This window comes from Aquarana catesbeiana, linkage group LG03 (genome assembly GCF_042186555.1).
Source record: "Aquarana catesbeiana isolate 2022-GZ linkage group LG03, ASM4218655v1, whole genome shotgun sequence".
Taxonomy (NCBI): Eukaryota; Metazoa; Chordata; class Amphibia; order Anura; family Ranidae; genus Aquarana; species Aquarana catesbeiana.
Genome location: NC_133326.1, coordinates 553073366 through 553145454, shown reverse-complemented (window position 1 = coordinate 553145454; position 72089 = coordinate 553073366). Strand labels below are relative to the sequence as shown.

Sequence of the window (72089 nt, the reverse complement as noted above, 5' to 3'; positions counted from 1 at the left end):
TGATTCTAACTGTGTAGGGGGGGGGTTGCCTCACTAGAACATGACAGAGATCACTGCTCCCGATGACAGGGAGCAGTAGAGCTCTGTCATGTTTCCAGGCAGAACAGGGAAATGCCTTGTTTACATAGGCATCTCCCCGTTCTGCCGCTCCGTGACATGATCGCAGGACCTGTGGGCATGGTCACGGAGTACGCGGTGGCGTGTGCGCCCACATTGCCGCGATTTAAAGGGGATGTACCTGTACGCCCATTTGCCCAGCTCTGCCATTGTGCCGACGTATGTTGTCGTGTACTGGTTGGCATGTGGTTAATATGTGGGCTGGTGTGAACGAGCAAGTGAAGTGTTGGGAAATCCAAAATTTAAAGTGGAACTTCACTCTCCTAATTAACATTGATTATTTTTAATCCCTATGCCACTAGCATTAATAAATACAGTGGGGGAAAATAATTATTTGATTAGATTTTGTAAGTATGCCCAATTACAAAGAAATGAAGGGTCTATAATTTTTTTATCATAGGTGTATATTAAATGATAGGGACAGAATATTAACCAAAAATCCAGAAAAAACACGATACAAATAAAATATAAATTGAGATGCAGTTCAGTGAGTAAAATAAGTATTTGACACCCCCCCCTAGCAAAACATGACTTAGTACTTAGTGGAGAAACCCTTGTTGGCAAGCACAGAGGTAAGGCGTTTCTTGTAGTTGGTGACCAGGTTTGTACACATCTCAGGAGGGATTTTGATCCACTCTTCTTTACAGATCTTCTCTAAATCCTTAAGGTTTCTTGGCTGTCGTTTGGCAACTTGTTACAGCTCCCTCCATACATTTTCTATTGGATTAAGGTCTGGATACTGGCTAGGCCACTGGCTGTGCTTCTTCTTGAGCCACTCCCTTGTTGCCTTGGTTGTATGTTTTGGGTCATTGTCATGCTGAAAGACCCATCCACAATCCATCTTCAGTGTTCTGGCCGAGGGAAGAACGTTCTCATCCAAGATTTTACAATACATGGCCGCGTCCATTGGCCCCTCAATGCGGCAAAGTCAGCCTTTACCTTTAGAAGAGAAACAGCCCCAAAGCATAATGTATCCACCTCCATGCTTGACTGTAGGGATGGTGTTCTTAGGGTCATAGTCAGAATTTTTCAGGCCACAGGCAACTCCAACCCCCCCCAGTTGGTCGGTCACCACTTATCCCATGTAGGTCATGGGCAGCACTTGCTCCTCCGTCTCCTCCTCCTGGTGCTTCATGCCGGCTTCCCCTGCGTCTCCTCCCTCCTCGGTGGCCAATAGGATCACTTCTCCTCTCAGCCAATTGGGTGACAGTCTTGGCCAGGAGGAGAATCAGGAAGACAATAGTTATTCGCTATTGCCAGACAACAGGGTAGGCTTGGGGCGCAATGCTCTGCGCCCCGAGCCCACCCTTTTTTGAAGCATATTAGAGCCTCTGGCTCTCATCACGTGCTTCTTTAAAAAAAAAAAAAACATTGGAAACCAGCACTCTGCATGTAGATTAGGGAACCGGACGCATGAATGGGGGGCAGGTCCCCTAAGCCCATTATGACCGCCACTGCTTATTTTACTCACTGTACTGCAACTCAAATTATAACATTGGTATCATGTTTTTTTCAGGATTTTTGGTTGATATTCTGTCTCTATCACTTAAAATACACCTATGATAAAAATTATAGATACTTCATTTCTTTGTAAGTGGGCAAAACTACAAACTTACAAACTCTGCAGGGGATCAGATAATTATTTTCCCCACTGTAGATAGGCAAGTATATCATAGTTACTTGTTTTAAACTTTTTTTTTACATTTCTTCAGTTACTTCCTGGTTTCTTGCCCAGGCACATGATGTCATACATCCCAGGAGTCTCCAGGAGGGGAGGAGGGGTTTTCTCAGCTAACACTCTCCTGTATGCCTACTTGAGCTGAGGGTAGATGGATTCCAGGAAGTAGATGCTACATGAATCACCTGTCTAGGGTTGCCACCTTTTCTTCAAGCCAAACCCGAACACTTTAGTGGCACAGGGCACATTTTTTTTCATAGTATACACTATAGGATTATAAAAGACCTGGGACATTTTTGAGCGTCCCAAGGAGAGTGGTAATGCAGCGTGCTGCGGCAAACAGTGGGTGTGGCTAAACGGCTCTTACTGACGTCATCAACCCCCCCCCCCCAGTGCCCCACTGATGTAGAACCTGCCTCCAGACAGCGGCCCACAGCTCACAAATGGCAACAGATTTTTGCACGACTGTCTCAGTTACTTGGAGAGCCACAGCCCAGTCTGAAAAATGTGTCCGGGTTTCAGACAGACTGAAACCCAGACACATAGTTCCAAACCCGGACTGTCCGGGTGAGTCCTACCTACCTGTTGGATTGGCTCTGCAGACTCTTTTTCTCCATTGCTGATACCTTCAGGTTCCCTGCCAATCCCCTGGACAGGTTTGTTGGTGGCGGAGGCTCTCTGGGCTTGTACGGCCCTCTGTGGAGCTAAGGAACAGATACACCAATTACACAGATAGACCCTTTATCTCCATAGCCACAGTGAGCATAAACTGTGCCGGAGACCCCCCCATAACCCAGAAATTGTGGGGAGCCACCTCTAAGAAAATGTGCCCCCCTCTCCCTGACAAACAAGTAGCAATCTCAGCCATTTTCCTTCCGTCTTCTGCAGCTTTGGGAAGCTTTGTGGTTTTCGGGGACTCATCTGTAGAAGATCCAGTATTCATTGATCAGGGCCATAAATGTTCCCTGTCTGCTCACATTCACACCACATTTTACAGCTATTCTTACTCAGGAGTAAAGGAGATTAAGAACTTTCCTCCAACATTTCCAAACCAAAGAAAACGTGCACTTTACACATTTGTCTGCCTGCTTCTAAAAAAAAAGCCCAGCACAAGTTTTTGTATGGCGGTAACCGATAAAAAATGTAAATATGGCGGTACGCCGCATGCCACTGTGACAAATTTCCACCATATCAGTCTCCGTTCACATCTGTGCATTTCGGTAATGCGCACAGAAATGCACAATTCCACGCAATCCCAGAGCATGCAAAAAATGTGCCTCACGCTTGTAGTGCCATTTATTGTAAATGTCCCCCCAAACATGAGGCACCAATACAACAAATGTGACAAAATGCATGGGAAATAAAACAAACCGGAATGTGCCATTAACTACTTTGCCATGCTTGAGGCGCATAGGACAGAGACTGAAATCAATGGGCTGCCTAGACATGTGCGCCATCAATAAATTTGTTTTGTTTTGTTCCGTTTCGTATCAGAATTAATTCGTATTTCATAATTTGTGTCCAAAATTCAATTTGGATTCGTACGAAATACGAATTTTCGTTAGGTTCGTTAACTTTTTGTAACAATTATGAATGTTCGTTATGAATTTATCATTATGAGGGTCTCCCACCATCCCTGTGCTGTGCTGAGTGCTGACTTCCTGAGTTTTACTTTTTTACTTTTAGGTTTGTTAATTTTTCTTAACAATTACGAATGTTCGCTATGATGAATTTATCATTATGAGGGGCTCCCACCATCCCTGTGTGCTGTGCTGACTTCCTAGGTTTTTAACTTCATCATAATGGATAATCGTAATTAACGAACATTCTTATTTTGTCCGATTCCGTTGTAACGGAATTTGGATCCGAAGTTCGTAAAGGAAATTTCGTACAAAATTTGTATGCATAAAAATTCGTATTTCGGATCCTCACAAATGTACGATTTTCCGGAAATTCTTACGAATTTCCGATTCGTACAAAACTAATCGCACCTGTCTACTGCTCTATGCTTGTTGAGTGTTTGCCATCCAGGTGAATGTCAGAGGTGTGACTGGGGCCTTCATCATTTCACAAACTATGGAATGCTTGGAGAGCAGAAATAAGCAATTAGCACATGTGCAAATATGTCCAACAGTGAAAGGGTTCAAAAGACCCTTAAAATGACTGAGCGCTCACCCCTACCCCCGTCTGGCAGTGGCAGTTGCTCGTGTCTGCAGACACTACACCCCCCATAGCCCCATGTGTAATATGCTGCACCCTCTTTTAGACTGAGTCCCCACCATCCCCCGCATACCAGCTAAAAGATGAAATAAAAGTAAAGACAACTAAAGACAATTTTTTATTTTCATTTACAGTAAGGGAGGACTATAACCCCTGTCAGGTTTTCTTTGCCATCTGTGTCCCCATTGGGGGGACTTCCCTTCACTTCCTTTCCCATAGCCAAAGTGCCATCCCCAAATGACATAATCCCTGGGTGTCACCAGAACTAGTGTCCCCATTGGACGATTTCCCCTCTGAGGCTCCATTCACACTAGCGCGTTTTTTGATGCATTTTGCATTTTGCAGAAATGCACGGGAATTTTTTAACATGGGTTCCTATGGAACATGTTCACATCAATGCCTTTTTGTTTCTCTGCATTTTTGGAAAGGGTCAGGGACTTTTTTTCATGCAAAATGCAGCGTTTTGCATGTAATAGAATTCAATGGACAAGCATCAAAAACGCAAGTGCACCGTTTTTGCAGCGTTTTTGATGCGTTTTTGCCGTTTGTTTTTTTTTTTGTTTTTTTTTTAAATTTTTTTTAAGACTGTAAAAAAAACTTTAAAAAAAAAAACGCAAAACGCAAATCGCGGCAAAAACGCACCAAAAACGCACCAAAAACGCTGCTCAAAACGTGGCAAGCATGAAAAAAAAACCTCCAAAAACGCTCAAAAGCAACATGCATAGGTGTGAATCGAGCCTAAGTCCTGTTCTGGTGACAACCCAAAATCTGGAATTTTCTTTCACTTTTGTTGGTAATGGTAATCAGAGAGAATGAATCTCCCTAAAGGGGGTGCAGACAGCAATAAAAACCTGACAGGGGTTCTAATCCCTCCCCACTCCATCCAACACTAACAATAAGCAGGTTTTCCTTTATTTATAATTTAACATATGGGCGAAAGATGGGGAAAAAACAATTGATTTGGCATTAAAAAAGTTAAAAAGGGGAAAACAGGTTTTGGCGTGAAAGGGTTAAAAAAAGGGGAGGGGGAGGGTTAGGGAAAAAAATAGGAAAATAATTTGGTTTGGTGGCGAAAGGGTTAAAAAAAATGAAAGGATAAAAAAAAAATCTTGGTTTGCCAAAGAAAGGGTTAATAAATATAAGGAAAAATACTTGACTTGGCAGTTAAAGGGTTATAAATGAAAAAAATATCATTTGGTAGTGAAAGGGTTAAAACAGGGAAAACTGTTTTTGGCGATGAAAGGGTTAAAAAAAAGGGGGAGCGGGAGGGTTAGGAAAAAAAAAGAAAAGAATTTGGTTTGGTGGTGAAAGTATTACAAAAATTAAAGCATAAACAAACTCTTGGTTTTAATAAGGATAAATGAAAGGAAAAACACTTGACTTGGTAGTTAAAGGGTTATAAATGAAAACAAAAAATATGATTTGGTAGTCAAAGCGTTAAAAATGGAAAAATAATTGGTGTATAATAAAGATAAAAAAAAAGAAATGAAAAGATTTGATCTGCAGAAAGTCTTTTTAATCACTTACCTACAGGGCACTTACACCTTCCTGCCCAGGCCATTTTTCAGCTTTCAGCGCTGTTGCACTTTGAATGACAATTGCGCGTTCATGCTACACTGTACCCAAATGAAATTTTTTATCATTTTCTTTACACGAATAGAGCTTTTTTTTGGTGGTATTTAATCACTGTTGGGTTTTTTATTTTTTACAAAAAAAAAAAAAGACTAAGAATTTTGAAAAAAAAATCTTTTTTATTTTGTTTCTGTCAGTAAATTTTGTAAATAAGTAATTTTTCTCCTTCACTAATGTGTGCTGATGAGGCAGTACTGATGGGCACTGATAGGCTGAACTGGTGGGCATTGATGAGGTGACACTTATGGGCACTGATGAGGCGGCACTTATGGGCACTGATTAGGTGGCACTGATGAGGAGGCATTAATATGCCACACCTATAGGCACTGATGAACACTGATAGGTGGCACTGATGGGCACTAATATGTGGCACTGATGGGCAGTGATAGGTAGCACTGATTGGCACTGATAGGTGGCACTGGTGGGCACTGATAGGCGGCACGGATAGGTAGAACTGATGGGCATTGATGGGTGGCACTGATGGGCACTGATAGGTGGCACTGATTGGCACTGATAGGCGGCACTGGTGGGCACTGATAGGCGGCACGGATAGGTAGAACTGATGGGCATTGATGGGTGGCACTGATGGGCACTGATAGGTGGCACTGATTGGCACTGATAGGCGGCACTGGTGGGCACTGATAGGCAGCACTGATGGGCACTGATGGGTGGCACTGATGGGCAACACTGATGGACATTAATGGATAGCAGTGATGGGCATTGATGGGCAGCACTGATAGGGGGCAATGATATTCAGCACTGACTGGCATCACCAATGGGCATAGATTGGTGGCACTTGTGGGCACCGGTGGGCACCGATTGGTGACACTGGTGGCGCTATAATGTAATCAGGGCACTCATGATCAGTTGTCCCCTGCGAGGAGATGCCGCTGATCGGCTCTCCTCACCACACACTCTGTCAGTGTGAGGCGAGGAGGGCCGATTACCGGCATCTTCATGTTTACATGTAACCGGCTGTGATTGGACACAGCCGATCACATGGTTATAGAGTCGTGGAGTCGTCTCTTTATAGAGATTGGGGTCGCGCTGTGTCCTAGCAATCGCCGCTCTGCGTGCCACGCAGGTGCGCGAGAGCGGCCGTCATGGGAAGCCGTCATACGACGTTCGACCGTTATCGTTGAACAGTGTGTTGTTTACCGGGAGCTCGGGTTCAGCACATTGCAGATTGCATGGACAGATTGTTGGATGGGGCTGGAGTGGACCCAGCTGTCTTGGTATATATCGGTACCAATGACAAAGATGGAGCGCCCTACAAAATTATTTCAGGGACTTAGGGGCTATATTGAAGAAAAGGTCCCCCAAGGCAATATTTTCAGAAATACTGCCTGTACCTTGAGCCACACCAGAGAAGCAGCAGGAGCTTATGGTACTAAGCAAATGGCTGAGGAACTGGTGCAGGGAGGAGGGGTTTTTGGTTCATGGAGAACTGGATTGTCTTTTCGGTCAATTACCGGCTCTATAGCAGGGACGGACTGCACTTAAAAGGGCAGGGTGCCGCTCTATTGGGAGAGAAGATGACCAAAAAGCTGGAAGAAATTCAGGTTGACGCTCCACCAGAATGTGAGGTTCACATTGGGAACCCACCAGACTGTGACTCTCACACTGAGACTCACCTAGAATGTGACGTTCACGTCGAGACTACACCAGAAAGTGACGTTCACATTGTTACTCCACCAGAATATGGCATTCAGATTGTGACTACACCAGAATGTGACGTTCAAGATGAGACTCCACCAAAATGCCAGAGGAACCTTGGGAACATCTTCTCCAGTTAAAGATGAGGGCAAGGTTACAGCAAAGAATAGGAAGATACTGGTGGTAGGGGACTCAATCATTAGAAGGACAGATAGGGAAATCTGTCACAAAGACTGTTATTACCGAACAGCATGTTGTTTACCGAGTGCTCATGTTTGGGACATTGCACATGAGATGGACAGATTGTTGGATGGGGCTGGGGAGAACCCAGCTGTCATGATACATATTGGTACTAACAACAAAGTTAGAGAAAGATGGGGCACCCTAAAAAATAATATCAGGGACTTAGGGGCTATATTGAAGAAAAGAACCTCCAAGGCAGTATTTTCAGAAATACTGCCTGTACCTAGAGCCACATCAGAGAGGCAGCAGGAGCTTAGGGAGCTTAACAAGTGGCTGAGGAACTGGTGCAGGGATGAGGGGATTGGCTTCTTGGTGAACTGGGGTGACTTTTCATTCGGTTACCATCTTTATAGCACTTAAATGGGAGGGGTGCAGCTTTTTTGGGAGTGAAGATGGTCAAAATGTTGGAAGAAATATTAAACTAGGAGATGAAGTGGAGGGATCAGAGGATGATTTGCTAGTGAACATGAGGGAGAAGATCTTCAAGTCAAGCCATCATCACCAGAGTCCACTACATCATCACTCTCTTGAAAGATTCTCACCAGAACCTGTCTTCAAGAGAGCAATACCACCAGCTTTCTTCACCAACAGGAGTGCCACAGCATCTTTTCTACAAGTTTTGTGTGTGGGGATAGAGTGTTATAAGACTCAGTGGAAAGCCTGAGGAACCCTCCCAGGGACTAGGTACGGCTGTATCAACACAGGTCTCTACACTGGTGGCGGCTGCCACTCCAGTAACCGGAGGGTCTTCCCATCAGCCCTCTATTCCCCTTTTTGCAGCTTCTGAATCACAAACTATCAATTTAGTTGGACAAACAAGACAATTGGCTGTTCCTAGGAGAAGCCTCAACAAAAAGTCTAAGGAACCCTCCCAGGGACCAGGTACAGCTGTACCAACACAGATTCTTACACTGGTGGTGGCTGCCACTCCAGTAACCGGAGGGTCTTCCCATCAGCCCTGTATTTCTCTTTCTGCAGCTTCTGAATCACCAACTATCAATGTAGTTGAACAAACAAGTGAATTGGCTATTTCTAGAAGAAGACTCAACAAAAAGTCTGAGGAACCCTTCCAGGCACCAGGTACGGCTGTACCAATACAGGTTCCTACACTGGTGGCCGCTGTCACTCCAGTAACCAGAGGGTATTCTCATCAGCCTTCTATTCCCCTTACTGCAGCTTTTGAATCACCAACTATCAATACAGTTGGACAAACAAGACAATTGGCTGTTCCTAGAAGAAGACTCAACAAAAAGTCTGAGGAACTCTCCCAGGGACCAGGTACGGCTGTGCCAACATAGGTTCTTACACTGGTGGCGGCTACCACTCCAGTAACCGGAGGGTCTTCCCATCAGCCCTCTATTTCCCTTTCTGCAGCTTCTGAATCACAAACTGTAAACAAATCTGAAAAAATTAGACTAATGGCTGTTCCTACAAGAAGACTCAGTGGAAAGCCTGAGGAACCCTCCCAGGGACCAGGTACAGCTGTACTAACACAGGTCCCCACACTGGTGGCAGCTGCCACTTCAGTAACCAGAGGGTCTTCCCATCAGACTTCCATTTTCTATTTTTGGAGCTTCTGGATCACCAACTGCAAACGTATCTGGGCAAACAAGACAATTGGCTGTTCCTAGAAGAAGACTCAACGGAAAGCCTGACGTGCCCTCAAAGGAACCAGGTACGGATGTACCAATACAGGTCCCTACAGTGGTTGTGGATGCCACTTCAACAACAGGAGGGTCATCCTATCAGCCCGCCCAGAGACAAGGTACAGCTGTGCCAACAGAGGTCCCCACACTGGTGGCAACAGCCACTGCGCTAACCAAAGGGTCTTCTAATCAGTGCTCCCGGGGGCCTGATATGGCTGTAACAACACAGGTTGCTACACTGGTGGCTGCCACTCCAGCAGCTGAAGAGTCTTCACATCAGCCCTCCCAGGAACCCAGTATGTCTGTACCAACATAGGACCCTACACTGGTGGTGGCGGCCACTGCAGCAACAGGAGGGTCTTCTAATCAGTTCCCCCAGGGGCCCGATATGACTGTAACAACATAGGTTCCTACACTGATGGCAGTTGCCACTGCAGTAACTGGAGGGTCTTCTTATCAGTCCTCCCAGGAACCCGGTACCTCTGTACCAAACACAGATCCACACACTGGTGGAGGCTGCCTATCCAGTAAACAGATGGTCTTCCCATCAACCCTCCCGAGGACCAGTTACAGCTGTACCAACACAGGTCACCACACTGGTGGCAGCTGCCACTTCAGTAAACAGTGGATCTTCCCATCAGCCCTCCCAGGGACCAGGTGCGGCTCAAAGCAACATGCATGACCTATTGGTGTCTGCCATCTCAGCTATCTAGAGGAAATGGTAATCAGCCCTCCCAGGGACCAGGTACGACTGTACCAAGACAGGTCTCTGCACCAAAGTGTCATCTACTGAGCTCACCTAAAAGGTATTTCCAATTTTTCAACCACATTTTTTACACCTACTTTATATTTGTTATGTGTTCCCATTCACATAGCATAGCTTTAAGAAAATTGTAAAAATTGCTGCTCACCGTTAACCGCTTGCCGCCCGCCGGCCATCATATGACGGCCAGGCGGCACGGCTCTCGTTCAGGGCTGGCGTCATATGACATCCGTCCATTTAAACAGGGAATACACGCGATCGTGTGCACGTTGGTGGCGACGTGTTCCCGGGAACACTGCTCGACATTTACCGACACTGGTAAACAGCCATTGGCCGGCAGCTGTTTACCACGTGATCGGCTGTGATCCTTTCACAGCTGATCACTAAATGAAAAACATAGAGCGGTAACGAGATGTTACCGGGTTCTCCTCCTCACACACCAATCGTGTGTGAGAAGGAGATTGCGGTAACATCTCGTTACCGCTTACAGTGTACACCAATCACACTGATTGCCCCCCCAATAAAGAGGACCTGTCACCACTCATCAAAGTACCTGTCACAGTTCATCTGAATACCTGTCACAGTCCATCTGAGTACCCGAGTACTTGTCACAGTCCATCAGAGTACCTGAGTACCTGTCACAGTCTATCTGAGTACCCGAGTACCTGTCACAGTCCATCTGAGTACCCGAGTACCTGTCACAGTTCATCTGAGTACCCGAGTACCTGAGTACCTGTCACAGTCCATCTGAGTACCCGAGTACCTGTCACAGTTCATCTGAGTACCCAAGTACCTGAGTACCTGTCACAGTCCATATGAGTACCTGAGTACCTGTCATAGTCCATATGAGTACCAGAGTACCCGAGTACCTGTCACCAGGCCATCAGAGTACCCGAGTACCTGTCACCAGGCCATCAGAGTACCCGACTACCTGTCACCAGGCCATCAGAGTACGCGAGTACCTGTCACCAGGCCATCAGAGTACCCGAGTACCTGTCACCAGCCCATCAGAGTACCTGAGTACCTGTCACCAGCCCATCAGAGTACCCGAGTACCTGTCTGCAGCTCATCAAATTACCTGAGTACCTGTCTCCAGCCAATCAGAGTACCCGAGTACCTATCTGCAGCCCACCAGAGTACCCAAGTATCTATTTGCAGCCCATGTCTCATAGAATATACATTGGGGTGTTTGCTTTCCAAAATGGGGTCATTTTGTGGGTAATTCCATTGTGCTGGTGCTCAAGGACCTTCAAAAGTGTGATAGGTAGGAATGAAATGAGATGTAATTTATGTTCCTAGAACACCTGAAGGTACTACTTCAATGGCCTCTGTATGTGGCCAGGCTGTGTAAAAGTCTCACGCGTGTGGTATTGCCATACTCGGGAAGAGTAGCAGAATGTATTTTGGGCTGTAATTTTTGCTATATACATGCTATGTGATAGAAATATCTTATAAATTGACAACTTTGTGTAAAAAAAATGCGTTTTCATTTTTTTTCCCACATATTCCAAAAACTTCTGGAAAAAAATGAACCATTCAAAAGACTCATTATGCCTCATAGATTATACTTTGGGGTGTTTGCTTTCCAAAATGGGGTCATTTTGTGGGCAATTCCATTGTACTGGTGCTCCAGGGCCTTCAAAAGTGTAATAGGTGGTTGAGAAATGAGATGTGTCATTTATGCTCGTAGAACGCCTGAAGGTGCTACTTCAGCGTTGGTCCTCTGTATGTGGCCAGGCTGTGTAAAAGTCTCACACATGTGGTATCGCCATACTCAGGAAGAAGAGTAGCAGAATGTATTTTGGGGTGTAATTTGTTGTATGCATATGCTGTGTGTGAGAAATAACCTGATAATATGACAATTTTGTAAAAAAAAAAATTCTTCATTTTGCAAAGAATTGTGGGAAAAAATTACTACTTAAAAAAACTCACCATGCTACTTACTTAATACCTTGGAATGTCTACTTTCTAAAAAGGGGTCATTTGGGGGGTATTTGAACTTTCCTGACTTGTTAGAGCCCATTCACACAGGGGCAACTTTGGATCCGACTTCAAGTCGCCCCAAGTCGCCCCTAGTCGCCTCAAGTCACGCTACATGAAAAAAGCAATGTAAGTGAATGGATCCGTCTTAATGCACGCTACTGCAGTCGCTCCGACTTCAGAAAAGGTTCCTGTACTACTTCAATCCGACTTGAAGGCAACTTGTACCTATTGATTTCAATGGAAGTTGCCTCCAAGTCTGATCACTGTTCAAACTGAGGCAACTTTACAGGAAGCAGAAAGGAAACAGAAAGTAATTTCCTCCACTAAACAGCCAGCCCCCTCCTTCTCACACACAGCTGATAAGCTCTGATTGGCCACTTGTAAAGTTCCCTGTCCTGGAGGCGACTTCAAGTTGTGTTGTAAATTGCCCCAAGTCGTGCTGTGATTCATACTCAAGTCGTGTCCAAGTTGCCTCCCAAAGTTGCACTGGAAGTCGTGTTGCCGCTGTGTGAATGGGCACTAAGTGTCTCAAGAAATGAGATACACCTGATGTACTGAAGGCCTGATCAGATGTGATCATTTTTCAGTGATTGACACCATAGTTTGTAGACTCTATAACTTTCACAAAGACCAAATAATATACACTAATTTGGGTTATTTTTACCAAAGATATGTAGCAGTATAAATTTTGGCCAAAATCTATGAAGAAAAATTACTAATTAGCAAAATTTTATGACAGAAACAAAGAAAAAGGCACAACATTTACAGTCTTTTTTTTATTTATAGCACAAAAAATAAAAAACCCACTAGTGATTACATACCACCAAAAGAAAGCTCTATTTGTGTAAAAAAAAAGAATGCAAATTTCATATGGGTACAGTGTTGCATGACTGAGTAATTGTCATTCAAAGTGTGAGAGCGCTGAAAGCTGAAAATTGGTCTGGGCAGGAAGGGGGTGTAAGTGCACTGTATTGAGGTGGTTAAAGGCAGAACCCCTAGGAAAAAATAAAAACAACATGGCCACCCAAAATCCAGACCCCCTCCTAAGCACACATCCTGGTAGGCCAGGAAAGGTGGGGAGCTGGCTGAGCATGCACCCCCCCCTCTCCTCGCCAATACCAGGCCACATACCCTCGACAAGGGAAGGTCAAGGGCATGTGGCCTGGTATGGCTCAGGAGTGGAGGGGGTGCACGCTCTTTCCCCCCTTTCCTGGCCTGCCAAGCTGCATACTGGGGTTCTGGTAATAGATTTGTAGGGGCCATTTTTTGTGTCATTTTTTACACTTGATTCCCTCTTTAAAGGTGAGCAGCAAACTTTACAATTTTTATTAAGTTTTACTCTGTGAATGAGAACATGTAACAGATATAAAGTAGGTGTTATCCCAATATGGCTGCAAAAGTGGAAATACCTTTTAGGTGAGCGTCAAATAAGTAGCGCTGGTGCACTATTCAAGTGGTCACCATTCAGATGTCCATAAGAAACAGCAGAGCCCGGCCAGCAGACCTGGGCACGGTAGGTGGAGCTGGTAGCAGCTCCACAGACAATCATAAACAATGATGATGGACTATCAGGGCATCCTTGTTACCCAATCCACCATACTTGGAATGGACTCTCTACCAAGTATGAAGAGCCAGACTTCCACATTCAAGTGAGTTGCCCTGTCCCTTCCTGTCTACATTTCAGGTTACACTCATGTCTAGCTCATGTCCTCTTATATAGGACAGAGCCTATCCATGGAATAGAAACACTATACAGACCAGAGGACATGTATTTGTCCCATTCCACACGAAGGACATCACCAATATTGGTGAAGTGACCACTGAGGCCTAAAACAGCTGAAGGACTCTGTAGTTCCAGGTCGCTCTGCAAAAAGGATCTGCATCTCTAGGTCACTTAAGAATATCGTAACCCAAGGGGAAATGTGGACGGCTCAATCGGTAGGGTGGATGGAATGAGAACCATTCAGAGTCTCCCCCTACAGGACAGAATATGAAAGATTCATAACTCTACAATATGGACCTGTATCTCCAGGTACTTTAGGAAATTTAAAGGCGAAGGAGAAAGAGGAGGAAAAGTGGAAATTCCCTTTATAGGTGAAGTTCTGCTTTAAGATTGGGCAGCACAGAGGCTTAGTAGTTAGCACTTCTGCCTTGCAGCACTGGGGTGTTTGGTTCATAACCTGACCAGGACACTGTCTGCATGTTCTCCCTGTGCTTGTGTGGGTTTTCTCCTACAGCCCAAAGACATGCTGGTAGGTTAAAAGGCTTAATTCAGTGCGCCAAGATGGCTGCTTCACCTTCTAAGTGCTTTGAGTGTACATCACTGATTTACCCCACTCAGTGGGGGCAGGCCTTAGCGAACAGAGGCTGCATATAGGCAGCACAGAGGCAAATGCCCTGTACACACGGTCGGACATTGATCGGACATTCCGACAACAAAATCCATGGATTTTTTCCGAAGGATGTTGGCTCAAACTTGTCTTGCATACACACGGTCACACAAAGTTGTCAGAAAATCCGATCGTTTTAAACGCGGTGACGTAAAACACGTACATCGGGACTATAAACGGGGCAGTAGCCAATAGCTTTCGTCTCTTAATTTATTCTGAGCATGCGTGGCACTTTGTGCGTCGGATTTGTGTACACACGATCGGAATTTCCGAAAACGGATTTTGTTGTCGGAAAATTTTATAGCAAGCTCTCAAACTTTGTGTGTCGGAAATTCCGATGGAAAATGTGTGATGGAGCCCACACACGGTTGGAATTTCCGACAACAAGGTCCTATCACGCATTTTCCGTCGGAAAATCCGACCGTGTGTACAGGGCATTAGTGGTTGGCCTTGCAGCACTGGGGTCCATGGTTCAAATCCTGACCAGGACACTATCTGCATGGAGTTTGCATGCTCTCCCTGTGTTTGCATGGGTTTCCTCTGGGTACTCCAGTTTCCTCCCACACTCCAAAGACATGCTACCTCGCGTTGGTGGTGCAGTGGTGAGCATATCTGCTTTCCAAGCAGTTGACCAGGGTTTGATTCCCTGCCAATGCAATCTCACAAGATGGCTGCCTCACCTGGTAAGTGTTACCCCCCTTCCTATCATATATGTATATACAATCTTCCCTCTACAGTACTGTGCAAACATTTTAGCCAGGTGTGAACAAATGCTGTAACCAAAGGGGCCATGTGATCCCTTCCTGTCTATGTCCTGGTCGGAGATCACTATGAACCTATCATAGGGGCCATGTGATCCCTTCCTGGCTATGTGTGTGTGGGGGGGGGGTTCCATAGTGGAGAAGGATCTGGAGGTTTTGGTAGATCATAATACATTGCATTGAAAAAGTATTCCTACCCCATGACATTTCCCACATTTTGTCATGTTACAACCAAAAACGTAAATGCATTTTATTGGGATTTTATGTGATAGACCAACACAAAGTGGCATATAATTGTAAAATGGAAGGAAAACAATAAATGGTTTTCAACATTTTTTTACAAATAAATATGTGAAAAGTTTACTCTGACACCCCTAACTAAAATCTAGTGGAACCAAATGCCTTTAGAAGTCACCTACTTAGTAAATAGAGTCCACCTGTGTGTAATCTAATCTCAGTATAAATACAGATTTTCTGTGCAGCCCTCAGAGGTTTGTTAGAGTAGCTTAGTGAACAAACAGCATCATGAAGGCCAAGGAACACACCAGACAGGTCAGGGATAAAGTCGTGCAGAAGTTTAAAGCAGGGTGAGGTTATAAAAAAATATCCTAAGCTTTAAACATCTCACTGAGCACTGTTCAATCCATCATCTGAAAATGGAGTATGGCACAACTGCAAACCTACCAAGACATGACCGTCCACCTAAACTGACAGGCCAGGCAAGGAGAGCATTCATCAGAGAAGCAGCCAAGAGGCCCATGGTAACTCTGGAGGAGCTGCAGAGATCCACAGCTCAGGTGGGAGAATCTGTCCACAGGACAACTATTAGTCGTGCACTCCACAAAGCTGGCCTTTATGGAAGAGTGGCAAGAAGAAAGCCATTGTTGAAAGAAAGACATAAGAAATCCTGTTTGCAGGTTACGAGAAGCCATGTGGGGGACACAGCAAACATGATGAAGAAGGTGCTTTGGTCAGGTCAGACCAAAATTGACTTTTTTGGCCTAAAAACAAAATGCTACATGTGGCAGAAAACTAACACTGCACATCACCCTGAACACACCATCCCAACCGTGAAACATGGTGGTGGCAGCATCATGTTGTGGGGATGCTTTTCTTCAGCAGGGACAGGGAAACTGGTCAGAGTTGATGGGAAGATGGATGGAGTCAAATACAGGGCAATCTTAGAAGAAAACATGTTAGAGTCTGCAAAAGACTTAAAACTGGGGCAGAGGTTCACCTTCCAGCAGGACAACGACCCTATACATACAGCCAGAGCTACAATGGAATGGTTTAGATCAAAACATATTCATGTGTTAGAATGGCCCAAAGTCCAGACCTAAATCCAATTAAGAATCTGTGGCAAGACTTGAAAATTACTGGTCGCAGATGCTCTCCATCCAATCTGACAGAGCTTGAGCTATTTTGCAAAGAAGAATGGGCAAAAATGTCACTCTCTAGACGTGCAAAGCTGGTAGATACATCCCCAAAAAGACTTGCAGCTGTAATTGCAGTAAAAGGCAGTCCTACAACGTATTGCCTCAGTGGGGATGAATACAAATGCTCCCCACACTTTTCACGTATTTATTTCTAGAATTCATCATTTTCCTTTCAATTCACAATTATGTGCCACTTTGTATTGGTCTATCACATAAAATCCCAATAAAATACATTTACGTTTTTGGTTGTAACATGACAAAATGTAGGAAGATTCAAGGGGTGTGAATACTTTTTCAAGGCACTGTAAGCCAGGGGCCCAGTTCAGTCACAAGCCTTGGGCCCCTAATCCCCCAAACCTGCAGACAGGTCCCCTTAAACATCCAGAAGGGACACCCCACTTTCCTAAGTGGGGGTATTGTCTGTTGCCCATCTCGGATGCTCAAGTAAGAGATGTGGTGCCCAAGGGCTGCAAGCTAGAGTCCCGCTCTCTGCCCCCACCCCGCTTTGTGTTGTCCAGCCAGTTACACAGGCAGGTTGGACAGCATGAAGCACAGTGGGGGGTGGGAAAGAGAGAGCGGGCGTCTAGCTTGTAGCCCCTGAACATCATGTCTCTTACCCAAGCTTCTGAGACGCCTGCTGACCAGGTGACTGCAACGTCCAACAGACATCCCCCCACTTTGGAAAATGGGGAACTCCTTTTAGGATGTTTAAGAGGACTTGTCTGCAGGTTTGGGAGATTTAAGGGCCTAAGGCTTGTGACTGAACCGAGCCCCTGGCTCAGGTATGGCCCTGGAGGTTGAAGCCTGGGAGGAAAAAAGGAACTCTTCTTGGCTTCAGAGGCAGAAGGAGTCTTTCCAGCTTTCTTTTAGGCATTCTCTGCTGGGGAAATTAGAACTCTTCCCACCAGTGAGGTCCTTCATGGAGAAGTCTAAGGCCTCACTCACATGGGGCATATGAATCTGTACCCTGTGTAGGGGCTGCATTTACCCCAAAAAGTACATCCATGCAGGTGCAGACGCATCCTGGGTGCGTTCGGGGCCGTGGACCGGTACCCACACAGATGTCACCTTGGGAACAGCGGCTGCACCCCAGTTGTCAGCAATGGGACTGCCTACACGGGATGCTGGGAACACCTGTGCACCCCTGTTCCGGTAATCACGGCCCTCCCATGGGGTACGGATTCATACCCACGTGTGAATGAGGCCTAAGGGTGAATGAAATATTTAGCTCCATTGTGTTGCTAATGTGGGGACCACTGTACCCCTCTTTATTGTTATTTGGGCATGTTTTATTATAGGAGTGTTATATATTGTAGCTTAGGGTAAGTTTGTATATGTTGTGGAGGTGTGCGTTATTCTGTTGCCGCAAAGGGACCAATCTCCTTTACCAGGGATTACAGTGAGTAACTGAAGCAAGTACCGGAACAGTATTCTCACCGAGGGGGCACGGTTGAGAATCTGGAAACTTCAGGCAGTGATCAAGTCAGGGACCCAACCAGCAAAGGCGACGCTTGCAGAGCAGCCTTGTGTGTCAAGCTAGGGACCGAGCCGGTCAGCAGGGGTGAAGCTTGAAGGTATCTGAAGTGCCAAGCTAGGGACCCAGCAGGGAAGCGTGGGTGACGCTTGAGGGAGATACCACCGCAAATGCCTTGAGGAGCTCATGAGATTCAGAGTTAGTGAATCAGAGGGTCCAGTAAAGGGACCAGGAGCTCAAGGGGCTGAAAAACTACAAGAAGTTGTAGTACAGCTGAGAGAACTGTTACTTTGAGTTAGAAACTGTTTAAGTACTGTTGTCATAGGAGACAGCAATACTGCATGAGCAGAAGAGGCACCTTGATGGGGCCTTTCCCTGTACGGCTGTTCTCCTATTGAAGTCTCGGAGTCTGCCATTTGAAATTGCAACTACTTAAGGGTGTCCTGGCCCTAACCCTCTTTAACCCTACAAAATATAAAAAGGACTGTCAAAAAAATAAAACCTCTTTTACATCCAAGAAGTGTCTGACGCCCACTGACTTTTACCACCTTTGCACCCACTATGCCTCACAACCCACCACTTATTGAAGGATGTAAGCTATCTTTGGCCTTGAAGGTTCCCATTAGACTGGAAGAGATCAGAGATTCTGCTACAGTGGAATGGACAGGGGGACAGTGGGATGGATAGGGGGATGGACAGGGGAACAGTGGGATTGACAAGGAGATGGACAGGGGGATGGACAGGGGGATGGATAGGGGGATGGACAGGGGGAAAGTGGGATAGATAGGGGGATGGACAGGGGGACAGTGGGGGGATGGATGGGGGACAGTGGAATGGATAGGGGGATGGACAGGGGAAAAGTGGGATGGATAGGGGGATGGACAGAGGGTTAGTGGGATGGATAGGGGAATGGAAAAGGGGACAGTGGGATGGATAGGGGGATGGATAGTGGGTTAGACAGGGGGACAGTGGGATGGATAGGGGGACGGACAGGGGGACAGTTGGATGGATAGTGGGATGGACAGGGGGACAGTGGGATGGACAGGGGGACAGTGGGATGGATAGGGGAATGGACAGGGGGAAAGTGGGATGGAGAGGGGGATGGACAGGGGGACAGTGGGATGGACAGGGGGACAGTGGGATGGATAGGGGCATGGAGACAGTGGGATGGGTAGGGAGATGGACAGGGGGACAGTGGGACAGTGGGATGGGTAGGGAGATGGACAGGGGGACAGTGGGATGGACAGGAGGACAGTGGGATGGATAGGGGGATGGAAAGGGGGACAGTGGGATGGATAGGGGGATGGACAGGGGGACAGTGGGATGGACAGGGGGACAGTGTGATGGATAGAGGGATGGACAGGGGGACAGTGAGATGGATAGGGGGATGGACAGGGGGACAGTGGGATCAATAGGTGGGTGGACAGTGGGAAGGATAGGGGGATGGACAGGGGGACAGTAGGAAGGATAGGGGGATGGACAGGGGGGGACAGTGGGATAGATGGGGGGAAGAGGGATGGACAGGGGGACAGTAGGATGGATAGGGGGACAGTGGGATGGATAGGGGGATAGTGGGATGGACAGGGGGGTGGACAGAGAAAAAGTGGGAGGGACAGGAAAACAGTGGGATAGGCAAGGGGCCAGTGGGATGGATAGGAGGATGGACAGGGGGACAAAGGGATGGACAGGGTGACAGTGGGATGGATAGGGGGATGGAAAGGGGACAGTGGGATGGATAGCAGGATGGACAGGGGGAGAGAGAGATAGATAGGGAGATGGACAGGGGGACAGTGGGATGTATAGGGGGATGGACAGGGGGACAGTGGGATGGATAGGGGGGTGGACAGTGGGATGGATAGTGGGATGGACAGGGGGACAATGGGATGGATAGGGGGATGGACAGGGGGACAGTGGGATGGATAGGGGGATGGGCAGGGGGACAGAAGGATGGATAAGGGGATGGACAGGGGGACAGTGGGATCTATAGGGGGATGGACAGGGGAACAGTGGGATCGATAGGGGGGTGGGCAGGTGGACAGTGCGATAGATAGGGGGACAGTGGAATGGATAGTGGGATGGACAGGGGGACAGTAGGATGGATAGGGGGATGGGTAGGTGGACAGGGGGATGGATAGGGGGATGTACAGGGGGACAGTGGGATGGATAGGGGTATGGACAGGGGGACAGTGGGATGGATAGGAGGATGGACAGGGGGACAGTGGGATGGATAGGGGTATGGACAGGGGGACAGTGGGATGGATAGGAAGATGGATAGGGGGACAGTGGGTTGGAAAGTGGGATGAACAGAGGGATAGTGGGATGGACAGGGGGGTGGACAGAGAAACAGTGGGAGGGACAGGAAAACAGTGGGATAGACAAAGGGACAGTGGGATGGGTAGGAGGATGGACAGGGGGACAAAGGGATGGACAGGGTGACAGTGGGATGGATAGGGGGATGGAAAGGGGACAGTGGGATGGATAGTGGGATGGACAGGGGGAGAGTGAGATAGATAGGGGGATGGACAGGGGGACAGTGAGATGGATAGGGGTATGGACAGTGGGATGGATAGGGGGATGGACAGGGGGACAGTGGGATGGATAGGAGGATGGACAGGGGGGACAGTGGGATGGATAGGGGGATGAACAGGGGGACAGTGGGATGGATAGGAGGATGGACAGGGGGACAGTGGGATGGATAAGGGGATGGACATGGGGACAGTGGGATGGATAGGGGGACAGTGGGATAGATAGGGGGGTGGACAGGGGGACAGTGGGATGGATAGGGGGATGGACAGGGGGACAGTGGGATGAATAGGGGGATGGACAGGGGGACAGTGGGATGGATAAGAGGATGGACAGGGGGACAGTGGGATGGATAAGGGGATGGACATGGGGACAGTGGGATGGACAGGGGGACAGTGGGATGGATAGGGGGGTGGACAGGGGGACAGTGGGATGGATAGGGGATGGACATGGGGACAGTGGGATGGATAGGGGGGTGGACAAGGGGACAGTGGGATGGATAGGAGGATGGACAGGGGGACAGTGGGATGGATAAGGGGATGGACATGGGGACAGTGGGATGGATAGGGGGGTGGACAGGGGGACAGTGGGATGGATAGGGGGGTGGACAGGGGGACAGTGGGATGGATAGGGGGTTGGACAGGGGGACAGTGGGGTGGATAGGGTAGATGGACAGGGGGACAGTGGGGTGGATAGGGGGATGGACAGGGGGACAGTGGGATGGATAGGGGGATGGACAGGGGGACAGTGGGATGGATAGGGGGATGGACAGGGGAAAAGTGGGATGGATAGGGGGATGGACAGGGGGACAATGGTGCTCAGTGGTGGACTGTATATCTTTCTCCTCCTGTCCCTTTCTGTAAGCTGTGGGTTGCTCCCTGTACTGAGGCTGATCACTGCACTGACTGCACTAGATGCTCTTTCTGCTGGGTCCTATGAAGTCAGATGATCCTGTCAGCCCAGGAGACACACAGACAGGGAGAAGAGGGGTCCTTTATCTGCTGGTGTTCTGTCTTGAGAGATGCCTGCTGTTTTTTGCCACTTTTTTTGGGAGGCTGTAAACCTCCCTGAGACATTTGTACTTATAGGTAAGCCTAGAATAAGGCTTACCTATAGGTACTCTAAATATCTTCTAAACGTGCGCTGCCCATGCCTTTTCTTCAGGAGCGAGTGCAGTGACTGGTGGCTCTGGCCAATCTCAGAGCCAGATTCCGTGGCCCTGGAAGGAAGACGGGAGAACATGGATGCGGCCTCCAGCGGTGAAGACGCATTCTTCGTTTGAATGTAAGTACTACCACTACTAGTAAGTGCATACTAGCACATTCATGGGCATCCACAGGTAGGTGCAAGGGGGGTCAAGTGCCCCCCCCTGGAATCAAGGATTGGATCTTAAATTCAGTACAGTTGCGTCGCTATCGGGTGTGGGTAGCCCGCACCCGGGTGCAACCCCCCAGTGGGGTGACACCATCAAGGTGCTGTCAAGCCCTCCCATCAATGTAGTGTGACTTCGGCTATTTTCCCTGGTCAGTCCAGCAGAGAACTCGGCACTGTGACAGGAGAAAGGCGAGCTGCGGGCTGTCAGAGGTTTCTCCCGCTCGCCCCCCTTTTCTCCTGTCAGAGAAAAGAGACGGCGACTCTCACCAGGTTCCCCACCCAGCTTCCTGCCTGCTTCGTTCCTTCCTTATTGGCCACAACTGAGGGTCAATCAAAGGAGACTAGGAGAGGAGAGCATCATGGGACATGTAGTCCCTAAGATTGGCAACCCCATTTTCCACAAGGGAGGAGGCAACAGCACGACCAAGAGAGAGATAGAGAGATAACAGTCTGGAAAAAAGCTGAGGGAGAGAACGCTACAGGACAAAGAACGAGGAGTGTGCTGGGCAGAAGCCAGAGAGAGAGCCACGCTGCCCAGCGCCACCAGAGAGAGAGCCACGCTGCCCAGCGCCACCAGAGAGAGCCACGCTGCCCAGCACCACCAGAGAGAGAAATACTGAGCCACTACCAGGGCACAGACATGCTACACTACAGAGTCACTCCCTGGGAACCCAGAGTGAGCGATCGTCCAGCCGGAGGGATCACTGCTGTAGTCTCGCTGGGTCTGGTAAGAGGGGCTGTTGGCCATTATCCATTACTTATCCTAGGGACTGTACTACGTCTGCAGTCTCAGACCATGATAATGTGATAATGACATTGTCGAAAAGGGGCGGTGCATGGGTGACCCCAAAATGATCCCCCCCCCCTGAAAAATCCTCCTCCTGTCAGAACACAATAGCACAGCGGAGGAAATCCCTCTACTAACATCACTTATGTTAGTACACCGATCTGTCAGTTTTTTTTCCTTCAGGTTGAATGACAAAAAAATGTAATAGCGTGTACCAAACTTATGTTGATGGGGAAATCAAGCAATTTTTGTTCTGTCTCAAAATACCAACCTAATCGTTCTCTTCGCTCCTCCCAAAGACCTCCTGCTCTCAAACTCCCTTGTCACCTCATCCCATGCTCACCTGCAGGACTTCTCCAGAGCCTCTCCCATCCTCTGGAATGCTCTACCCCAATCCGTCCGATTTTCTCCTACTTTATCCACTTTCAGACGATCCCTGAAACTCATCTCTTCAGAGAAGCCTATCTGGCCCCCACCTAACAACTGTACATTTATCTTCTCAATCAGCACATCGCCCACAGTTATTACCTCTTGTATCTCTTGACCTTCCCTCTTAGATTGTAAGCTCTAAGGAGCAGGGTCCTCTGATTCCTACTGTATTAAAGTGTATTGTATTAGTACTGTCTACCCTCAAGTTGTAAAGCACTACGTAAACTGTTGGCGCTATATAAATCCTGTATAATATAATAATAATGTATGGCCAGCCTAACACTGACACTTTACTGTGTACGTAGCATTAATAACGCTATTGGATTTTAGGTCCACCCCTTATAAGAACCTGTCAACAACGGACTTGGAATGTTTCCTGTCACCTATCAGGTATTCCGGCCTTTCGCTGGCGGCATGCTGAGTCCTGATAAGTGACATCTCTATAGCGTGCCCTTTAAAAAACAGTCAGCTACCATATTTTTGCCCTGACAGGTTCTTTTTAAATCCAGAGACAAACCCCCAAGCAAATCTGTACAAAAAAATATAAAATACAGATTATTTTAGCTCATCAGAGTTTGCAGAAATGTAATTTTTTCCTAACGGGTGGATATCCATTGACCTATAGGAGTATACATGAAGAATCGTGTAAACATCTGTCCGTTCCACCTTAATTTTTTCGCCCTGCCCCCCTTCCTCTTTGCCTATGTCTTAAAGCCGCACCCCCTAGCCCTGCCCTGATTGGCTGCTCGCCTGTCTGTCACCAAGCTCAGAAAAGAAGAAGAAGAAAAAAAAAAAAAGTTCTGTTGAAAAACAACCGGAAAACGAAGGAAAAGCTGGATATGTGTGGAAAATAAATGTGAACGTTTTATACAATGCTGCGTATGAGCAGTAAATCCGGGCTGACCAACCGCAGCCTCGCCTGCTCCCTACTCTTCAGATGTTGTCTTGTGGGACACTTGTAGGGAGCAAAGTGAGTGTAAAAGTAAACATGTAGCAAATGAGTATCAGAAAAAAAAACCTCAAATCAGAGAGCCCGGGGCATGCTGGGTAATAGATCATGTTACATTTTGACACACAGCAAAGTTCACAGCAAAAAAGCTGAAACAGATACAATATAAAGATGAAAGAGAATAAAAAGATACATAAACATCATGTGTTCTGCCTGTTTGTTTTTCATTTTTAGATTGTACGCACCAAAATTCGCCATTAAAAACACAGTTGAGACAAAAACTGCCAATAACGTCTTCCTTTAGATATGTGAAATAAAGGAGAGCTTCCCATCTCGTCTTACTGCACCCCCCCCCCCCCCCCCAGGGTTGCCACTTTTTCTTCAAGCCAAACCCAAACACTTTAGCAGCGCACAGCAAAATTATTATTATTTGTATAAACTGTAGGATTGTAACAGACCTGGGACACCTTTGGGCGCTCCAAAGAGAATAGTAATGCAAAAAGCATAGTGCCCTCTCACCCTTTTGTCAGGTCCTGTTTCGAACCACATTCCTGCCTGAGTAATGTGTCCGGGTTTCAGGCGGACTGAAACCCGGACGCATGATTCAAAACCCAAACTGTCCGAGTGAATCCCAGACAGGTGGCAACCCTACCCCCACCCCACTTTCCTTTTTTAAAAAGCATACTCACACATCACACACCCAGTGATCCAATGCTGTTCTGGAGGGATCTGCTGTTTTGTCACTGCACACCGGGTCCTGCACCACCATCAGGAGGCAGGCTGTCCTCTTGCCTAATAATATAGAGCAGAGGTAGGGTGCTACTACCTAACAAGATCAGAAAAATTTTCAGAGCTTGGTGGGTACGGAAAGGCAGTCCCACATCTGCAAAAGCAATCATCAGAAAAGATGGTCTGCAACTCCTTACTCTTTTGAAGGTTTTACCCACTTGATGACCGTTGGCTGTCATATGACGTCCTGGGCTTTCAGTGGTGATATCATGTTTTTCAGCTGGCGATTCCCTTCACCGTAAGGACAATCTTACAGGCAGCGGGTGGGGACGTGCCCCCCCCCCCCCCCCATCCGGTGCTTCTCCCGGCTCTCCTGTGCAATCCATGAGCTGCAGAAGGAATCCGCTGGTGCCGGAAGGTAGCCATAGAGAAAACCAAAGGACAGATGGTCCCCGGCGGTCTATATGACTCTCGGAGGCCTGGGCGCGGCGTTAAGACGTCACGTCCGGGGTGGCCGAAGTAAACAATCTTATAGACCCCACTTCTCTCCATAAAGAGGACCTGTCACGCACTATTCCTATTACAAGGGATGTTTACATCCCTTGTAATAGGAACAAAAGTGATCAAAAATATTTTTTTTAAAGGGAAAGTGTAAAAATAAAAAAATTAAATTAAAATAAACAATAAAAAATAAGAAATTAAAGCGCTCCCGTCCCCGCGTTCAAATCACACATGTGAGGTATCACTGTGAACGTTAGAGTGAGAGCAATAATTCTAGCCCAAGATCTCCTCTGTAACTCTAAACATGTAACCTGGAAAAAATTTTAAAGCGTTGCCTATGGAGATTTTTAAGCACTGAAGTTTGCTGCCATACCACAAGTGTGTGCAATTTTAAAGCGTGACACATGGGGTATCTATTTACTTGGCATAAACATCCATCACATTATACAAAAATATTGGGCTAACTTTACTGTTTTGTTTTTTTTTTTCATTCTTGAAAGTGTTTTTTTTTTTTCCAAAAAAATTGCGTTTGAAAAATTGCTGTGAAAATACAGCGTGACAAAAAAAGTTGCAATGACCGTCATTTTATTCCCCAGTGTCTCTGCTAAAAAATATATATAATGTTTGGGGGTTCTGAATAATTTTCTAGCAAATTATGATTTTTACATATAGGAAAGGAGTGCTGGAATTCGCCCAGTGGGTAAGTGGTTAAAGACCAAGCAAGGAGTTGCGGACCATCTTTTCTCACCTCCTACCTGATAACCTGCCCCAGACTTGCCCGCCAGGCTGTCCCCCTCGGTGTGGCACAATCGCTGTAGAGTCCCCTGAGGCCACCGAGGATGTATGATGTGGGGATCCCAGTTGCAGCACACAATAAATACATCATTCCCACCTAGACCAGAATCTAGGAAGTGCGGGAGGGGTCTCCAAAAAAAAAGGCACACTTCAATTCTTTTGTCCAATCAATCTGCGATTCGATCAAAATGAATAAACCTGGAAAGAATGGCACAGCCGTAACTTCCTTTCCAATCGATTTAGACTAAATTCCAAAAGTTGAGCGGTCACCTTGGAAAACTATCGATCGTTTTGCATCAATTAGCAGCGCTGGGATTATGAATATCATCATATTTTGGTTAATCGGATTATGAGATTACATGGTGGAAGTAGAGATATGATCGATGACTTACGATAGTGTCAATTATATCTTAACTATTGATCAAAATCCACTTTCCCTTGTGTGGCATATCAATGGAATGGTTTGTCAACTATAGATTGATTATTCCAATTGGAAGAGATCGATCAGCAATGAAATTGATCATTTATTGATGTGTGTATGGCCACCATTAGAGAGAAGAAGGGTTAATCATGAATGGCTGTGCGCTGTATTCAGGTATACAAGTACTCACGTAAACACTATAGCGTACGGGTGTATTCCAAGAAATGAAAATGTTCTATTCTTAGAATACAGCTGTACGCTTATGCCATAGCAGTGTTTATGTGAGTATCGGCGTATACCCAAGTACACCCATTCATGTCTATGGGTGGTTGTACCGAGCACCTGGGCTTCGCGGGGCTGCAAAATACACCAGAATAAACACTGCACTGGCTTAGCCCATGTGCAGAAGCCCTAAATACAAGGATGAGATACATCTAAGAGAGCTGGTATATTTGCAAAATTTTTATTTCTTTCCATCCAATCCTGAGATTTACACAGCTCTGCCAAAAAACACAGCTCTGTTCGGTAAGGCAGAAACTTGATTTTTGATTCAATTAATAAGTCCTTAGGACTTGTCCCTCTTCCAGCCTTTTTGCTCTTCTCCCCTCCTATCAGCATGTTTCTCATTAGCACATGAGCACTGCGACACAATTGATTGGCTTCTTTTTTATTTGTGCCCAAGTACCACAAATGAATTATCGTTTGCCTGAAATTCCTTGTGAAAAACAGCCGAGTACTTCCTGTGCCGAGGCCAGCCTTTCTCAACCACTTCAACATAGAGCAACTCTTGAAATAACTTTACGGACTCAGGGAACCCCTGCTAAACATGAATTTATCTACAACTCATAATACATTAGTGTGATGGTCAGTGAGAAGAATGTTTTCTTACACTTGTGGTCATTGGGAAGAAATACCCCCCTTATAGATAGTTAAAAAGGTCAGTGGTGTCAGTGGGAACTTATCTGAAATTGCTTTGCTCAAGGGACCCCTAGCAACCTCTGGAGGAACACTAGGATTCCATGGAGCCGTGGTTGAGAAACCCTAGCCTAGGCACTCCTGTTTTGTAGTCTCATAGCTCTGTATCTGCAGTGTGAGATCACCCAAAGTACTGCTGTCTCTAACTGTTTGTCTCAGATTTGGTGATGACAACACTGTGTTGCTCATTGTTCTCCTCACTGGAGAAGAAGCTGTACCTGAGGACCTGCAGTGCAAGGATCTCCCTTCTTCTGCTTCACCCATTCTGGGGATACGTGCTTCCTCCACCCTCCTCCCTCATCTACCCTGCTGCTGCATGATTATTCCTCCACCAGTCATGGGGGGGGGGGCAATTCTGACACTGGAAGGAACAGCCCTTCCTTTAGCTAGACAGCCACCTCTACACCGTGCAGAACAATATATAATAATTCAGCAGCAGTGACATTTCTTTCTTTTTTTTTTTTTTTTTTTTTGCGGGACAATTTCCAAGTTACAAGTCCTCTTTAAAGGACTTTCTAAACCTCTGACTCTTAACAAATATGCAGGTTTTAAGTATTGAATGCAAAGTATTGAAGACAGAGATAGGTAACAAGCAATGGCAGACAACTCATTGCTTAGTACAGAATTCATGTAACTGTGTATGATTTTGAAGTTAGTTTTAGTACACTTTACAGCCTGATGTTCCCATAACAGTGAAAATCTGTAACAGGCTGCTCTTCAGCCACCATGAAGCTAGAGCGGTTGATTCTCGCCAGTCTTGTTCTGCACAGTTGTACAGGTTCTTCTCCTGTACTGAAAATGATTACTTTGATGTCACTGCACACTGTGAGTATCCTACACCAGCCATGATCTGCCTTACTGCACAGGGAAGCACAGAGACCCAGTGATGATGTCACTGCTACTAAAATAAAGTATGTAATGTATACCGGTGGCTAAGATTGTATTTAAAATTATTAACATGTTGATGAAGAGGCAAAGGAAGATATAATACACTAAAGCTGATTAAACATCAGCTTTAGTGTATCTAAAGTCAACAGTTTCTTTTTAGTTTTGGATGGTTTATGGAAGCTTGGAGGTTGTCAGGTTTTTTTGCTGTCTGTGTCCCTGCTGGGATTTAGGATGCCCATAAATCAAAAATTTAGCAGATTTAGCACAGGGACCAGACAAATTTAGATCCATATTCTGTGACCATTCTCACGCAACAAAAGTCAATCTAATGATTGACTTCTATCAAACTTGATTGTTGGAAAACTTTATTTGATCAGTGGCTTTCATCCAATCGGCTGCAGCTGCTGATCAGTGTATTCTGACAGTGGTGGAGTCCCAGTCATAATTCAATGGCACAGCGGGTAGAATTTTCTCTATTCACCTTGATCGCGTTGATGCAGGAATCAATTATGGCCAGCCCAGCCTTACCCTCTCTTTGTCTTGACAGAAACTTCCCCTCAACTTGGGAGAGATCTATTCTCATTTCTCCAGGACAGAAAGTGAAGAGAAATCTCCCCATTAGGACGCAGGCAGAAAAAAAAAACAGACAGGGGTTCTGACCCTCCACCACTCTATCCAAACCTAAAAAGAAAGATAATTTGTAACAAAAATAGAAATTGAATGCTAAGTTCAGACACAATTGTGAAAGTCAGGGGAGCCATGGCTGGTCCCAAGAGCGAGCTGCAAATGGAGGAGGGTGAAAAAAAAGTTTTGGTTTTAGATATTCTAAATTTCAAGTTCCCTTGTTGAAGGATACCTCTATACTCCCGCACTTTCCAAGTCTCAGATTTTAGGTTGCACCATTCACCGTTGCTCATCTAGATTTGTATCTGTCAGTGTCGCAGTCTGACATCTGCTAGGTTGCATTGTCACGGCTGTATTCTGGACCTCTTTTACTTTAAAGAAGTCCAGCCTGAGCTTTTTAGGCTGGGTTTCTCCTATGGGTCACAGGAGTGCCATACGTTTTGCACTCCTGTGACCGGTTTTCAGCGAGCGGTCTGAAGTCCACTCTCCACTGACATCACTGCCATCAGTCGAAGCAGCGCGCCATCCCGACTTCCAAGTCTGGATCCTCCAGCTGCCTTGATTGATGGCAGTCTCAGCGAGCCGCTGAGATGGCCTCTCCCCACCCCTCCACAGCTCAGCGCTCCAGTGAGCTTGGAGGATCAGAGGAGAGATGCTAACTGACAATCAGCAGCTTTCCTCTTGGTGATCTGTGAGAACCGAGCCCTCGGCGATGTTCGGCAGCTCGGTTCTCAGTGCAGAGACAGCGGGGGACAGCTGCAGGACCAGTCTGATGCTCCATTCACCGAGGTAAGTATGAATCAAAAAAAAAAAAAAAACATCTCTTTTAAGATCCTCTTGTATTATCAGACTGCCCAGATACAGGGACAGGATTTCACCAGCACTTCTAATGAAATTCTCACAATTTTGTATGGGATATTCAACGACATTTTAGTCACTATATCACCTTGAAGAAGGGACATTGAGGGGCTGGAAAGCTGGTAAATTTCTGCCCTTGTATCTTGGCTTTGCATGGCAGTCACTTCAAGCACCCTACTGCTGTGCCGGTCAAATATTTTAAAGTGGATGTAAACCAGAATTTTTTTTTTTTTTGATGTCATAATGTAGAGTATAATATTTCCTATCATTTGAGCCCAGTCTTGCCACACAGAGTTAATCCATCTCTGAGAAATCCTCTTTTATTGTTCAGTGAGATAAAACTTGACAAACAGAGAAAAACTTTGTCAAATCCTCCCCCTTGCTGTGAGTGACAGGTGATTTACATATCTCGTGCACAAGCCTAAGACATGCATTATTTTTTTAATTCCCACCCCCACTCCTTTCTTCAGCAGCTCTGCAAGGATTGGCTGTTCCACACCTCAGCATGATTTGGCATGCTGAAGTCATGTGGTTACTTTCCTCTCTTTTCAATGTTAGAGATCATAGCAGAAGTTCAGTGTAAGAAATACACAGGAGAAAATGCATATTGACAAGGGGAGTGTAGAGGTGGGCGGGGCGTCTACTGACATCGCAACTCCACCCACCGAGCTCCAGACAACAGACCCACCCACAGAATCTGAAGTTTTTCGGCTCTCATAACAGACAGAGGGGAGACATTTGACAGGTAACCCCTATGGCAGTAGTTTAGAAAGGATGACATTGGGTTTACATCCACTTTAAGAAGTGCAGCTCAGCTCTACGCTGTTCTATTATCAGATAGCGCAACATCATCAAAATGGTGGCAAACACTGCCTCAGCTCAACCACTTAAAAATGAGCATGCGTTGTCAGGAATCTAATCCTGAGTTCCTTGTTCCCCATGGCATACCCTAGATTGTTTCCATCGTCTCATCTCTGGTGACTGCTCCCCACCCTCCTCCTTATGCAAAGGAAACACACACACACATTTTTTGTGCAAGAATTTATTATTTTTTAATGATTGCATGACGTTGGAACAGAAATAAAAAAAAAAATTCAAACTTATAAAAAGTATTTTTTTCCTCCATAAATGTCATCTGGCTCAGTCTGCAATCTGTTTTTGTTTTTTTTCTACAGCCAAATTATTACAAAAACGTAAAAAGTAAAAAAAACCCTGCTAAAAGTCAGAAAAAAGGAAATTATATGTATATATAAACAGCATTTACAGTTGCACAAAATTTGCCGCTTTGGCTTTTCGAAAACAAAAAATATTATCTAGATTAAACAATTTTTTGACTTTTTTTTCTTTTAAACATAAATAAGTTAGTACAATGTTTCAGTGTCTTTACACAGAGATACACACACACTTCAAACTTGGTCATGATATGCTACATACAAAGACAATGCACAGGCGTCACAAAGGGAAGGGGGGTTTACGAGAGAGTACTATATCTGGGCGCCAGCGACTTTGGCTCCCAGGAAGTGCAGTACTATCATGTCGTAAGGCCTGTGGTGAAGAAGGCATAAAAACAAAACAAAAAACAAAAAAAAAAAAAAGCCGCCCCAACTTTTTGTGATGGGAGGGTGGACCGTGCATCAGGAAAACTGACCTTGAACATGTGTGTTGTGACAACCGGATAGAACATGATTAAACCCCCTACTGTCCTGGGGGTGCATTGTACTGGTTCAGGGAACGTGATCGACCCCCGACTCGTCTGATAACGGAAATAGTTTGCTTGCATGAAGACATAAAGCTTAGAACCAGACTCCTGTCACACAGCTGTGCCAGTGTACAAAAGACCAGAATCAATTTTCAACCCTATCACAAATTAAAAAATAGATATATTTATATGTACATACATAAAAAAGAAAGGTAAATAAAAAAAACAAAAATACTGTGGAGCCATCTTTCCACACAAGTAGAGGCCTGAATACATTGTGTAGAAAGGGGAGAGTACCTCATCAACCATCTGTGAATTATGGAAGATTTGACGTTGCTGAAATTGAAAGTGCAGTACCCTGCCTGACCTACAGTGGCGTTATTTAGGGGTCAAGTTTCACTGCCACAGTCAAAGAGAGTGGCTGAATAAAGAGCAGCCCTTCTACAAAAAAAAAAAGAATTTCCTCGCTTTTCCTGCAATCCTCCATGACAGCTCTTTAACCCCACTAATCGATCGAACGGGAAAGAGTTAAAAAAAACTCTGAGCATTCACAAAAGTGACCGCTGTGCAATGGCCAGAGAAACCCAAATAATGACGACATCAGTTCCCAAATGGAAGATGACAGCAGTTGTTAACGCATTTCACGCAGCAAGCATTTAATCATGATTAAGCGCTTGCTGCGTGAAACGCGTTAAAAACTGCTGTCATCTTGCATTCAGGAACTGGGGTGTTGTTATATGGATTTTATTGAATACAGTTTGGATTTCTCTGGCCATTGATTAGCGGTCAACCTCTGTTCTCTGGATGTTTGGACTAAGATAATCATGTATCGGACCAGCACCTAATCGCACAGAGGGTGGGCTGATACATGGTGAGTCCACCTTGAGCAGTGCTTGTTTCTCTGTTGAAGCTTAAAAACTCTGCCCTTCCTTACCTACCACCAATCAGGTATAACTAGAGATCTCAACCATCACCTTCTAGGCTTATCTGGTAGGCAATGTCTATCTCTTGGTTATGGAGGATGAAGTAGAAATGTAATCTACTGCGGGTGAATTATGCAAAAAAATGCACTTGTTAAATTGACCTTTGTTATGTTCCTACATGGTTAACTTGAGTAAGCTCTGAACTGTCAAAGGGAGCCTGTCAGAACATTTTTTGCCTATCAAATCCAAAGCTCCTATCCAGCTCACTGTCACCTAACTCTCATAAATGGTGCTGGTTGCAGGGGCAGAACACACTTTTTCTGCTTTGGCTGCCCTGTAACTAGCACCACCTCTGAGAACCAGGCAAACCCAGCCTACAGATCTAGGTGGAAGCCTCAGCTGTGACAAGCAGCAACGGTTCTGACAGGTCCCCTTTAACAGCGAAAAAAAAAAAAAAAGAGCTACCGTTTAAGTGCTACAGGGCAGCTATGGCCAAGCAGTTTTCTTGGATATCCAGCTGCCTTGCCCAATCCTGAGCTGCGCTTCATTCAACCAGCATGCAAAATTTTTTTTTTTAAATATTTAAGGTTTGCCACATAAAAATAAAGAAAATCTTTTTCTTCTGTTTATCAACTTTTTTAACTCTTTAGTTTAGAACGGGAGAGGCCCTTCTGCCTAATTATATAAAAGGAAATGTGTCTAAAACTTGCTCAGCCTGAAAACCATCAGTATGTGATGAGGCATAACATTAAAGTTACCCTTCAAAAGGCATGTTTAAAAGGAAACCTCCAAAATCTGTACTCGCTCAGCTGATTGGTCGTGTCTATATGCCTCTGTTTCTTAGCGGAGCTTAAAATTTTGCGCCATTCTAAAGCGGAAGCTAGATGCAAAGGACACTGTCAAAACTGGTGCAAACAATACAAAAGGTGATGTTGCCAAAGTAGAGTTCTACTATAAAGAGGTTCTTGGGGATGATTTTGATTCTTTCTATGCTTCACTGTACAGACGAGGACTGTGCAATGGCTGAGCCCAGATCTGAAAACAGCCATGCTGAGGTGCACCATCTATGCTCCCAGAACTGAAAAGGCAGCTAAGGTAACATTGCTTCGAAGGCTCCATTCACACTAGTGCGACTCCAAAGTGGTGCGATTTCCAATGCGACTTTGATCTGACTTTACACTCTCTGAATCAAAGTCACATCAAAAGTCGCATCAAAGTAGTGCAGGCACCTTTTCAAAGTTGCTTTGACTTTAAGCCGGGTGCCACTGAAAAGATTGGGCTGCGACTTGTCATGCGACTTTGATGCTCAAAGTTGCATGACAAGTCGCACAAGTGTGAAAGGAGCCTTACAATCGTGACTCACAATCAGCCATTCTGGTTTCTCGATTCAGGGCTCTTAACCATAAAACAGCCCCATCCACAAGAGTTCAAAGCAACTCTGTAACTAGATTGTCAGCCTGCAAACAGAAGATTAAGAACAGTAATCACTCAAGGTAGTAATGTACGAGGACTACAATCATGCGCTATTTAGGTGTCCGGAAATGCCGCCAGACTGGCAAGGTTTTTTATCTTTTTTTTGTAGGGTAACTTAAAAAAAAAAGTGACAGAGTCGCTTTAACCAATTTCTGGAAATCACTTAAATTTCGTAACAATTTTTTTCAGATTTGCACCCAATTTTTTAGATTTCTGAGAATGCCCCTCCCCCCCCCCTGCACTGGAACTGTTACTAGAGGCAACAACCCCTTTTATATCCTTTGTGCCAGCAACCAGAAATGCCCCCTCTCCTCAATGTATAACAGGCCTGGCCTTGTGGAAGAGTTCAAAAATCAGTCAGGTGATGTTGTACTGGAGCTCCAATGTTTCTCTTCACTCCGATTGGCACGGCGCCCTTCTTGTATGCGCACCCCCCAACTACCCCTCTCTAAAAAAAAATTATGTGCTACATAAGGGGAAAGAGGGGGGGCAACTGAGCGTCGTGGGGCAGTAAGAGAAGTGGAAGGTGCCAAGTTGTACAATGCTACATGCGATGCCCGTCCTCTGTAGTGTTACTCTGTATCAGTGCTCTGCAGGATGCTTCCGCCAGTGACAGAGTCCGGGGGCTGAGCGGGCAGGGGGTCAGCCGGCACTGGGGGAAGGGGGGAGGCTGGATCCTGCAAGAGAAAAATGACAAGACCTTTGTGAGGATCGCCAGCTGACACATGGGCTCTACAAAAACATTCCAATACTAAACACATGCATATAGGGAGGCACCGATACAAGTTTTTTAAGTAAGAGTACCGATACTTTTTCTAAAGTACTCACAGCTACCAATTGCCGATACCCATTTTGCCCTTTGATGCATCCCTAGTTCACAGTTCACACCAGTGCGGCTTTGAAATCACGCTACTTCAACATGATTTCAAAGCCGCAGGTCAATGTGCTTTGGACCTCCGATTTCCTTGCGGCTTGCAACTTCATTTTACAGAAGTCAATGCAAGTCACAATGAAATTGCAAAAAAGTGGTGCAGGAACCTGTTTCAAAGTCAGTGCAAAATTGAGTTGCAACGACCTGAATGGTTCCATTGCCGGTAACGGTTCCAACGCACACGTTCCTGGGAAAGTGGCTGTTGTATGTCTAAGTGGGTGCTGAAGTGACCACTGGCTGGGACTGTGAGCAATCAGAATGAGAAATGTCACCAGCAAACCATGGGTCTCCAAAAATTGGGTCCAAAGCTATATTAAGCGATCACATCATTACAGTAACAGCAAAGTTTGGGAGCCAGGCATGCGATGATAAAGGGGTCATGTGAGGCTCCGAAATGTTGCTGTTTGCTGTAACAATGTAATCACTTAATAAAGCTTTGGACCACATTTTTGGAGACTCATGGTGTGCTGGTGACAGTCCTCGTTCTGATTGCCGGTAATGGGGTGCGACTTTGAACTGTCAAATCTCATGATAAGCCGCACAGTCTGCGGACTTGAAGGCATCGGTTTTAGTATTGTAGCATTTGCACCAGTACAAGTACTGGTGCAAATGCTTAGGATCGGCAACAATACCAGTGCATTTCTATATGCATAGGTCATATTTTTTATAATGTTATTTAACTGTACAGTCCAAAAAAATGACCCCTCTAATCACAGACATATTCTACACAAGTTCTAGGGCTGCTACATTCATTGATAGGGTCTCTTTAATGCCCACCAGACCTAGTTATATTCGCCTGATGCCCAAAATACCCAGTGCTTCTAAAATGGAGGAGCATGTGACTTACTCCCACAATGCAGTGCTGAAGTCTAGCAGCCAATCTCTAGCCTCAAACACTGTCACATGGGGGGGGGGACATCATCGCCCCAACACTAGCTGTCACCAGGTTTTGCAGTGGTCACAGCAGAGAAAGGAGAGGTGGAGGAGCGCTGTGAAGGAGAGTATAAGAAGGTCCAAGCGTGGGCTTTAAACAAACCTGGTCATTGTACCCTGAGGGGACAGGGTCTCTTTAACCATCACCTCTACACTGCAAGTACAGGCAAGCTGGTGAGTCTGTCTTGGCAGTTCCTTAGGAAATGGTGACACCATGGAGGCACGCAGTAAAAAAAAAAGAAAACCTTTCATTTGATTGGACATGTACTAATCCCAGCTGAAGGGGGAATGTGTTCCCCATCGGTCATACTGCTGTAATCACAGCTCCCATAGACCTCCAGTCTTAGGACCTTCCCCCACTCCTCCCCGGAGAACCTTCCATCACAGAACTATTCTAGGGTCGTCTTACATATTTGACATATTTCTACTATTTTCTTTCACGACTTTCAGGAAAGACTTGTGTAGAATTCTGAGTCAACGTTTCACTTAGAAAGTCAACAAAGTGTCACATAAACGGGGTGTACAGCTGTGTATATACACTGCATATTACACGTACAGCACACACCCCAAGGCATAAACAAAGCCCTGGAAACCGCAGAGCGATGTGCAGTTTGTTTTCAAACAGAAGACACGTCACTGCCATGCTCCAGCAGCTGGCCACTTCCTGCCCCCTCCCTCCACTTCCACTACCACTTGTTTACTGCAAGGTCAGCACAAGGGAACAGTCACATATACATTGGATTTATGTAACCCGATAACACTCACCCCTACAGAGCGGGGTGCATGGGGGGAATAATGGGGGACACAAACAATAGAGAGAGGGGGTAAAAAAGAGGGGTTCAAGGAAGGAGGTGGATAAAAAAGAGGGGGTGAAGGAGAGAGGGGGTGAAGGAGGGAGGGGATAAAGAAGAGGGGGTGGAGAGAGGGGTATAAAAAAAGAGGGGTGGAAGGAGAAAGGGGGATTAAGAAGAGGGGGTAAAGGAGTGGGGGGGGGGGTAAAGTAGAGGGGGTGAAATAGAGATGAGGTTAAAAAATAGGGGGTGAAGGGGGGGGGGTAAAGAAGAGGGGGTGAAAGAGAAAGGGAGATAAAGAGGGGATGGAAGGAGAAAAGGGGATAAATAAGAGGGTGTGAGGGGGGGGGGGTAAAGAAGAGGGGGTGAAGGAGAGATGGGGTTAAAAAAAGAGGGGGTGCAAAGAGGGGGATAAAGAAGAGGGGGTGAAAGAGATGGGGATAAAGAATAGGGGGTGAATGAGAAAGGGGGGATAAAAAAGAAGGGGTGAAGGAGAGAGGGGGGATAGAAAAGAGGAGGGTGAAAGAGAGAGGGGGTAAAGAAGAGGAGGGGTGGAAGGAGAAATGGTGATAAAAGAAGAGGGGGTGAAGGAGAGAGGGGGGATAGAAGAAAGGAGGGTGAAGGAGAGAGGGGGTAAAGAAGAGGGGGGGGAGTGGAAGGAGAAATGGTGATAAAAGAAGAGGGGGTGAAGGAGAGGGGGAAATAAAGAAGAGGTGGTGAAGGAGAGCGGGGGAGATAAGAAAGGAAATTGAATAGTAAAAAAGAGGAAGAAAAAGGTAGAGGGAAAGAGTTGTACACACAAATGTTGTATCCTAATGAGAGCCCAGGCGGGTCGGGATTATAGGAGCCCAGACGGGTCAGGAGGGTCGGGATTAGAGGAGCCCAGGCGGGTCAGGATTAGGTTAGCCCAGGCAGGTCGGGATTAGATGAGCCCAGGCAGGTCGGGATTAGATGAGCCCAGGCAGGTCGGGATTAGATGAGCCCAGGCAGGTCGGGATTAGATGAGCCCAGGCAGGTCGGGATTAGATGAGCCCAGGCAGGTCGGGATTAGATGAGCCCAGGCAGGTCGGGATTAGATGAGCCCAGGCAGGTCGGGATTAGATGAGCCCAGGCAGGTCGGGATTAGATGAGCCCAGGCGGGTCGGGATTAGATGAGCCCAGGCGGGTCGGGATTAGAGGAGCCCAGGCGGGTCGGGATTACATGAGCCCAGGCGGGTCGGGATTACATGAGCCCAGGCAGGTCGGGATTAGATGAGCCCAGGCAGGTCGGGATTAGATGAGCCCAGGCAGGTCGGGATTAGATGAGCCCAGGCGGGTCGGGATTAGATGAGCCCAGGCGGGTCGGGATTAGAGGAGCCCAGGCGGGTCGGGATTACATGAGCCCAGGCGGGTCGGGATTACATGAGCCCAGGCGGGTCGGGATTACATGAGCCCAGGCGGGTCGGGATTACATGAGCCCAGGCGGGTCGGGATTACATGAGCCCAGGCGGGTCGGGATTACATGAGCCCAGGCGGGTCGGGATTACATGAGCCCAGGCGGGTCGGGATTAGAGGAGCCCAGGCGGGTCGGGATTACATGAGCCCAGGCGGGTCGGGATTACATGAGCCCAGGCGGGTCGGGATTACATGAGCCCAGGCGGGTCGGGATTACATGAGCCCAGGCGGGTCGGGATTACATGAGCCCAGGCGGGTCGGGATTACATGAGCCCAGGCAGGTCGGAATTAGATGAGCCCAGGCGAGTCGGGATTAGATGAGCACAGCCGGGTTGGGAATGGAGCATACACGCTGTAGTAAATCCTCTTACCCGAATCCTTTACGTGCAGGGTCGGCTCTTCTTGGGGGTCTGCTCAGGCAGCGGTGTGGGGCTTCCATCTGATGTCTCTCCAGCGTCTGTTCTGTGTGTCCCCTGTGAGCTGGCGGAGAGGGGCTCTGAGAAAGGAGGATGGAAATGTCAGTCCAGAGAAGGAAGACTGAGGTCACACAGGATGAAGACGGCTCATACATGCTTTGGTGTTCCTATGTTCCTCAGTCAGACCCCAGTAGTGGCGGGACAACAAGAAGTTCCAGAAGTCCATGAGAGCAGTTCACAATGTTTTATCATTGGAGGGTGACAGCACTGAGCTGGGATCACACATCACCATCCAACTGCATAGCTGGCCATATACCTGGCAACTTTCCTCCACATTTCACGGAGTTGGGATTATGAGTGATCATACGTGGAAATTTCCCTGATTGATCCAGGAGGAAAAATCTGATCTCTTTCATCAATATGGGTTTTCTGCTTTTGATTGATTTTTTTAATACACCGTACTAAAGCGGTCACTATATCACCCACATCAATCTATCAATCAATCAGGGGATCGATGGGGATCGGAGAAGATGACTTGTTTTTATCACAATTCCCATGGTGGTTGCCATGTGTAAAGCCAGTGTATGTGATACATTGTACACAAACCTACCACGTTACACATGTATCACCTCAGCAGCCTCATTTTCCTGCAGCACAGAATGCGGTCTCTGTGTGATGTCACCATGTGTGGTCACTGTCAGTAAACTGCAGAATGCGGTCTATAAGATGCACTCACTGTAGTGTAGTCAGCAAGCATGCAGTGGGGACCATCCAGTGTGGCCACAGCAGAATCCTGTCCTAGCACACAGGGTGCAGTCTGCAGTGTGGTCAGGGGAACCAAATAATGATCACCTTGTGGTGTGGTTGCAGCTAAAACATTACAGTCACCAGAAGTACAGTGGGGTGACAGTCTGCAGAAGATGCTCATCAGAAGTTGTGTGCGGTCATGAGCAGCAGATTACGGTCACAATATGCTAAATGCAGCAGCATAGTGTGGTCACAATATGAAAAGTGAGGTGTGTACTGTCCAGTCATAGTCAGCAGATAATGGTCATCAGATGCAGAGTGCGGTCCCCATATACAGAGTGCGCTCCCATCACACAGAGGTCTGTAGAGTGCGGTCATAATCAGTAGTTTGCGGTCTATAGAGTGAAGTGAGTACAGTGTGGTCCCCTTACACTAAGCGGTCTGCAGAGTGCGGTCCCCTTACACTAAGCGGTCTGCAGAGTGCGGTGCCCATACACTGAGGGTGGTTTATAGAGTGAAGTGCGTACAGTGCAGTCCCCATACACTGAGAGGTCTGCAGAGCGTGGTCCCCATACACTGAGCGGTCTGTAGAGTGAGGTCCTCGTATACTGAGGGTGGTTTATAGAGTGAAGTGCGTATAGTGCAGTCCCCATACACTGAAGGTAGTTAATAGTCAAGTGCGTACAGTGCGGTCCCCATACACTAAGAGGTCTGTGGAGTGTGGTCAGTAAAGTGCCCATACACACATTGTGGTCTGTAGCAAAGTGAATAGAAAGCGGTCTGCAGAGTGCGGTCCCCATACACTGACTGTGGTGAGATAAATACAGTACACGGAGTACGGTCTGTAGAGTGAAGGGAGTACAGTGCGGTCCATAGGAGGACAGTCCTATCACACAGAGCTCTGTAGAGTGGAGTACAGTGCTGTCCATAGTGGACAGTCCTAACACACAGAACTCTATAGAGTGGAGTACAGTGCGGTCCATAGAGGACAGTCCTATCACACAGAGCTCTGTAGAGTACAGTGCGGTCCATAGAGGACAGTCCTATCACACAGAGCTCTGTAGAGTGGAGTACAGTGGAGTCCATAGAGGACAGTCCTATCACACAGAGCTCTGTAGAGTGGAGTACAGTGCGGTCCATAGAGGACAGTCCTATCACACAGAGCTCTGTAGAGTGGAGTACAGTGCGGTCCATAGAGGACAGTCCTATCACACAGAGCTCTGTAGAGTGGAGTACAGTGCGGTCCATAGAGGACAGTCCTATCACACAGAGCTCTGTAGAGTGGAGTACAGTGCAGTCCATAGAGGACAGTCCTATCACATAGAGCTCTGTAGAGTAGAGTGCGGTCCATAGAGGACAGTCCTATCACACAGAGCTCTGTAGAGTAGAGTGCGGTCCATAGAGGACAGTCCTATAACACAGAGCTCTGTAGAGTAGAGCGCGGTCCATAGAGGACAGTCCTATCACACAGAGCTCTGTAGAGTGGAGTAGAGTGGAGTACAGTGCGGTCAATAGAGGACAGTCCTATCACACAGAGCTCTAAAGAGTGGAGTACAGTGCAGTCCATAGAGGACAGTCCTATCACACAGAGCTCTGTAGAGTAGAGTGCGGTCCATAGAGGACAGTCCTATCACACAGAGCTCTGTAGAGTAGAGTGCGGTCCATAGAGGACAGTCCTATCACACAGAACTCTGTAGAGTGGAGTACAGTGCGGTCCATAGAGGACAGTCCTATCACACAGAGCTTTGTAGAGTGGAGTGCGGTCCATAGAGGACAGTCCTATCACGCAGAGCTCTGTAGAGTGGAGTACAGTACAGTCCATAGAGGACAGTCCTATCACACAGAGCTCTGTAGAGTGGAGTATAGTGCGGTCCATAGAGGACAGTCCTATCACACAGAGCTCTGTAGAGTAGAGTGCGGTCCAAAGAGGACAGTCCTATCACACAGAACTCTGTAGAGTGGAGTACAGTGCGGTCCATAGAGGACAGTCCTATCACACAGAGCTCTGTAGAGCGGAGTACAGTGCGGTCCATAGAGGACAGTCCTATCACACAGAGCTCTGTAGAGTACAGTGCGGTCCATAGAGGACAGTCCTATCACACAGAGCTCTGTAGAGTGGAGTGCGGTCCATAGAGGACAGTCCTATCACACAGAGCTTTGTAGAGTGGAGTGCGGTCCATAGAGGACAGTCCTATCACACAGAGCTCTGTAGAGTGGAGTATAGTGCGGTCCATGGAGGACAGTCCTATCACACAGAGCTCTGTAGAGTAGAGTGCGGTCCATAGAGGACAGTCCTATCACACAGAACTGTGTAGAGTGGAGTACAGTGCGGTCCATAGAGGACAGTCCTATCACACAGAGCTCTGTAGAGTAGAGTGCGGTCCATAGAGGACAGTCCTATCACACAGAGCTCTGTAGAGCGGAGTACAGTGCGGTCCATAGAGGACAGTCCTATCACACAGAGCTCTGTAGAGTACAGTGCGGTCCATAGAGGACAGTCCTATCACACAGAGCTCTGTAGAGTGGAGTGCGGTCCATAGAGGACAGTCCTATCACACAGAGCTTTGTAGAGTGGAGTGCGGTCCATAGAGGACAGTCCTATCACACAGAACTCTGTAGAGTGGAGTATAGTGCGGTCCATAGAGGACAGTCCTATCACACAGAGCTCTGTAGAGTAGAGTGCGGTCCATAGAGGACAGTCCTATCACACAGAACTCTGTAGAGTGGAGTATAGTGCGGTCCATAGAGGACAGTCCTATCACACAGAGCTCTGTAGAGTAGAGTGCGGTCCATAGAGGACAGTCCTATCACACAGAGCTCTGTAGAGTGGAGTGCGGTCCGTAGAGGACAGTCCTATCACACAGAGCTCTGCAGAGTGGAGTACAGTGCGGTCCATAGAGGACAGTCCTATCACACAGAGCTCTGTAGAGTGGAGTACAGTGCGGTCCATAGAGGACAGTCCTATCACACAGAGCTCTGTAGAGTGGAGTGCGGTCCATAGAGGACAGTCCTATCACACAGAGCTTTGTAGAGTGGAGTGCGGTCCATAGAGGACAGTCCTATCACACAGAGCTCTGTAGAGTGGAGTATAGTGCGGTCCATAGAGGACAGTCCTATCACACAGAGCTCTGTAGAGTAGAGTGCGGTCCATAGAGGACAGTCCTATCACACAGAACTGTGTAGAGTGGAGTACAGTGCGGTCCATAGAGGACAGTCCTATCACACAGAGCTCTGTAGAGTAGAGTGCGGTCCATAGAGGACAGTCCTATCACACAGAGCTCTGTAGAGCGGAGTACAGTGCGGTCCATAGAGGACAGTCCTATCACACAGAGCTCTGTAGAGTACAGTGCGGTCCATAGAGGACAGTCCTATCACACAGAGCTCTGTAGAGTGGAGTGCGGTCCATAGAGGACAGTCCTATCACACAGAGCTTTGTAGAGTGGAGTGCGGTCCATAGAGGACAGTCCTATCACACAGAGCTCTGTAGAGTAGAGTGCGGTCCATAGAGGACAGTCCTATCACACAGAACTCTGTAGAGTGGAGTATAGTGCGGTCCATAGAGGACAGTCCTATCACACAGAGCTCTGTAGAGTAGAGTGCGGTCCATAGAGGACAGTCCTATCACACAGAGCTCTGTAGAGTGGAGTGCGGTCCATAGAGGACAGTCCTATCACACAGAGCTCTGTAGAGTGGAGTACAGTGCGGTCCATAGAGGACAGTCCTATCACACAGAGTTCTGTAGAATGGAGTACAGCGCGGTCCATAGAGGACAGTCCTATCACACAGAGCTCTGTAGAGTAGAGTGCGGTCCATAGAGGACAGTCCTATCACACAGAGCTCTGTAGAGTAGAGTGCGGTCCATAGAGGACAGTCCTATCACACAGAGCTCTGTAGAGTGGAGTACAGTGCGGTCCATAGAGGACAGTTCTATCACACAGAGCTCTGTAGAGTGGAGTACAGTGCGGTCCATAGAGGACAGTCCTATCACACAGAGCTCTGTAGAGTAGAGTGCGGTCCATAGAGGACAGTCCTATCACACAGTGCTCTGTAGAGTGGAGTACAGTGCAGTCCATAGAGGACAGTCCTATCACACAGAGCTCTGTAGAGTAGAGTGCGGTCCATAGAGGACAGTCCTATCACACAGAGCTCTGTAGAGTGGAGTACAGTGCGGTCCATAGAGGACAGTCCTATCACACAGAGCTCTGTAGAGTGGAGTACAGTGCGGTCCATAGAGGACAGTCCTATCACACAGAGCTCTGTAGAGTGAAGGGAGTACAGTGCGGTTCATAGAGGACAGTCCTATCACACAGAGCTCTGTAGAGTACAGTGCGGTCCACAGAGGACAGTCCTATCACACAGAGCTCTGTAGAGTGGAGTGCGGTCCATAGAGCACAGTCCTATCACACAGAGCTTTGTAGAGTGGAGTGCGGTCCATAGAGGACAGTCCTATCACGCAGAGCTCTGTAGAGTGGAGTATAGTGCGGTCCATAGAGGACAGTCCTATCACACAGAGCTCTGTAGAGTAGAGTGCGGTCCATAGAGGACAGTCCTATCACACAGAGCTCTGTAGAGTAGAGTGCGGTCCATAGAGGACAGTCCTATCACACAGAACTCTGTAGAGTGGAGTACAGTGCGGTCCATAGAGGACAGTCCTATTACACAGAGCTCTGTAGAGTACAGTGCGGTCCATAGAGGACAGTCCTATCACACAGAGCTCTGTAGAGTGGAGTGCGGTCCATAGAGGACAGTCCTATCACACAGAGCTTTGTAGAGTGGAGTGCGGTCCATAGAGGACAGTCCTATCACACAGAGCTCTGTAGAGTAGAGTGCGGTCCATAGAGGACAGTCCTATCACACAGAACTCTGTAGAGTGGAGCATAGCGCGGTCCATAGAGGACAGTCCTATCACACAGAGCTCTGTAGAGTGGAGTATAGTGCGGTCCATAGAGGACAGTCCTATCACACAGAACTCTGTAGAGTAGAGTGCGGTCCATAGAGGACAGTGCTATCACACAGAGCTCTGTAGAGTAGAGTTCGGTCCATAGAGGACAGTCCTATCACACAGAGCTCTGTAGAGTAGAGTACAGTGCGGTCCATAGAGGACAGTCCTATCACACAGAGTTCTGTAGAATGGAGTACAGTGCGGTCCATAGAGGACAGTCCTATCACACAGAGCTCTGTAGAGTAGAGTGCGGTCCATAGAGGACAGTCCTATCACACAGAGCTCTGTAGAGTAGAGTGCAGTCCATAGAGGACAGTCCTATCACACAGAGCTCTGTAGAGTGGAGTACAGTGCGGTCCATAGAGGACAGTTCTATCACACAGAGCTCTGTAGAGTAGAGTGCGGTCCATAGAGGACAGTCCTATCACACAGAGCTCTCTAGAGTAGAGTGCGGTCCATAGAGGACAGTCCTATCACACAGACCTCTGTAGAGTAGAGTACGGTCCATAGAGGACAGTCCTATCACACAGAGCTCTGTAGAGTGGAGTACAGTGCGGTCCATAGAGGACAGTCCTATCACACAGAGCTCTGTAGAGTAGAGTGCGGTCCATAGAGGACAGTCCTATCACACAGAGCTCTGTAGAGTGGAGTACAGTGCAGTCCATAGAGGACAGTCCTATCACACAGAGCTCTGTAGAGTAGAGTGCAGTCCATAGAGGACAGTCCTATCACACAGAGCTCTGTAGAGTGGAGTACAGTGCGGTCCATAGAGGACAGTCCTATCACACAGAGCTCTGTAGAGTGGAGTACAGTGCGGTCCATAGAGGACAGTCCTATCACACAGAGCTCTGTAGAGTGAAGGGAGTACAGTGCGGTTCATAGAGGACAGTCCTATCACACAGAGCTCTGTAGAGTAGAGTGCGGTCCATAGAGGACAGTCCTATCACACAGAGCTCTGCAGAGTGGAGTACAGTGCGGTCCATAGAGGACAGTCCTATCACACAGAGCTCTGTAGAGTGGAGTACAGTGCGGTTCATAGAGGACAGTCCTATCACACAGAGCTCTGTAGAGTAGAGTGCGGTCCATAGAGGACAGTCCTATCACACAGAGCTCTGTAGAGTGGGAGTACAGTGCGGTCCATAGAGGACAGTCCTATTACACAGAGTTCTGTAGAGTGGAGTACAGTGCGGTCCTTAGAGGACAGTCCTATCACACAGAGCTCTGTAGAGTACAGTGCAGTCCATAGAGGACAGTCCTATCACACAGAGCTCTGTAGAGTGGAGTACAGTGCGGTCCATAGAGGACAGTCCTATCACACAGAACTCTGTAGAGTGGAGTACAGTGCGGTACATAGAGGACAGTCCTATCACACAGAGCTCTGTAGAGTAGAGTGCGGTCCATAGAGGACAGTCCTATCACACAGAGCTCTGTAGAGTGGAGTACAGTGCTGTCCATAGAGGACAGTCCTATTACACAGAGCTCTGTAGAGTAGAGTGCGGTCCATAGAGGACAGTCCTATCACACAGAGCTCTGTAGAGTGGAGTACAGTGCGGTCCATAGAGGACAGTCCTATCACACAGAGCTCTGTAGAGTGGAGTACAGTGCGGTCCATAGAGGACAGTCCTATCACACAGAGCTCTGTAGAGTGGAGTACAGTGCGGTCCATAGAGGACAGTCCTATCACACAGAGCTCTGTAGAGTAGAGTGCGGTCCATAGAGGACAGTCCTGTCACACAGAGCTCTGTAGAGTAGAGTGCGGTCCATAGAGGACAGTCCTATCACACAGAGCTCTGTAGAGTGGAGTACAGTGCGGTCCATAGAGGACAGTCCTATCACACAGACCTCTGTAGAGTAGAGTGCGGTCCATAGAGGACAGTCCTATCACACAGAGCTCTGTAGAGTGGAGTACAGTGCGGTCCATAGAGGACAGTCCTATCACACAGACCTCTGTATAGTGGAGTACAGTGCGGTCCATAGAGGACAGTCCTATCACACAGAGCTCTGTAGAGTGGAGTACAGTGCGGTCCATAGAGGACAGTCCTATCACACAGAGCTCTGTAGAGTAGAGTGCGGTCCATAGAGGACAGTCCTGTCACACAGAGCTCTGTAGAGTAGAGTGCGGTCCATAGAGGACAGTCCTATCACACAGAGCTCTGTAGAGTGGAGTACAGTGCGGTCCATAGAGGACAGACCTATCACACAGAGCTCTGAGTACAGTGCGGTCCATAGAGGACAGTCCTATCACACAGAGCTCTGTAGAGTAGAGTGCGGTCCATAGAGGACAGTCCTGTCACACAGAGCTCTGTAGAGTAGAGTGCGGTCCATAGAGGACAGTCCTATCACACAGAGCTCTGTAGAGTGGAGTACAGTGCGGTCCATAGAGGACAGTCCTATCACACAGACCTCTGTAGAGTAGAGTGCGGTCCATAGAGGACAGTCCTATCACACAGAGCTCTGTAGAGTGGAGTACAGTGCGGTCCATAGAGGACAGTCCTATCACACAGACCTCTGTATAGTGGAGTACAGTGCGGTCCATAGAGGACAGTCCTATCACACAGAGCTCTGTAGAGTGGAGTACAGTGCGGTCCATAGAGGACAGTCCTATCACACAGAGCTCTGTAGAGTAGAGTGCGGTCCATAGAGGACAGTCCTGTCACACAGAGCTCTGTAGAGTAGAGTGCGGTCCATAGAGGACAGTCCTATCACACAGAGCTCTGTAGAGTGGAGTACAGTGCGGTCCATAGAGGACAGACCTATCACACAGAGCTCTGAGTACAGTGCGGTCCATAGAGGACAGTCCTATCACACAGAGCTCTGTAGAGTGGAGTAGAGTGCGGTCCATAGAGGACAGTCCTATCACACAGAGCTCTGTAGAGTGCGGTCCATAGAGGACAGTCCTATCACACAGAGCTCTGTAGAGTGGAGTAGAGTGCGGTCCATAGAGGACAGTCCTATCACACAGAGCTCTGTAGAGTGGAGTACAGTGCGGTCCATAGAGGACAGTCCTATCACACAGAGCTCTGTAGAGTGGAGTACAGCGCGGTCCATAGAGGACAGTCCTATCACACAGAGCTCTGTAGAGTAGAGTGCGGTCCATAGAGGACAGTCCTATCACACAGAGCTCTGAGTACAGTGCGGTCCATAGAGGACAGTCCTATCACACAGAGCTCTGTAGAGTAGAGTGCGGTCCATAGAGGACAGTCCTATCACACAGAGCTCTGAGTACAGTGCGGTCCATAGAGGACAGTCCTATCACAGAGAGCTCTGTAGAGTGGAGTAGAGTGCGGTCCATAGAGGACAGTCCTATCACACAGAGCTCTGTAGAGTGGAGTAGAGTGCGGTCCATAGAGGACAGTCCTATCACACAGAGCTCTGTAGAGTGGAGTAGAGTGCGGTCCATAGAGGACAGTCCTATCACACAGAGCTCTGTAGAGTGGAGTACAGTGCGGTCCATAGAGGACAGTCCTATCACACAGAGCTCTGTAGAGTGGAGTACAGTGCGGTCCATAGAGGACAGTCCTATCACACAGAGCTCTGTAGAGTGGAGTACAGTGCGGTCCATAGAGGACAGTCCTATCACACAGAGCTCTGTAGAGTGGAGTACAGTGCGGTCCATAGAGGACAGTCCTATCACACAGAGCTCTGTAGAGTAGAGTGCGGTCCATAGAGGACAGTCCTATCACACAGAGCTCTGTAGAGTAGAGTGCGGTCCATAGAGGACAGTCCTATCACACAGAGCTCTGTAGAGTAGAGTGCGGTCCATAGAGGACAGTCCTGTCACACAGAGCTCTGAGTACAGTGCGGTCCATAGAGGACAGTCCTATCACACAGAGCTCTGTAGAGTAGAGTGCGGTCCATAGAGGACAGTCCTATCACACAGAGCTCTGTAGAGTGGAGTACAGTGCGGTCCATAGAGGACAGTCCTATCACACAGAGCTCTGTAGAGTAGAGTGCGGTCCATAGAGGACAGTCCTATCACACAGACCTCTGTAGAGTGGAGTACAGTGCGGTCCATAGAGGACAGTCCTATCACACAGAGCTCTGTAGAGTGCGGTCTGCAGAATGTCCCCCTCCGCGGTTCCCTTCTCCCCTCCCCCATTCGGGTGTCAGCCCCCCGTTCCTCACCCGGGCTGCTCCTCTTCTTGGTCGGTTTGCGGTGCACCGGGCGGCGGTAGAATTCGGGCGTGTCCGGCCCCGCCTCCTCCCACTGCAGGGCGCCGTCCAGCGGGCGGTCGGTGCTGAAGTCGAAGTTCCATCGGGTGCGGCTCTCCTCCTCCATCTCCGCCCGGTACCGGGCCGCCTCCCGGGCCAGACTCTGCCCGTCCACCGGGCCGAAGAGACAGCGGCGGGCGAGGGGGCGGGGCGAGCCCGGAGCCCTAGACACCCGCTCTACGCCCGGAGATCCCGGGGATAGGCGTACGCCCGACATGGCTCAGCGGGTCACTGCCCAATATGGCGCCCGGCAGGGGGATTTAAACGCCCCCTGCCGGCGATTGGCTGTAGCTCGGAGCCTCCCGATTAAGGTGGACCGGCGCAGAGATTAGACCGACGGGAACAGAAAGAGGACAGAGGGACAGGACACAGCGGGGACCGACAGAGAGAGACACCAGGGGACATAGGGACAGAGAGAGGGGGAGACCAGGGGACATAGGGACAGAGAGAGAGACCAGGGGACATAGGGACAGAGAGAGAGACCAGGGGACATAGGGACAGAGAGAGAGAGAGACCAGAGGACGTAGGGAGAGAGACCAGGGGACAGAGAGAGAGACCAGAGGGACATAGGGACAGAGAGAGAGAGAGACCAGAGGACATAGGGACAGAGAGAGAGACCAGAGGACATAGGGACAGAGAGAGAGACCAGGGGACATAGGGGGAGAGAGAGAGACCAGGGGACATAGGGACAGAAAGAGAGACCAGGGGACATAGGGACAGAGAGAGAGAGAGACCAGAGGACGTAGGGACAGAGAGAGAGACCAGGGGACAGAGAGAGAGACCAGGGGACAGAGAGAGAGACCAGGGGACAGAGAGAGAGACCAGGGGACAGAAAGAGAGACCAGAGGACAGAAAGAGAGACCAGGGGACAGAGAGAGAATAGAGGACATAGGGACAGAGAGAGAGACCAGAGGGACAGAGAGAGAGACCAGAGGGACATAGGGGGAGAGAGAGACCAGAGGGACATAGGGGGAGAGAGAGGGAGAGACTAGGGGACAGAGAGAGACCAGGGGACATAGGGACAGAGAGAGAGAATAGAGGACATATGGACAGAGAGAGAGACCAGAGGGACATAGGGACAGAGAGAGAGACCAGAGGGACATAGGGACAGAGAGAGAGACCAGGGGGACAGAGAGAGAGACCAGGGGACAGAGAGAGAGAGGGAGAGACCAGGGGACATAGGGACAGAGAGAGAGAGACCAGAGGACATAGGGACAGAGAGAGAGACCAGAGGGACATAGGGACAGAGAGAGCGACCAGAGGGACATAGGGACAGAGAGAGAGACCAGGGGACAGAGAGAGAGACCAGGGGACATAGGGACAGAGAGAGAGACCAGAGGGACATAGGGACAGAGAGAGAGACCAGAGGGACATAGGGACAGAGAGAGAGACCAGGGGACAGAGAGAGAGACCAGAGGGACATAGGGACAGAGAGAGAGACCAGGGGACAGAGAGAGAGACCAGGGGACAGAGAGAGAGGGAGAGACTAGGGGACAGAGAGACCAGGGGACATAGGGACAGAGAGAGAGACCAGGGGACAGAGAGAGAGACCAGGGGACATAGGGACAGAGAGAGAGAGGGCGAAACTAGGGGACAGAGAGAGAGAGCGACCAGGGGACAGAGAGAGACCAGGGGACAGAGGGTCAGAGAGACCAGGGGACAGAGAGAGACCATGGGACATAGGGACAGAGAGAGACCAGGGGACAAAGGGACAGAGAGAGATACCAGGAGACATAGGGAGATCAGAAGGAGAGGACACAGCAGGGACCAAGAGAGAGACCAGGGGATAGAGAGAGACCAGGGGACAGGAAACAGCAGGGACCGAGCGAGAGACGAGGGACAGAGAGAGACCAGGGGACATAGGGAGACCAGAAGGAGAGGACACAGCAGGGACCAAGAGAGAGACCAGGGGATAGAGAGAGACCAGGGGACAGGAAACAGCAGGGACCGAGCGAGAGACGAGGGACAGAGAGAGACCTGGGGACATAGCGACAGAGAGAGACCAGGGGACAGAGAGACAGCCAGGGGACAGAGAGAGTCCAGAGGGAGAGGATACAGCGGGGACCAAGAGAGAGACCAGAGGGACAGAGAGAGACCAGGGGACGGAGGGACAGAGAGAGGACAGAGGGAGAGGACACAGCAGGGACCAAGAGAGAGACCAGGGGATAGAGAGAGACCAGGGGACAGGACACAGCTTGGACCGAGCGAGAGACGAGGGACAGAGAGAGACCAGAGGACAGTGAGAGAGACCAGGGGACAGAGAGAGGACACAGTGGGGAGACCAGGGGACAGAGGTAAGAAAGAGACTAGGGGACAGGACACAGCGGAGACAGAGAGAGAGAATAGGGGACAGAGTGACAGAGAGAGACCAGGGGACAGTGAGAGAACAGAGGGACAGAAAGAGACCAGAGGACATAACATAGCAGAGATCGAGAGAGAGACCAGGGGACAAAGAGACAGAGGGATAGAGAGAGACCAGGGGACAGAGAGAGACCAGAAGGGCGGAGAGAGAAAGAGACCAGGGGACAGAGAGAGACCAGAGGGGCGGAGAGAGACCAGGGGACAGAAAGAGACCAGAGGGACAGGACACAGTGGGGACCGAGAGAGACCAGGGGACAGAAGGACAGGACACAGCGGGGGACCAAGAGAGAGATCAGAGGACAGAAACAAACCAGGGGACAGTACATAGCAGGGATCGAGGGAGAGACCAGGGGACAGAGAGAGACACCAGAGGAGAGAGAGAGACCAGAGGACAGAGGGATGGAGAGAGAAAAAGACCAGGGGAGAGAAAAAGACCAGAGGACAGAGGGACAGGACACAGTGGGGACCGAGAGAGACCAGAGGGACAGAGAGAGACCAGGGGACAGGAAGCGAGAGAGAGATCAGGGGACAAAGAGATAGAGGGATAGAGAGAGACCAGGGGACAGAGGGAGACACCAGAGGACAGAGAGAGACCAGAGGACAGAGGGACAGAGAGAGAAAGAGACCAGGGGAGAGAAAAAGACCAGGGGACAGAGGGACAGAGAGAGACCAGAGGGACAGGACACAGCGGGGACCGGGAGAGACCAGGGGACAGAAAGAGACCAAGGGACAGAGTCAGACCAGGTGACAGAGAGAGATCAGGGGACAGAGAGAGACCAGGGGACAGAGGGACAGAAAGAGACCGGAGGACAGAGACAGACCAGAGGACAGAGGGATGGAGAGAGAAAGAGACCAGGGGACAGAGCGACAGGACACAGTGGGGACCGAGAGAGAGATCAGAGGACAAAAACAAACCAGAGGACAGAGAGAGACCAGGGCACAGAAAGAGACCAGGGGACAGAAAGAGACCAGCGGACAGAGAGACAAAGAGAGACCAGGGGACAGAGGGACAAAGAGAGACCAGGGGACAGAGAGAGACCAGGGGATAGAGGGACAGAGAGAGACCAGAGGGACAGGACACAGTGGGGACCAAGAGAAAGACCAGAGGACAGAAAAAAACCAGGGGACAGAGAGAGAGAGAGAGACCAGGGGACAGGACACAGAGAGAGAAAGAAAGGTGGGGACCGGAGGAACAGAGAGAGCCAGGGACGGGGCACAGAAGGACAGCAGGGAGAGGGGACTCACCTGAGTGGTGGGAAGCTGTGACAACATTATACACAGACCCGGCCCGTGATGGGACACACACTGGCCTAACATAGCAAATATGGGTCCAGCTACATAAGGAGGGGGACAGAGCCCGGGACATCCACCCAAAGATAGGGACACCAGACATGAGAAGGGACAGTGACCCAGAAAAGGGGACAGTCACTTCAATACCAACCTGGGAAAGGAGAAAGGCCATCCAGTAAGGGGGACAGACATCGACAGGTGACCGGGGAAGGGGGACAGACACCGACAGGTGACCCGGGAAGGGGGACAGACACCGACAGGTGACCCCGGAAAGGGGGACAGACACCGAGATGACCGGGGAAGAAAGACAGACACCGATAGGTGACCCGGGAAAGGGGACAGACACTGGTAACGGTGACTAGGGAAGGGGTATAGACACTGGTAACAGTGACCGGGGAAAGGGACAGACACTGGTAACAGTGACTGGGGAAGGGGACAGGCACTGGTAATGGTGACAGGGGAAGGGGAGTGACCGGGGAAGGGGGACAGACACTGGTTACGGTGACCGGGGAAGGGGGACAGACACTGGTCATGGTGCAACTGGTATTGGTGACTGGGGAAGGGGGACAGACACTGGTAATGGTGACTGGGGAAGGGGGACAGACACTGGTGATGGTGACCTGGGAAGGGGGACAGACACTGGTAATAATGACCTGGAAAGGGGAACAGACATTGGTAATGGTGATCAGAGAAGGGAGCAGACACTGGTAATGGTGACCTGGTAAGGGGGACAGACATTGGTAATGGTGATTAGGGAAGGGGGACAGCCAATGGGAAGTGACCCAGGACAGGGAAGGACACTGGTACTCGAGTTGTGGAGGGGGAAAGACTGGTAATAGTGACCTGAGAAGTGGGACAGACACCGGAGGTAATGCTGACCCAGGAAGAAGGCAGCAGTAAAAGTGACCCATGGAGAGGGAAAGACATTTGGATACTTATTGGGGAAGGGGACAGACATAGGATTAGTGACCCAGGAAATGGGAGACAAAAAAAATAGTGACCTCCCAGGGAGGAGAGAAGATACCAGAAAAATGACTTGGGGAAGGGGACAGGAAGTCGGACACCAACCAAGGGAGGGGGACAAACACTGAAGTAGTGACTCGAGACACCAGGTTATTTCAGGCACATAAAATGTATAAGAAACGGTTTGGTAGTTTAATGCTTCAAAATCCACCTAACCATCAGTTTGGAAGGTTTGGCTCAACCATAAGAATGGTGTTCAGGTATGACCCTCTAGGCTCACCCAGATAGACTCTCTAGGCTCACCCAAGCCTGAAGAAACAATTGGACCACCCTCAGGCTAAATCTTTGCAGGGCACTTCATGAAGCCATTCAGGTCAAAGGAGACTGGATCAATAATTGTCCCATGAGCTGTTATCCAGTGGTGTCCACAAGCATCCACAGATGTGAGATTCCATTCCATCCAGGGGAAAATGCCCAGATCAAATAACTGTTCTCTAAAGCCGGCCATAGACAGATCGAAATTTGGCCAGTTCAGCAGGAATTTCGGCCAAATTTAGATCCATCTATGGGCAGGATGCTTGTACTGATGTCAATCGATAGATCGACTTCAGTGCAAGCAGCCTGTCATTTTTTTAAAAATTTTTTGCGTTCAATCACTGCTGGCAGTGAACATTGAATTCTGACAGCTGGGAAACCTCCTGCTGTCAGAATACAATAGCACAGCAGGAGGGATTCCCTCATCAACACTGACTGTGTTGATGGGGAATCAAGCAGCTTTCTTTCCTTCATCCTGTGGTTGAAGGAAAGAAAATTGCATAAAGCATGGCAAGCCTTACATCTGTGCTCATCTATGCTCTCTTGAAATAATTACATTATACACACATGCAGCAAATTACTAAGTATGCACCCGCTCTATCCTGCATAGTCAAGAAAATTCACACTCATCTTATGTTCAGTACTTTATCTGTTGCTCCACTGAGACGTTGGCTGTACTGCACCCCTATCTTTCTTTTTGCATGTTATAGACTTCAATGGACCCGCATCCAAATGCAAGTACTGCGTTTTTACCACGATTTGCATTTTGCGATTTGAGGTTTTTTTTTTTACTTTCACTGTTTATAGCTGTGGTATAGTGTTAAACCGCGCTAAGGGGTTGTTTTTACTAAAGGCAAAAAGATTGTGCACTTTGGAAAGTGCAGTTGCTCCATAGCTTAGTAAATGAGCAGAAGTTCTGCTGACTTTCATCAAACAATCATGTGCAAGCAAAAATGCTGTTTTTTATTTTCCTTGCATGTGATTGGATATTCTTTGCAAAGTGAAGCTTTACCTCATTTACTAAGCTCTGGAGGAACTACACTTGCAGAGTGCAATTGCACATTCCAAGGTGCACAGTCTATTGGCCTTTAGTAAATCAACCCCTTAGTGTCTAAGGGATATACTAACAAGTACAAAGCAGCCAGCACTGCGAGGGACAACTTGTGCAAAAATTTAGGTGTAAACAGTGCAGCGCTAAACATAAATCATATACATATAAATAAATATGAATCATTGGTTATGAATATGAATCATTGAAGTAAAAAAATATATATATATTATATATATACCCATGAAAAGTTCATAACTAAAAAAAAGTGAGTCCAAAGTATTCGTGGTTCAAATAATGATAGTCGATCACCCAAGTGAAAAGGAATCATCACGGGCAGGAGGCGGAGCCTAGCGGAGCAGACATGCATTGTTAGAGCTCCACACCGCTGAGGAGAGAAAAGAAGGACAAAGCGGAGCCTGCAGGCTCAAAAGGTATCCATTTGAACCTTTTTGCCCCAGGGAACAAACTGTGAAAGTTTGGGCAGGAAATATGGTACTGGGAGGAAACCGTGGCAGAAATAAAAATCACCTCACAAAGAGCTCACAGGCACTCACTGCAGCTGAAGCAGCTCCAGTCACCTCACAATATACAGCATCAGGGCGCTCTCACAGACAGAAAATGTCACAGCAAGACTCTCCATTTGAGTCAGATACAGAACAAATCCTCTCACAAACTTCTCCACAAGCCTCCTCAGCATCCCCAGTAATATTATTACAATTTGAAAAGATGCTTCATAAGGCTTTAAAACAAACCTCAGACCAAATAACAAAAAGCCTAACCAAAGAAATAAGAGAGCTGGGAAACCGCACCGCAGCATTAGAAATAAAAATGGATGAAATTGAAATTACAACCCAAGAAAATATAACAGAATTGGAACAATTAAAAAAAGAGAATTTAATACTTCAAACTAAGCTCGAAGATTACGGAAATAAAGCCAGACGTTCAAACTTGCGCATAAGGGGAATACCTGAAACTGTGACAGACCTGCAATCTACTATTACTGCTCTATTACAAGAACTAAAGCCAGATATCCCTATTGAACGTTTAGAACTGGACAGAGTACACAGAGCCCTCACAGCCAAAAAGAAAGATGGACCCCCACGTGATATAATCACAAAATTTCATTATTACAGAACGAAAGAACAAATACTAATTGCTGCAAGAGAAAAAAAGGAACTTAATTTTCAAGGGCACAATTATCAAATTTTTGCTGACCTATCCCAACTTACTATTACTAAAAGACGATCCATGAAACCCCAACTAATGGAACTGCAACGCCACAACATTATGTATCAATGGGGCTTCCCCTTTTCAGTCAGATTTAACTACCAAGGTACAATTTACAGAAGCAGATCAGCAGATGAACTACAACAAACCCTTTTAAAATTAAATCTGACAGAACCCACAAGCAGCAACACTCCCACACGCAGAAGAATGGCATCATCTTCACCTTCAGGCAGCACCCAGAAAATTTCAGAACAAAATGGGAATCATCATTCTCACAAAAGAGGCCGTTATGCCACATCATCCATGGACCAAGAAGATTCAATGGACTGACATCCTAATTCCTGATATCTCTTCATTTATTATACTAAGAGATGGTTCTCTATAAAAAAACCTGTATTTATAACTGAATGTAACTGCATTCTGATAGTCACACACTGTGTGGGATCATGTTACATTCCAGTTATATTTCTTATTACTTCTGATTCATATAGCCTTAGAATATATAAGTGAAATAAGGAAATTCTTGTTCAGTTATATATTATCAGGTAATAACAATAGATTTATTACTTTTTAGGACAAATATGTTCAATAACCCAGAAGTAATGGAAGCTTTTCCTTTCTTTTCTTAAAACAAATATATTATTACCTAACTAGTTCCTAGAACTATGTTTTTGTTTATTCTAATCTGAAGCAATACAACCTCAATTTTATGAGTTAACATATCTAAACAGTTACATATGAATAAAATATGTAATTGTTTACTCTAAAAGGGTTAAAATCCCAAAATAATTCAAACTATCTTCATCAATACCAAAGTTATTAACAGTACCTTTCTAACTGAATTATTTAGCCTAGGGCAAGACTAACCATATACAACCACCCTGGAATAAATAATTTCAACAAAAACTATATTCTGCACTCCAATTAATGAAACATAATTTTGATGTCTTTTGACATAGCACTTCTCTCCTGTAAGCAGAAGATCCGTGTACCCCCATTAGCCCTCCTCATTCTCCCAACCATATTATGTGGGAGTGTGACGAAGGCACTTATTCCCCTGAGAGAGATATTTATTCTCTTTCACGGGTAAATTGTGATTACTTGCGAAAAATAATTTATACAATGTATCATCTAATCTCATATGTTTTTTGTTTACTCTTTACTCCAGAATTCACTGGTTTCTTTTCTATCTATTCATCTCTTCAGTCCACACAGGTTGATCTGCGCAGTCAGCTCTGCAGAACAAAAAGTAAGTCAAAACTATTTGATCTATTGCCATGGCACCACTGAATATACTTTCCCTGAATGTTCAGGGAAATAATGTCCCTCAAAAAAGGACCAAAGCCTTCCGTACTTTCCATAACAAGAAGGCTCACATAGTATGCCTCCAAGAAACACACTTCACCAAAGATTCTACTCCAAAATATATTTCTCCTTTTTATCAACAAATTTACACGGCTTCTGCCTGTACCAAGCAAAGGGGAACTCTAATTGCATTTCACCGATCCACACCATTCACCTTATCATCAGAAATTAAAGACCCAGAAGGTAGATACCTGATACTCATGGGTTATATAATGGATACAGCAATCACGGTGATTTCCTACTACGCTCCTAACAAACAACCTACCCCATTCCTCTCACATATATTACAAGTGATTAATACACACAAAATAGGAACAGTGATAATGTGTGGGGATTCGAACCAGGTCCTCCTCCCATTTCTAGATAAATCACCTTTTACACCATCCAAAATAACCTCTAGATTACCTTTTTCTCAACTTCTTTCCAAATACAATCTGGTAGATTCGTGGAGAGAAAGTAACCCAATGAAAAAGAAATTCACTTATTTCTCGCACCCTCATCAAACCTTCACCAGAATAGATCATATTTTTCTAACAATAGGAATGATACCAGAAATTATTGCATCAGATATAATTCCGATTCCGTGGTCTGACCATAATGCAGTATACACTACTATAGCCTCAGCCAAACCAAAAGCGCATGACCCAACGTGGTACTTACCGGACATAATGCTCAAACACCCACTACATCAGATGGCCATTGAACAAGCTTTAAAGGAATACATATCAATTAATAATACAACAGACATCTCCCCAATAACACTGTGGGAAGCTCATAAGCCTGTCTTGCGTGGTACAATACAAAGACAAATGGCACTATTTAAACGGGAACGCAAAAATCTAGCAAAAAAACTAGAACTCAATTTTAATGCAGCCTACATATCATTTCAAGATAATCCATCTCAGAGTACAAAATCTCATCTGGAAAAATCTAGATTGGAATACGATCTATTTCTCACTGAGTCAGTTGATAAATCCCTCAAACGCTCCAAACACAATTTCTACATGAATACAAACAAACCAGGTACATATTTGGCTCGGGCATTAAATTCAACTAACAAATCTTTCAAACCAATACGTTTGAAATTATCAAAAAATGTTTACACTTGTAATCCAGTTAAAATAGTCCATAAATTTCACTCACATCTCGCAACTTTATACAAGACAAACAATGAATTTAATCCTACAGAGGCTGAATCCTTCTTCTCAAAAATAACCTTACCTGAGTTATCTCAGAATCAAAAAAGCAGTTTGGATGAGCCTATAACTATAGATGAAGTTGCTAACGCCATAAAAGACCTAAAACTTAACAAAAGACCAGGCCCAGACGGCTACTCGGCTTTATACTATAAAACATTCTCAGAAATACTCTCTCCCATTCTCACTGAAACTTTTAACAAACTTCTAGATGGACATTCTTTTCGGCAAGAAACACTAATGGCAATTGTCTGTATGATCCCAAAACCCCTTTCTGATGATACTTCCTGTGTGAATTATCGGCCTATCTCTCTGTTAAACCTCGATATTAAATTATTAGCAAAAATAATAGCAAAACGCCTCAATAGCATTATAGGAAAATTAATACATAGAGATCAAGTAGGCTTCATGCCAAATAGACAGGCAGGCGATAATATACGCAGGGCAGTGTTATTGGCACATATTGCTAAAAAACGGAAAATCCCTTTATGTTTTCTATCTCTCGATATTAAGAGGGCATTTGACACAGTATCCTGGCAATATATGCAATATTCATTACAAAAATGGGGTTTTGGACCCCACTTTTTAACATGGATCAAAGCATTATATAATAAACCCAAAGCCTATATAAAATATGCTGGATACAAATCTGAAGCCTTTAATATCGAAAGAGGTACCCGACAGGGTTGCCCATTATCTCCCTTATTATTTGCCCTTATACTCGAACCCATGGCCCAATACATCAGAACAAACCAAACTATAACTGGCATTGAAGTAGGAGGTATTACACACAAATTATGTATATTTGCAGACGATATATTACTTTTTCTATCATCACCACAGGTCTCTGGTCCTAACTTAATACCAGCTCTTGATGGATTTGCAGCCCTATCCGGCCTTATGAATAATCCTAAGAAATGCCTAGTGCTTAATATTTCACTCACAAACATGGAATCTTGGAATTCATTTAACAGCATCTCATTCTGACTTATTCTCAACCAATTATCCTCCTGTATTAAGACAGATCACAAATCTAATAAAACAATGGTCGCAACTTCCTTTATCCTGGATAGGGAAGATTAATGCAATCAAAATGACTATTCTACCCAAATTGCTTTATCTATTCAGAGTCCTCCCTATTCCAATTCCTTCCTATTTTTTGAGAATAGTACAAAAAAGAGCAACTTCGTTTATATGGGGCTCTTCTAAACCACGTATACCTATACACACACTACATCTTCCCAAAAATAAAGGAGGCCTGGGATACCCTAATTTTACTAACTACTACAGAGCAGCACATTTGGCCAGTCTGTCCAAATACCATGCAAAACAGGAAATCCCATTATGGGTATTTATAGAGGCTTCAGAAAATGACCCTCTATTAATATCAAATTTATTATGGCTTGATCCTAAAGACCGCTTTAAATTTCATAATCCCATAACTAAACACTTCTTATCTCTCTGGGATAAACTAAAAACCAAATATCAGTTACAATCTCCACACAATCCTCTCCTTTCTTTTATCAGAAATCCGGCCTTTTATCCGGCATGGATCTACCCAAATTTTTTTAAAGCTTGGACAACATCAGGCATTCAGACACTAAATGACTTCATAGCATCTAAATCATTCCTTTCATTCCCATCGCTTAGAGAAAAATATGATCTACCAAACTCTGAGATATTTAGATATCTCCAAATCAAAAATTTCTATATACCATTCCTAAAGGGGGATACACCATTATCCCAATTATCCATTTTTGAATCAATCTGTACAAAAGATCCATTTTCTAAAGGTACAATTTCATCACTTTATAATCAATTATATGGAGTAGCAAATCTTAATAGACCCTCTTACGTTCAGAGGTGGGAGGAGGACCTGGGACGAACTTTAGAAGACACGGACTGGTCTAACATATGGCTCACATCTAAGTCATCTTCACCCAACATCTTAGCACTGGAGACAAATTATAAAGTCCTAACTCGCTGGTACCTTGTACCCGCTAGAGTGGCAAAATATTCACCTAATACCTCAGCTCTTTGTTTTCGAGGATGCCCAGAAATAGGCACATATTTACACATATGGTGGACGTGCCCAGTAATCCAAACCTTCTGGAAGGAAGTCTTCGTGATTGCATCTAAAATATTTAAAAAAATAATACAACCAGATCCATATTTAACTTTACTTAATCTAAAACCGGAATGGTTAACACTCTCTCAATTCAAACGTATGATCCAACTAATAACGGCTGCAAAACAAACAGTGGCCAAGGCATGGAAATCTCCTACATTGGTACTAGCAGAAACAATTCACAGAATGAATAATACAATGTCCCATGCTAAGATGGTTGCCATCGATCAAAATCAAATTCCAAAATTTGAAAAACTTTGGCATCCTTGGATAAAACAACAGTTCCTGTCAAACTTCAATGACTCTGTCCTGTTGCCATGGTAACAGATTAAATGACTTACAGAGACACCCATTCTAAGGCTTCAAAGAGAACTAAAAAGAATAATAAACTGACGAGCGGGACAACCTTGTGGACCATACCTCTACCTTTCAACCCTTTTTCTTCTTTCTCTTTCCTTTTCTCCACCTTACGATTAAAGCTCATTATCAGAATTTATTTGACCTATATACACTCTACTTGTAAACAATATGTATAGTAGGTATAAATCATTTAAATACCTACAAAAGTAACTAAGGAAATGATATATATCTTTAATTTAGGTTTACGTGAACCCAATGTTTAATATTTGAAATTTCATGATATTTACCTATATAAACCCTACTGTAAAACAATGAGCTTACTTTATAGATCCTTGTAAACTTACTTTATGTATCTTTATAACATTGTATACTCAATAAACTTCTTTTGACAAGGAAAAGGAATCATCACTGTGAAAACCTTCTGCCACCAAATGGAATATAAGGAGGCTTAGTGGAACAGTTGGACCCTATTTAGCTTATACCAAATGGGTCAAACAGGCAATGGTGTCACAACACCAGCATATAGAGACTTCATGAGTTCTCATATCTATATAGAATGTATATATATAATATATATATATTATATATATATATATATATATATATATATATATATATATACAGTCCGGTCCATAAATATTGGGACATCGACACAATTCTAATCTTTTTCGCTCTATACACCATCACAATGGATTTGAAATGAAACAAACAAGATGTGCTTTAACTGCAGACTTTTAGCTTCAATCGGAGGGTATTTACATCTAAATCAGGTGAACAGTGTAGGAATGACAACAGTTTGTATATGTGCCTCCCACTTTTTAAGGGACCAAAAGTAATGGGACAGATTAACAATCATCCATCAAACTTTCACTTTTTAATACTTGGTTGCAAACCCGTTGCAGTCAATTACAGCCTGAAGTCTGGAATGCATAGACATCACCAGATACTGGGTTTCATCCCTGGTGATGCTCTGCCAGGCCTCTACTACAACTGTCTTCAGTTCCTACTTGTTCTTGGGGCATTTTCCCTTCAGTTTTGCCTTCAGCAAGTGAAATGCATGCTCAATTGGATTCAGGTCAGGTGATTGACTTGGCCATTGCATAACATTCCACTTCTTTCCCTTAAAAAGTATTTGGTTGCTTTTGCAATATGCTTAGGGTCATTGTCCATCTGCACTGTGAAGCGCCGCCCAATGAGTTCTGAAGCATTTTTCTGAATATGAGCAGATAATATTGCCCGAAACACTTCAGAATTCATCCTACTGCTTTTGTCAGCAGTCACATCATCAATAAATACAAGAGAACCAGTTCCATTGGCAGCCAAACATGCCCACGCCATGACACTACCACCACCATGCTTCACTGATGAGGTGGTATGCTTTGGATCATGAGCAGTTCCTTTCCTTCCTCATATTCTTCTCTTCCCATCACTCTGGTACAAGTTGATCTTGGTCTCATCTGTCCATAGGATGTTGTTCCAGAACTGTGAAGGCTTTTTTAGATGTTGTTTGGCAAACTCTAATCTGGCCTTCCTGTTTTTGAGGCTCACCAATGGTTTACATTTTGTGGTGAACCCTCTGTATTCACTCTGGTGAAGTTTTCTCTTGATTGTTGACTTTGACACACATACACCTACCTCCTGAAGAGTGTTCTTGATCTGGCCAACTGTTGTGAAGGGTGTTTTCTTCACCAGGGAAAGAATTCTTCGGTCATCCACCACAGCTGTTTTCCGTGGTCTTCCGGGTCTTTTGGTGTTGCTGAGCTCACCGGTACATTCTTTTTTAAGGATGTTCCAAACAGTTGATTTGGCCACACCTAATGTTTTTGCTATCTCTCTGATGGGTTTGTTTTGTTTTTTTTAGCCTAATGATGGCTTGCTTCACTGATAGTGACAGCTCTTTGAATCTCATATTGAGAGTTGTCAGCAACAGATTCCAAATGCAAATAGTACACTTGAAATGAACTCTGGACCTTTTATCTGCTCCTTGTAAATGGGATAATGAGGGAATAACACACACCTGGCCATGGAACAGCTGAGCAGCCAATTGTCCCATTACTTTTGGTCCCTTAAAAAGTGGGAGGCACATATACAAACTGTTGTAATTCCTACACCGTTCACCTGATTTGGATGTAAATACCCTCAAATTAAAGCTGGAAGTCTGCAGTTAAAGCACATCTTGTTCGTTTCATTTCAAATCCATTGTGGTGGTCTATAGAGCCAAAAAGATTAGAATTGTGTCGATGTCCCAATATTTATGGATCTGACTGTATATATATATATATATATATATATATATATATATATATATATATATATATTTATTTATTGTATATACACACACAGTGGGGCAAAAAAGTATTTAGTCAGCCACCAATTGTGCAAGTTCTCCCACTTAAAAAAGATGAGAAAGGCCTGTAATTGTCATCATAGGTATACCTCAACTATGAGAGACAAAATGTGGAAACAAATCCAGACAATCACGTTGTCTGATTTTTGAAATAATTTATTTGCAAATTATGGTGAAAAATAAGTATTTGGTCAATATCAAAAGTTCATTTCAATACTTTGTTATATATCCTTTGTTGGCAATGACAGTGGTCAAACGTTTTCTGTAAGTCTTCACAAGATTGTCACACACTGTTGCTGGTATGTTGGCCCATTCCTTCATGCAGATCTCCTCTAGAGAAGTGATGTTTTGGGGCTGTCGCTGGGCAACACGGACTTTCAACTCCCTCCAAAGGTTTTCTATGGGGTTGAGATCTGGAGACTGGCTAGGCCACTCCAGGACCTTGAAATGCTTCTTACGAAGCCACTCCTTCATTGCCCAGGCAGTGTGTTTGAGATCATTGTCATGCTGAAAGACCCAGCCACATTTCATCTTCAGTGCCCTTGCTGATGGGAGGAGGTTTGCACTCAAAATCTCACGCTACATGGCCCCATTCATTCTTTTATGTACACGGATCAGTCTTCCTGTTCCCTTTGCAGAGAAACAGCCCCAAAGCATGATGTTGCCACCCCTATGCTTCACAGTAGGTATGGTGTTCTTTGGTTGCAACTCAGCATTCTCTCTCCTCCAAACACGAGTTGTGTTTCTACCAAACGGTTCTACTTTGGTTTCATCTGACCATATGACATTCTCCCAAGCCTCTTCTGGATCATCCAAATGCTCTCTAGAAAACCTCAGATGGGCCCGGACATGTACTGGCTTAAGCAGGGGGACACGTCTGGCACTGCAGGATTTGAGTCCCTGGCAGCGTAGTGTGTTACTATTGGTAGCCTTTGTTATGTTGGTCCCAGCTCTCTGTAGGTCATTCACTAGGTCCTCCATGTGGTTCTGGGATTTTTGCTCACCGTTATTGTGATCATTTTGACCCCACGGAGTGAGATCTTGCGTGGAGCCCCAGATCGAGGGAGATTATCAGTGGCCTTGTATGTCTTCCATTTTCTAATTATTGCTCCCACAGTTGATTTCTTCACACCAAGCTGCTTGCCTATTGCAGATTCAGTCTTCCTAGCCTGGTACAGGTCTACAATTTTGTTTCTGGTGTCCTTCGACAGCTCTTTGGTCTTCACCATAGTGGAGTTTGGAGTGTGACTGTTTGAGGTTGTGGACAGGTGTCTTTTATACTGATAACAAGTTCAAACAGGTGCCATTAATACAGGTAATGAGTGGAGGACAGAGGAGCCTCCTAAAGAAGAACAGGTCTGTGAGAGCCAGAAATCTTGCTTGTTTGTAGGTGACCAAATACTTATTTTCCACCATAATTTGCAAATAAATTCTTTCAAAAATCAGACAATGTGATTGTCTGGATTTGTTTCCACATTTTGTCTCTCATAGTTGAGGTAAACCTATGATGACAATTACAGGCCTCACTCATCTTTTTTAAGTGGGAGAACATGCACAATTGATGGCTGACTATACTTTTTCGCCCCACTGTGTATATATATATATATATATATATATATATACATACACACACACTTTTTTACTTCAATGATTTATATTCATAACCAGTTATTCATATTTATAGGTATATGATGTATGTCTAGCGATGCACTGTATATAGCTGGCTGCTAAGGGGCAAGCCGGGAAGCCAGCTGTCGCATCATTAACAACCGATGAGTCATCAGGCATCAGCGGGCTTCCCCGCTGACAGCTGAATTTTAAAAAATTAATAAAAATTTGCCGGCTAAAAAAAAAAATTATGAAAACAAAATGGCGTGGGGTCCCCCCCAAAATTCATACCAGACCCTTAATCCGAGCATGCAGCCCGGCAGGTCAGCAAAGGGAGAGGGACGAGTGAGTGCCCACCCTCCCCACTTCAAAGCTGCTTGCAAGACCTTTCACCCATAACTGGTGTGTGCAGGGGCATAAATATTTATCTGGCAGACCTTCGTAAACATGTGAATTGAAGAGAAGACCAGGTAGCAGCCTTACAAAAACTTAAACCAGAGTTATCTCCACCCCAGACTGGAGAAAAGCCGAAATGTGCCCAAAACATACTGTTGGGGATGGAACTTACAAGCCTCATGCCAGGTGAAGTAGACCTTCAATGTATGATAAAGTGAAAACAGTGCAGCGTTAAGAATCAAATGTCGATGTCTGCATACCATGTTCTTCTCGACCAAGCAGGTGTCATCAGAATCAGCCGAATGCCCTTCACCTTTATCCTGCACATCAGGTGAGGAAGAAGCTACAGTGAAGGGAAAGCATAGATCAGAGCAAACGTATCCTAAGTAGTCACCATGGCATTCACCACAAACCCCTGAAGGTCTTTGGTCGCCGACAAAAACCTGTCCGGTTTGGTAATTATTATTATTATACAGGATTTATATAGCGCCAACAGTTTACGCAGCACTTTACAACATTAGGGAGGACAGTAAAAGTACAATACAATTCAATACAGGAGGAATCAGAGGGCCCTGCTCGTTAGAGCTTACAATCTAGGAGGGAGGGTCAAGTTATACAAAAGGGTAATAGCTGGGGGGATGAGCTAATGGAGAAAATAGTGCAGTTGTTAGATGGAGGCAGGATAGGCTTCTCTGAAGAGGAAAGTTTTCAGGGATCGCCTAAAAGTGGATAAATTTTGAGTAGGGATGAGCCGAACACCCCCCTGTTCGGTTCGCACCAGAACATGCGAACAGGAAAAAAGTTTGTTCGAACACGCGAACACTGTTAAAGTCTATGGGACACGAACATGAATAATCAAAAGTGCTAATTTTAAAGGCTAATATGCAAGTTATTGTCATAAAAAGTGTTTGGGGACCTGGGTCCTGCCCCAGGGGACATGGATCAATGCAAAAAAAAGTTTTAAAAACTGACGTTTTTTCAGGAGCAGTGATTTTAATAATGCTTCAAGTCAAACAATAAAAGTGTAATATCCCTTTAAATTTCGTACCTGGGGGTGTCTATAGTATGCCTGTAAAGGGGCGCATGTTTCCTGTGTTTAGAACAGTCTGACAGCAAAATGACATTTTGAAGGAAAAAACTCATTTAAAACTACCCGCGGCTATTGCATTGCCGACAATACACATAGAAGTTCATTGATAAAAACGGCATGGGAATTCCCCAAAGGGGAACCCCGAACCAAAATAAAAAAAATGACGTGGGAGTCCCCCTAAATTCCATACCAGGCCCTTCAGGTCTGGTATGGATATTAAGGGGAACCCCGGCCAAAATTAAAAAAAAAAAAAATGACGTGGGGTTCCCCCTAAATTCCATACCAGACCCTTCAGGTCTGGTATGGACTTTAAGGGGAACCCCGCGCCAAAAAAAAAAACAAAAAACGGCGTGGGGTCCCCCCAAAAATCCATACCAGACTCTTATCCGAGCACGCAACCTGGCAGGCCGCAGGAAAAGAGGGGGGGACGAGAGTGCGGCCCCCCCCTCCTGAACCGTACCAGGCAACATGCCCTCAACATTGGGAGGGTGCTTTGGGGTAGCCCCCCAAAACACCTTGTCCCCATGTTGATGAGGACAAGGGCCTCATCCCCACAACCCTGGCCGGTGGTTGTGGGGGTCTGCGGGCGGGGGGCTTATCGGAATCTGGAAGCCCCCTTTAACAAGGGGACCCCCAGATCCCGGCCCCCCCCTGTGTGAAATGGTAAGGGGGTACAAAAGTACCCCTACCATTTCACTAAAAAACTGTCAAAAATGTTAAAAATGACAAGAGACAGTTTTTGACAATTCCTTTATTTAAATACTTCTTCTTTCTTCTATCTTCCTTCATCTTCTGGCTCTTCTGGTTCTTCCTCCGGCGTTCTCGTCCAGTATCTCCTCCGCGGCGTCTTCTATCTTCTTCTCCTCGGGCCGCTCCGCACCCATGGCATGGGGGGAGGCTCCTGCTCTTCTCTTCTTCTTCATCTTCTTCTCTTCTTCATTTTCTTCTCCGGGCCGCTCCGCATCCATGCTGGCATGGAGGGAGGCTCCCGCTGTGTGACGGTGCTCCTCGTCTGACAGTTCTTAAATAACGGGGGGCGGGGCCACCCGGTGACCCCGCCCCCCTCTGACGCACGGGACATGACAGGACTTCCCTGTGGCATTCCCCGTGACGTCACAGGGAAGTCCCGTCAAGTCACCGTGCGTCAGAGGGGGGCGGGGTCACCGGGTGGCCCCACCCCCATTATTTAAGAACTGTCAGACGAGGAGCGCCGTCACACAGCGGGAGCCTCCCTCCATGCTAGCATGTGTGAGGAGCGGCCCGGAGAAGAAAATGAAGAAGAGAAGAAAAGAAGAAGAGAAGAAGAGAAGAGCGGGAGCCTCCCCCCATGCCATGGGTGCGGAGTGGCCCGAGGAGAAGAAGATAGAAGACGCAGCGGAGGAGATGCTGGACGAGAACGCCGGAGGAAGAACCAGAAGAGCCAGAAGAACCAGAAGATGAAGGAAGATAGAAGAAAGAAGAAGTATTTAAATAAAGGAATTGTCAAAAACTGTCTCTTGTCATTTTTAACATTTTTGACCCCCTTACCATTTCACACAGGGGGGGGCCGGGATCTGGGGGTCCCCTTTTTAAAGGGGGCTTCCAGATTCAGATAAGCCCCCCGCCCGCAGACCCCCACAACCACCGACCAGGGTTGTGGGGATGAGGCCCTTGTCCTCATCAACATGGGGACAAGGTGTTTTGGGGGGCTACCCCAAAGCACCCTCCCAATGTTGAGGGCATGTGGCCTGGTACGGTTCAGGAGGGGGGGGGCCGCACTCTCGTCCCCCCCTCTTTTCCTGCGGCCTGCCAGGTTGCGTGCTCGGATAAGAGTCTGGTATGGATTTTTAGGGGGACCCCACGCCGTTTTTTTTTTTTTTTTTTTGGTGCGGGGTTCCCCTTAAAATCCATACCAGACCTGAAGGGTCTGGTATGGAATTTAGGGGGAACCCCACGTCGTTTTTTTTTTTTACATTTTGGCCGGGGTTCCCCTTAATATCCATATCAGACCTGAAGGGCCTGGTATGGAATTTAGGGGGACTCCCACGTCATTTTTTTTTTTTTAATTTTGGTTCGGGGTTCCCCTTTGGGGAATTCCCATGCCGTTTTTATCAATGAACTTCTATGTGTATTGTCGGCAATGCAATAGCCGCGGGTAGTTTTAAATGAGTTTTTTCCTTCAAAATGTCATTTTGCTGTCAGACTGTTCTAAACACAGGAAACATGCGCCCCTTTACAGGCATACCCCCAGGTACGAAATTTAAAGGGATATTACACTTTTATTGTTTGACTTTAAGCATTATTAAAATCACTGCTCCTGAAAAAACGTCCGTTTTTAAAACTTTTTTTTGCATTGATCCATGTCCCCTGGGGCAGGACCTGGGTCCCCAAACACTTTTTATGACAATAACTTGCATATTAGCCTTTAAAATTAGCACTTTTGATTTCTCCCATAGACTTTTAAAGGGTGTTCCGCGGCATTCGAATTTTCCTGCGAACACCCCAAATTGTTCGCTGTTCGGCGAACTTACGAACAGCCAATGTTCGAGTCGAACATGAGTTCGACTCGAACTCGAAGCTCATCCCTAATTTTGAGACAGTCTGACAGATTGGGGTAGGGAATTCCAGAGGATGGGTGAGACTCGGGAGAAGTCCTGGAGGCGGATATGGGAGGAGGTGATGAGGGAGCTAGAGAGCAGGAGGTCCTGGGAGGAACAGAGAGGGCGATTAGGTTGGTAATTTGAGACTAGGCTAGTGATGTAGCTGATGGTAATAAATTTGAATGCCAAGAGATCCACATCCAGTGCCTCCCACTGCAGACAAATCTTCACAAACACCTTCAAAAGTGAGAAAATCTGTCTGCCAATTTTTCATGCTGGGAATGTGTAAATTGAAGATAGCCAGAACATGAGATCCCATCCAAGACAATTTCAGGTCTGCTCTTCCTGAGCAGCGCAACTCCTTGTTCCTCCTTGATGGTTGCTGTATGCCACAATTGTGGCATTGTCTGACTGCACCCTGAAGGTAGACAGACCAGTGTAGGAGAGCCAGATGAAATTCCTGAAGGATGTTGATCAGCAACTTCTACTGCTCTGACAGCCACATTCCCTGAACCAAGAGGTTCTCCAGAACACCTCCCCAGCCCAGCAGGCTAGCGTCCATCCTAAAAGATCTTCCAATTTATCGGAAGTAAAGATTTTCCAGTAACTGCATGGATATGCACTATTCCAAAGCTGACCTGGTCTTGGGAGTCATTTACATTGGCAGGTCTAAGAACTTCTTAGATTTGTCCCATACTGACAAGAGATTAAGGTAAAGAGCTCTGGAATGGAACTGTGCATAGAGGGCCACATTGAAGGCAGCTACCATCTTCTTCAATGCCCTTATGCATGCCTTAATCAAGGCACTTTCCAACAATCTCAGGGACTCCACCTGGGATCGAACAGACAGCCATTTCTCCTGCAGAAGCAGTAACTACGCCTGTGCCACGTCAAGCACTAGAAACTGATGATCCTCCACTGCAAATTGCAGAAAAGTTGGTGAGGCTGGAAAATGTTGATGTGTAGATGGGCATCCTTGATATCCACTTACACCAAGAAATTCTACTGATGAAGCAAAGCAATCATTGACCCAGTAGACTCCATTTTTTGTACCTTCAGGAACTTCTTGGGACCCTCGGGGTCCAGAAAAGTCTAAATTTGGATTGAGAACTGTAAACAAGTTGAAATAGAATCCTTGAGACCTCTCCCCATCTGGTTCATTGCACTCAGAGACTGATTGTGACTGCTCCATTCATTGCCCCAGAGACTGAGAAAGACTGCTTCATTCATTGCCCCCAGGCTTAGCTTCAAAAATGTCCCAGAGTCAAACCCAGGCCCAGATCTCACTGCTCCATAGACATTGCCTAGCCCCCCCTCCCCCCCGGGCACGCCAGTGCTACATCACCTATTGATGCCATCACGGATGATGAGAGAGAGAGAGAGTTGGTGGGCAGCAGCAGGCAGGTGGCAGGCAGCGTAAGTGGGTGATATACATTACCAGACGGGGTCTGTCCCCCTCTGCTCCTTGGCAAGGAATGGTCGCTGGCGGGAAAAGGCACGTCAGGCATTTTTTTGTATGCATGTACCTGATATGTGCGCAATGACATAACATGCAGGCTCGAGTAGCCGCTCAGCTCAGGCGCACACCCTCCTGGCACCCACCCCGCTGCTGCACAGTTTGACTCCACCCCAGTAGCATTCGGCTGGCTTTGGAACTGCGCATGTACTCTTTTACGTGCACTCTGTGTCCATTTACGGACAAGTAAAAAATCTGATGATTTTTACAAACTGTCCATAAATGTACAGGCAGTAGACAACACCGGTAGGAAATGGTTGGATCAACAGTTAGAGCACCCCATTTCTTGTAGAACTCATAGTGAAATGTTTCAATCACAGGTACAAATCACATTCTCTGGGTGGGCCCAATCGTCATACATCATTACCTGTAAGTGAGGATGCAGTGGATGGACTTGGGATGTTTTGGCGGCCACCAGGACCAGTGACTTTAGGGGGAAAAGTATTCCGACAGTGGTAACTTCAGGTTACTGCATACCACGTCATCAAGAAGCCCACCGTGGTCAATTGTGACAGCTCCAGACCCCAGTACACCTCCTGATAGGCCTAGTTTACAAATAATTTCCAATCCTCAACAGCTTCCTTCTCTTTCTTTTCTTCATCTTGGGGATGTCCCTCTAATGCCGCATTCTCTCACAAAGGGGGAGGAGAGCATCCCAAACCAGTCAAAAATCCTGAGAACTAATCTTGCAACCCAGACATGGCTGCTGGAAAATCCTCCCTTGACTCAAAGGAACTGGGCTATGTACCTGAGATGGTGAAAATACCAGATAAGGTCAGGGATTCAGTGCTAATATGACCCTTTGGGGAGCCATTACAGGGCAAACTGTGCAGGGGGTCCTCCCTACCTGATAGAAGGATTGAGGAGCCCACCCCATTGTCCTCCCCTACACCTCTCTGCCAAGGTCATGGCTTGCTGAGTGGTAGGACTTTGATACCCAATAGAGAGTAGCCACCCAGCTGAGAGGAGCATAGGCACAAAGCAGAACACCTAATTGCCAGTGACCCGCAGGGAACAAGTGTCCCAAATACTTGCTGTGCCCTGGCACTGATGGCACCCACACAGAAGCACAAGATGACGTTGTTTTGGCCTGCCCCTTTTGAACACTGCATCATTTTGTAGGGCCCGCAGGCCCAATCTTCACTCGTCACCGCCAGCTCGCTCCACCGGGCCTTTAGAGACCATTGCCCACACAATCTAGTGCTGCTGACCAGCAGCAGTACAAGTCATCCTCCCTTATGCTTACAGGGTCCAGATACTGGTCTTTTGGTCTGCTAGCCACAGCAACCAACTCAGATGAAGCCTTTCTTTCCTCCAGCAGGGGTGTTCAGAATAGGCTCGAAAGACTAAACTCAGAAAAAGATCTTCATAGAGACATCTGTAGGTACATTCATTTCCTAAGGATACAGGCTTATAACTGAGGCTTAGTTGAGCAAGGAGGGGTTATGCATGAGTAGGAAACATCTTCCATTTTTGGCTTGTATCCATCCATCTGAAGGTGGCAGCATAACCCAAGTAGGCATGAATATAAAGTACCCTGTATCCTGTGATGTAAAATTAAGAAAATACCTATTGATGTCAGAAATTTTGTGACACTTCCTGTGCACTGAATTGATACCTCAAACAATGTTTTATAGCTGCTCAGCTATCTTCTGTGAACTACAGCACCTTCTCTTTATGTAATGCAAATGAGGAGAGGGCAAGTTGTTTTTAGTCTGAATCAGGAGAGCAGCCAAAGCTGACAACACTGGTCCTCTAAAAATACAGTAGGGCGAGTAAACACGTTTACCCTAAGGCCCCTTTCACACGGGGCAGATCCAGCGGATGACAGGTATGTCTCTGCTCACTGTGCAGGGACGGACCTGTCAGAGCCCCGCTGATCTCTATGGGAAGATCGGAAGAAAACAGACAGCATGTCTGTTTTCATCCGTCTGTTTTCAGTGG

The 72089-nt window shown here is 46.6% G+C and overlaps 1 protein-coding gene across 1 annotated transcript; it reads right to left on the bottom strand.

Annotated features, from left to right (window-relative positions):
• Window positions 1–30878: 30878 nt before the first annotated feature.
• Window positions 30879–48642, bottom strand: LOC141132802 (cyclin-dependent kinase inhibitor 1B-like). Its single transcript, XM_073621682.1, has 3 exons — window positions 48267–48642; window positions 38408–38532; window positions 30879–34624 (listed from the first exon to the last, which is right to left on the bottom strand). Exons 1-2 carry the CDS (start codon window positions 48568–48570, stop codon window positions 38417–38419), a joined length of 420 nt encoding a protein of 139 aa, XP_073477783.1. The 5' UTR covers window positions 48571–48642; the 3' UTR covers window positions 30879–34624; window positions 38408–38416.
• Window positions 48643–72089: the final 23447 nt, after the last annotated feature.

Coding starts and splice junctions, on each gene's coding strand:
- LOC141132802 (XM_073621682.1), bottom strand. CDS start 48,570: ATGTCGGGCGTACGCCTATCCCCGGGATCTCCGGGCGTAGAGCGGGTG. Junction 38,533..48,266: donor CAAGAAGAGGAGCAGCCCGG/GTGAGGAACGGG, acceptor CTCCTTTCTCAG/AGCCCCTCTCCGCCAGCTCA.